Source organism: Danio aesculapii, chromosome 9 (genome assembly GCF_903798145.1).
Source record: "Danio aesculapii chromosome 9, fDanAes4.1, whole genome shotgun sequence".
Classification (NCBI taxonomy): Eukaryota; Metazoa; Chordata; class Actinopteri; order Cypriniformes; family Danionidae; genus Danio; species Danio aesculapii.
Window position 1 is genome coordinate 1,238,304 of NC_079443.1, and position 72,089 is coordinate 1,310,392.

Here is a 72,089-nt window from a genome sequence, read left to right on the forward strand (position 1 = left end):
TGAATGAATGAACATATATATTTATCTATAACTGGTTTGTATTTTAATATATGATGTTTCTATTCCTAAAGATGTTCTGTGTTTTGTTTAAATGCACCAAATGTTTTTGTTTTGTATTCACTAAAATATTCATTTTCAAAAGAGGGTGGGCTCATTTATTGTTTATTTTGTAATACATTTGCAATACACTGAAACTATAATGCCTTAATCATTATTTATTGCCAAACGCCACTCTGAGGAAAAATACATGTTTTTCCTATAAATAAATACATACTAAATGTGTGTGTGTGTGTGTGTGTGTGTGTGTGTGTGTGTGTGTGTGTGTGTGTGTGTGTGTGTGTGTGTGTGTGCAGTGTGAGTCTATAAAGGAGATTGAAGACATGCAGCCCAACTCAGTGCACATGGCTCTCCAGATTCCTCAGTATTTCCTCATCACTACAGGAGAGGTCATGTTCTCCGTCACCGGCCTGCAGTTCTCCTATTCACAGGTAGAGCCTGCACTGCAGAAAACATGCTTTTCACACTTTGGGTTTTTGTTTTGTTTCTAGTATTTCTACTTGTAGGTATTTATTATTCAATGTCCTGGGGGTCTCACACTCATTGGTAAAATCTGCCCCTGTCCACTGAACCCGCCCAGTGTGAATGAGGCATGCATCTTCAAACAATCTCTGAGTTGTGTCTTCAAGCATCCGTTCTTCTGTGTGTTTAGGCTCCCAAAAACATGAAGTCGGTACTGCAGGCCGGCTGGCTGTGCACCAATGCAGTGGGAAACATCATCGTGCTGATCGTGGCGGAGCTGGGGAAACTTCCCAAACAGGTGCAGTGCAGCACACTCAAGCATTGTGGGCCTGTTTACACCTGCGTATATATAATATGCATGCCTTTAATCTCTGTTTCGTCACACAGTGGGCAGAGTATGTGCTGTTTGCGTCGCTGCTAGTAGCTGTTAGCATCATCTTCTCCATCATGGCGTATTTCTACACCTACATCGACCCAGCGGAGATTGAAGCCCAGATCCTGAAAGAGCAAGAGATTGATACAGACGACAAGAAGAAGAAGACGAAAGAGACTCTAGAAATGGAGGAAAAGGATAACAAGCAGGAAATCAAACAAACCAAGATTTAAGACTGTAAGATTGACGTTACGTTATATGCTACCGTGCTAAAATCTTCCCTTTAGTTCCGTATTTATTAAAACAGGCTTGAAAGACTGTGAACAGACATGTACTGTATGTTTATGATTGATTTGCAGCCGTTGTTGATAACTTTAGATGATTATTGATAAGAGCCAATTGAGTCGACTAGCATATGTAGCATTAAACAGGTAATGTGTATAAAACTTTTGGATTATGATGTAGATGGACTTTAGTGAGTGTTTTTGTGTGAGGTTTGAAGCTGATAATCAATGAACGATGATACAGTGGTCTGTTTATGGTATTAATGTTATGTGTACACAACAACAGTATGTCAAAATAGCCAAGTTTACTTTAGTTTTTTTGTAGTTTTAAGTATGGATGACCATGTTTGTCAAATAAACTGTTAATACAATCACTTTTGGTCTTGTGGTCTGTACCCTGCGGGCACACAACATCATAAGATGTTACTATTAGGTTAGATTTAGGTGGTGATGTCATGTCACCAAAATTCAGTATACGTTATTTTGACATCCAATTACGACAACAAATGACGTTGATATTTGGTTGATTTTAGGTTGCGTTAGAAAGTGACCAAAATCCAACGTTGAGCCAACATCTTAAGCCAACGTTATATTGACGTCAAATACTGACATTTAATTGTAAGGTATGGCAACCAAAATCCGACGTCTGATAGTGGTAACATCCATACCAGTGTTGGGGAAAGTTACTTTTAAAAGTAGTGCATTAATACTGAGTTACTCCCCTTAATAAATAACGAATTACTTTTCTTAGTTATTATTTATGAAAAGTAATGCATTATATCCGGAGACCCGGCCCATTGACTTGTGTCCTCAGTAGCGGACGTTGCGTTTTCATTAATTTTCTTTGAATATTTTGAGCTACTCTGTCGAGTCCTGTCGTACTGTTCAGAGGACATCCTGGGCTTTGTAGTGATATGTCATTTGATTGGCTGGCATGCTAGGAACCACTTCTAAAGCAGATCGCACACCGGAAGTGCCGCTCGGCGCCGCGACACGGCGCGCACATGACAGTTAAAAGTATCACACACCAGACCCGGACATTCCCATGATATTTAACATGAAACTAATCAGAAAGCGCTCTGTGGTGCGGCAGAGAAATGAACAGTGTCCTGAGTCGTGGCTGGGCGCCGCGACTTGCGGCGCCGGTGTGTGTACCATGATAGAAACCTATATTTAGGATTCTGAAATGTATGGCGATCTGCTTTACACTGCATCCAAAATGGCTGACATACAAACAAGCACATTTTATGGGAAGGAGAGAGGCATGTAAAATTTTGCTTTGTAAATGTTTTTTTTTTTAACTATTATTAATACATATATATTTGTTTATTAAAGTGTCAGGAACAACACATTTAGCTTTCAAAGCTGTTAACTTGTTTGTGTTTCAAAATATCATCCTTTTTTAAATATCATCACTTTTTTAGTGGACACCAGGACCATCTTAATGTAAATAATGACTGCATGTTGTAGGAGGCAGAACTGAAGCAGAGAGGATTCTTTATAAGATAGTTGAGGGAGACTCTGACTTAGAGTCTGACAATCAGACAATTAGAGAATGACAATCAGTTTTAAATCACTTTTATGTTAAATTAATTATGGATTAACATCACTTCTTTTTTGTTTAGTTTTTTTTTTTTGTTTGGCTCTCTTTCAGACTAAACTGTTTCAGGAAGTTCAATACAAAAGGAAAAAATGGCTTTTGTTTTGTTTTTGTTACATTAATATTGGATTATTATCCCTTTACAGCCATAACCTGTTCAGTTCTGTTGTCTCAGTGGTGATCGTTTTGAACTAAAATGGTCCTGTGGTCCACTACAGTGGACATGCTGTAAAATTAAAAACTAAATGTAAAAACTCTGAATAGAATTTTTTTAACCCAAAGGATGAAGGAAATCACAGAAAAAAAAGAAAAGAAAAGAATGTTCTTCCTGTCTCTGGAGGATATTACTTTTGAGTTACTTTTGCATTACTTCTGCTATCCTGGCTGAGGTTTGATCTCTTTCTGAACTTGCAGGTGTTTTTTCACCTGTTTTATAGAGAAGCTCTGCATTTAACAACCACCGATATAACCTAAACTTTCATTTTCCTTTAAAAATTGTAGGATAAAATTATATTTTGAGAACTTTCTGAGCCCAGAGCTATACATGCTGTATGCCTATAAACAGATTAATGACAGCATGTAATGTGTTTGCTACTTTTGTACGTTTTGTGTTAATAGTTAAGTAAATCCACTGTACATTGAGATAAAAACTGCAATAAAGCCTAAGAGTACTAACATGAAATCATTTATATTAAGGCAAAAACAGATTTTTAACCTTTAAAATGTTTAAGAACATAATTTCGATCCCCAAAATAAATCTTTGAGCTTTATACATTCAATAAATAGCTTCACATGGTCTTAACAAATGTGTAAATCGTTTCCCAATAGAGAAAAAAAAATCTCACCATACAGTGGTCCCTCATTAATCATGGGAGTTACGATCTAGAAATAGCCCGCTATAGGTGAAATTAAAGTAGTCAGCTTTATTTTTTTTACAATTATAGATGTTTTAAGGCTGTAAAACCCCTCACTACACTATACACTTCTCTCAGACAGGCATTAACATATTCACTCTTTTCTCTCTTGTATAAACTTTTTCTGCGATGGTTAGCATCTTCCTCTGCCTTTTGGGTGCTACCGCAGGTGTCTGATGGTGCAGAATGTTTTGTCGACATTACAGGGTTTGTTTGGGAGAAAACCTGCAAATGTACAGTAGAGTACAGCACTTCAGAGTCATACTGCTATAGCGAGCAAGGATTTATGAACGCATTCTGTACTGTACAGTGTCAAGTGTCAAACAGCCGACTGTTCCCGCGCAGCACACTCTCTCATTGACTGTGCGATTCAACCTAAGGTCATTTGTATTCCGAAATATATTTTTTAAAAGCCAATTACGCAAGGTAAAAAGTAACTTGCATAACATTTTTTCAATCAAAATAATTGTACTTATATTTAAAAGGAATGCGTTATATTACTCGTTACTTTGGAAAAGTAATGTTATTATGTAACGTGCGTTATTTATAACGCATTACCCCAACACTGGTCGATGAAACGTCAAGCTGTAACATTATTAGAAGTTGATATTTGATTGTTTGTAGGTTGCGTTGGAAAGTGACCAAAATGCAACATCTGTCCGACGTTGGACACTAAGGTCGGTCTGACATCAACGCGATTTTCATTTCCACCCAAAATGCAATGTCCCATAACGTTAGAGTACAATGTCATTCTGACGTTATGTTGATGTCCTGTGCCTGCGGGGTAATCATTGTTGTATTGTTTGTCAAATAAGCTAAACAATGGCATGACTAAAGAGCTCAATTGATGTCCATGAGGATCAGGAGGCCCAGTTCAGGCACATACTAGGCTGAATTTACACTGTACATCTGACAAACATCGAAATTTAATTACATTTTTTAATGTATTTCTCATTTTAAAGAACAAACCCACCCCATGCCAGTAAATAATAATAATAATAATAATAATAATAATAATAAATAAACATATGTAAAATATAAATACATATATGCAAATGTGCAGATACCTAATCATATACCTCCATAAACAATCTATACATGCACAGTTAAGCCTTTAAATGGCACTTTAAGCTGAATACTAGTGTCTAGAAGAATATCTAGTCTAATATTATGTGCTGTCATCATGGCAAAGATAATCAGTTCATCAGCAGAAATGAGTTATTAAAACTATTATGATTAGAAATTGGTGAAAAACTATACAGACGGGCTAATAATTCAGACTTCGCCTCTACCAGAGTGTTTGTTTGATGAAACACCTATATTTTAGCTGTGGGTTGTTTCATGCTAGGTTTCCTCAAGCCAGGATCATAGTTAGTGTGCAGGCTTTATTATGCAGCTGCTCTTTGACCGTGTTACTACAGTGGAGGGCAGATTTACCACCGCCCCGTTACACCCACATGATAACCCGTCCTGATGGACTGACTAACACATGAGTGTAAACGCACATTCAGGAAGGAGCAGCCATCATGAACACTAAAGGACCGAAGGTACTGTGTGTGTTTGTGTGTGTGTGAACGTCCGGTTGCTGCTGGTGTTATTTGTTGAACGCATGATCCTGATGCAGACAAATGGGGAATATTTATAAACCAGACATACAGTGTATAAGGTTTTGTGAATATACTACATTAAAAAAGGTATAGGTTCTTCATTAATTTCATTGTTTGTTCCACTGGAAGAGTTTGTTTCTATTCACTTTTATTTTTGTAATTGCTGAGTTGTTTCAACTTAAAGTTGGGTGCAATGTTGAAAAATTATTGAAAATGTTGGTACGCCTGTCACAATAATCAATATATCGATCGTACAATACTTGAAGATGACTTCATTTTTTGCCGTTGCAATATATATTTCAAAATTTGCATAAATAACGTTAAAAGCCATTTTACAATAATATTTACGCTCTACCTGGTGTCTAACTGGTGTCAAAGTTTATAATCGGACATTTACCTAATAGGACATTTAATATGACATTTACCTTTTTAACATCAAATTATAGCATATAAATAACCTAAAGGATGATGCATATTTTAAAGTGTTTATGGCTATTTGCATTATAATGCTGTTATATAATTATTATATTGTCAGTGGCATAAAACTATCTCAAAATGACAATAATATCTCTTATCGCAACAATTTCTGCGACAATATACTGCACAACAGAAATTCCTTAGCATGACAGGCCTAATGAGCCCAGTTATTGGAGTTGTCCACATTTGGGTTGCACCAACCCAGCTTTTTATAGTTTATATATTCAGTCTCACCCAAGAGTTTTCCTCCTAGATTCTCATAACATCTGATGGCCAAAGTGCCACTGTTAGTGGAGAGGCGGTGACTGTGTTTATTGTAAATGACGTACTGTATGAGAGATTAGATTAGCAGTGTATCTGTTCTGATTCAGCACAGGCAGCTTTAACATTTATGGAGTCATAATGTAGCCTTGTGTTCAGTTCTGTATTGTCAAAACATAAATCAAAATCAGTCAAGCTTGTGAAATTCAGCTTTAGAAATTTAAAACTCTGTTCGGCTTGTTTGAGTTTGCCATACTGCCTTTCGGAAAGCAGAACGCACCAGCCATGTTAAGGCATTTCAAGAGACTAGCATTGCTAAGTTGATACTGTTATCTTGATTGTTTGGAGGAACGTCCTAAACCTATACCAATGGTTGAGTACCTCTTCATGCACCCTGCAAGTAGATTTTCAATACTTCTAGTGATTCACTGTTTTGCAGAGTTCCTATCTTATGCCAAGTTCAGACTGCATGATCTTAGCCCCGATTTTGACTCGCTGACAGGTTTTGAGGTTAGAGGTTGGGGGAGAAGTTAAAAGAGCTTTTTTTCTGTCTATTTGGACACAAGAAATGGAGGAAAAACTAATGTAAATTTGGCAGGAGCCTATCTCTGATGTGTCATCTGAGCAACACCACATCCGAGTAAAAAAAGTTAAAGAGAAATTGCTAATTCCCTTGCTAAAATTGCTAAAAAACCCAGGTGAGCAAAATAAGTACATTTTCTACCCCACTGAAGGCTTCTTTCTCATTATGTAGTTAATAACTAAAGATATACTGCGTGACCTCGCACTGTTTCCATGTCACTTCTCACGCGTATTTGGTTGTGAGATGTAGTTTGTGGACCAAGACAAAGTTGTTGGCGATTCTTCCTATTGTAAGGTCATGCAGTGTGAAACCTGTCGCCAATCCATCTTGCAGTGTAAACCATGCAGCAACAAAACGCTAGCACAGACAGTCATGCAGTGTGAAAACATCTGTGACACGACTACTTTAAAAATCCTGCAGTCTGAACTCTGCATTAATCAAACATATATGACCCAAACATTCAAGCCCTTCAGAATCACTTGATAATCACTGGGTTGGAAGAGTTTGGAAATTAAACTTGCAGGACAGTGGGACTTTGCCAGTCTTTAGGTGTATTGCTGGATATTATTGTGAGGGAGATGAGAATTTGTGTAAAAGTGAAGCAGGTCAGCTGGCATTATGATTCCATATGCATATATAGTGGAGCAGGAATCATGACAGGACAGGAAAGAATAATTCAACATCAGATTTCTTTAAGATTTGCTGTGGTATTTTAAAGGGCACATAGTTTACCTCTTTTTTATGATGTAATATTAATATTATGGCTCTTCTGAGTGTGCCAGTTTAGGTTCAGTTTAAAACACAATTCAGATTTTTTATTATAATGTGTTAAAAAGTGTCATGTTGGGGGCGTGTCCACGGCACACCAGACACTCTCTGTGGCGCAGCAGATACATGAAGTGTCCCGAATCATCGCGCCACGCATTTTTGAATTCTAAACATCGGTTTCTGCAGCGGTCCACGGCGCCCAGCCGTCGACTTGAGTGTACCCTGATAGAAACCGATGTGTAGAATGCTAAAACGCATGCTAGTTAAGATCACAGGGAGCTTCTGGGATTGCGAGAAATGCAAACGGCTGAAGTATAAGGTAGACTCAATGAGAAGTACACATGTTTGCAAACCTACCTAAAGATACAACCAATAATTCCAATTAGAGCGATAATGTGGAGAATATTGATCTTGTGTTGAGCCCAATGAGCCTTGCATCTAAAAATAGAGCTAGCGTGTTCCTTTAGTGATATCGCTTCGACTCACACTGAAAATGGCGGACGTGAATCAACAAACTGAGGATATGATGACGCGCCTTTCAATCAATATTGGTGGGCGGGGGGACCGCTCTCCTACGTAAAGTTGCGGTCGGTTTGAAAACCGCTCCAATTGGTCCACCGTTATTTATGTTGTTAAATTGAAAAAAAAGCACTGGGTGTGCTTATATCACCCCAATATGACGGTCTATACACCATACATGCACATATGTCTGTCCAAACAGCTTTGAAAAGTAGATTTTTTACCATAGGTGCCCTTTAAAGAAAATAAAAAGATCTGTGGTGAACATTACACAATCATACTTAAACCCTACATTACAGCCTTTTTTATAAGGTACATATTACCACAATATTCAAAAGGTTTCTGTATCGTCAAGTTGTTTACCACATACATCATTTCTTAACACACTAAAAAATCCCATTGCCTCTCAATCCCACAATCCAGTAAAACTCTAATCTCAAGGGAACCCACAACAAATGATTCTTTCTGCTTTTGACGTTATCCTTGCACTATTCTACTTATGATCTAGTATTTTCCTTTACCTGCAGCCTTTCTGATTGCATAAGTAATTCTTAAGGAAATTATATATATACTTCTTTTCTTCTGTAGAATTTGAAGGTGGACCCGGAGAAGCTTTTTACGAAGCTTGAGCGGATCGGGAAGGGATCTTTTGGAGAGGTTTTCAAAGGCATCGACAATCGCACACAAAAGGTGGTCGCTATTAAGATCATTGACCTGGAAGAAGCTGAAGATGAGGTGGAGGACATCCAACAGGAGATCACAGTCCTGAGCCAGTGCGACAGCCCCTTCATCACTAAATACTTTGGCTCTTACCTGAAGGTGAGGCCCGTGTGCTGGAAGACTGGAGTAGTTTAATGTGGGTCTGTTTTTACCTGTATAGACAGGGACACACCTAGCTGATGGCCTAATATTGGGCAGCATAGGGCAATCAGTAAACATCTGTCAGGCTAGTTTGTTTGGTTTGTTCCACAGTTCAGCGGGTGTTCATCTGATTTAGCACGTAGAATTGGTGGCACCACCATTGAGGCCATCGGTAAGAGAACGCGATCTGATTGGCTGTTCGTTGGCTGTTCAGCTGTGGTTGAGACTGAGCCATTGAGAGAGAGAGAGAGAGAGAGAGTTAGAACGTTTTATCCACAACAATAGCGGCTCGTGGAACCTCATACTAGTTCTCGGAAGTTGGCACTTACAGCCGAGTTAATGCTAAAGATGACTGGATTTGCACTTTTGAAAGGTTTCTAAAAATAAGATTGTGTATGTTTTAATTATAGGTGGGCATAGATTAATTTTTTTTATCTAGATTAATCTCACTGTGATCTTGGACTTAATCTAGATTAAAATGTCTAATAGCTCAGTTTGTCATGGGGGCATGAATGAAATGTTCATGAGTGAAGGTGAAACTGCCGAACTGCAGTTAAAGTCACCCAAAATTACAGGAAACTCTTACATGAGAGCACTTCACGTAAACACCTTCATTATATTATCGTCTATTAAGGCAAATAACTAGACTACAGATGTCCATGTAAGCGTAGTCAGGAGTGTCATTGAAGTAAGTGAAAGATCCAGAAGGGCCTCCTGCTGATTTGATTCAGATAGGCACTTGTTTCTCAGATGGCTCACCGGTCAGGTATACATCTGTGCTAAAATATCAAGGTGAAAGTCATTATAGCTTGGGTAGAATAGACCCAGCTCCCAACCCAACTTTGAGAATAGATTAACGTTGATATTTTTATCGCACGATAAGAGTCTTGCGTTGACGCAGCACGTTAACGCCGATAACGGCCCACCACTAGTTTTAATGTTCTGTAAGATTATTTGGATTAATTGCAAAGCACTTCCTGGAACTATTTGAGTCTACGTGAATCAAGTGACAATGTAAAATGTTGGACTTCAGTTGTCGTAACTCTCTTTCTCTCTATGGCACTGGGTTAGATATGAAATCAGTGCATGCCATCAAAAAATAGAATAGACAAAACAGTAAAAAAGTTGACAACTTCAAACTGTAAGGCAACTGTAAGGTTTTTTTTAGTTGACTCAACTTTTAACCCAGGTACTGCACTTGACTTGAATTTAGGAAGTCGAGTAAACAAAAAGTTCAGCAGCAATTTTAAGTTGAGTCAACTTTTTTTTATGATGCAAGCCAAGAGGGAATACAAAAAAATCTGCAATATCTGCTTTGTGTGTGTGCATCACTAGTTCCAGTTTCAATTTTTGGAATGACAACAAGGAATGCAGACACTTGCAGGTCTGGAAAGATGTCCTCTCACACAGAATACACATCCTAGCTTCAGTCATCGGTTTGGTGTGTTTAAGCACAGCTTTCTGGCTCAGACAGGACCAGATGCAAGGCAACTACAGTTTTTGTCATCGATAGTTCTTTTCGTTGACTTGGTGTGTCGCGATTTGTCATGATTTGTGACGTTATGGAAGCATGCAGTTGATCCCTTCATTTATCCAATTGCATTTGCACATTACATTTTCACTGTCTATATAATGGAGAAAATTGTATTTTACTATATGCAAATAAGGGCCTACTCACACTATACTATCCAAACCATGTCCAGGCCCATTCCCCTGATCATTTGAAAAGTGCGAGTGCTCTGAATCGAGCGGTTCACTTGGGCTTTGGCGCGGTATGCTTATAGTGTGAGTGCAAAGTGCGCCTGAGCCCGAAACTGAAGACGAGACGTGACTTTTACTGGACTACACGACAGCTGCACCTTCAGCAAACCTCCTAATTCCTGCAGCACCAGGACTTTATGATTGTTTATGAGCGTCAAAAGTCGCGGATCTGTTCGGCTAAAATATTTGACTGCGTGTCACTGCATATCAAACCACTAAAACAATATAACTAAAGAAATCTCCACTGCGCTGAGCGAAAGCGCTTACTGAACAGAGCATCATTGATGACGTTAGCGTGCCAGGCCCGAATGTAATGTGAGTGCGGGCTGTCGGGTGAGACGGGACGGGGGACAAGCGTGCTTTGGCCCGGTTCAAGACAACTGTACATAGTGTGAGTACACCCTGAGAGTTCAGTTTCTGATGATACTAATATTAAATTATGAGTTACACTCTCTCTTCACCCCATGTGGCATCCAGCCAGTGTTTGAGTTGCACAGTTGCTCCATCCATCACTGCTTCACATGTGGGGATAATTTCTGTGATTTGGGACATAAAAACCTTTGTATATGTGGGCTGAACAACCAGATGCATTTACTCACGGGCAAATCCCTCCTGAAGGGATTGGAGTTTTGCACAGGTCTTTTTATGGTGAGACAGCTATTAAGTCATTAAATGATCTATCCAAGTGCACAAGGCCTTATACGGATTACAATTACTTTGAGCAGGAACATTTCCTCATCAGATAACCGGCCCCACAGAAAGTTGGCTGGAGATTAGGAGAGAGTTGTTTCCAGTTTTCCTGAATTCCTTTTTGTGATCTGACATCATTCACAGATAATGGGAACATCTAAATGGATGAACAGCAATACATAAAATCCATGTAAATTAGCCCTGGGATTTTAAATAAAATGTTCTTGGAAAACCTGAAGGGATGATATCCTGTAAATTTGAGCTATGACTTGCATCAGTTCACATGCCATGAAGTTAATAGTTTGCCTAATAAGAGCTTGATTAGCTGGTTCAGGGTTTGGATTGCAGCTAAATTCTGTAGGACACCGGAACTCCAGGACAGGACACCCCTGTGTTTGAGAAAGAGAGTTTTAGAAATCATTGTTACTTATGCAAAAAGACAAGAAAAAGCTGTGGCAAGTCTGTCTAAAGTGGATCTTATGTTGTAATGTTTCTTGCAGGACACAAAACTATGGATCATCATGGAATATTTAGGAGGGGGCTCAGCTCTGGATTTGGTAAGAATTTTTATTTCCCCAATTTTACTAACAATGGTTTATAAAGTCTTATTATTGTTGTTATGTACCTAAAAGATCCATCAAGGGTACATATTAGTACCTAAAAAGTACAAAAGTGTTCCTCTTAATTTTTTTAGGTACTAATATATACTTTTGAGGTACCAATATGGACCCTTTAAGTACAAATGTGTACCTTTTGAAAAGGTACCACCCCAGTGACAGCTCGCGTACCTTTATTTCTGAGAGTGTAGGGCAGGGGTGCACAATCCTGTTCCTGGAGATATACCTTCCTAGAGAATTCAGCTCCAACCATCATCAATCTAAACTAAACCAACTAAAACACATCTGAAGGAACACTTAGTAATTACAGAAAGGGTGTTTAATCAAGGAAGCTAGATCTCCAGGAATAGGATAGGCACCCCTGGCCTAGTGTGAATAGTTGTGTGTGACCATAGGTTTAGGATTAGAATCCTACATATTTAAGGAGATTCTCTAACAGATCTAACATGTTTCTTGATCTACAGCTGGGACCTGGGGCCCTTGATGAGACCCACATTGCCACCATCCTCCGAGAGATCCTGAAGGGTCTGGATTACTTACACTCTGAGAAAAAAATTCACAGAGATATTAAAGGTAGTTTTAACATGACATGGTCTCTGCACATTTCAACTGGATTTTAAATGATCTCCAGCAGTTTAGGAAAACAGTTTTATCTTCTGAAAGCTCAAATTAACATAGCTGGTGTGTGTGTGTGTTTTTCCTTAGCTGCTAATGTCCTGCTGTCAGAGCAGGGTGATGTAAAGCTAGCTGATTTTGGTGTGGCTGGGCAACTCTCAGACACACAGATCAAGAGGAACACATTTGTGGGCACACCATTCTGGATGGCACCAGAAGTCATTAAACAGTCAGAGTATGACTCGAAGGTCAGATTTGCTCATCTTGTAATGTCTGTAAGAAAATTTTAATCACAGCCTGGCTTGGTTTAGCATTTAGACAAGGAGCAGGCAACTCTTCCACCGGGAGACTACCTTACTGGAGTCCAGCTCTAACACACATCTCTGCTATTGTTTAGCAATCCATAGCACCTTGATTATTTGGTTCAGGTGTGTATTAATTTATAGCTAAATCTCAGCAAAACGGTAATCCTTAAGGAACAAAACAAAAACACCTCACTCCCATTTAGAGTTTTATCCATGTGTCATTTTGAAATCATCCGACCTTGATAATAGCAATGATATTTATGTTCACAACTTTTGGACCATCAGAAAGATTCATCGGGTCAAGTCCTGAGGTGTTTGTGTGTTTTGCAGGCAGATATCTGGTCATTGGGCATAACTGCAATTGAGCTGGCGAAAGGAGAGCCGCCCCACTCTGATCTTCACCCCATGAAGGTGTTATTTCTCATCCCCAAGGAAAACTCTCCCACACTGGAGGGAAACTACAACAAAGCTCTTAAGGAGTTTGTAGATGCCTGTCTCAATAAAGACCCCAACTTTGTAAGTGTTGCCAAAGTATTTAAGAAAGGGCTGTCCAATCCCACTTCTTGAGGGCTACTTTCCTGTAAATAGTAGCTATGACTTGCTCCAACACACTTGCCTTGAGATTTCCAAGGATTTGCTTGCTTAGATTGTGTTTAATAAGGCTTGAACTCTACTCTGCTGGAAAGAGGACCCTAGAAGCAAGATTGGACATCCCTTGACATAGCAGAGTTTCTCCAATCTAACCCTGGAGGGCTGATGGATCATAAAGCTTAGCTCAAATGATGGTCACAACTAACTGTATTGTCCCTAAACTCCTACCACTTTATTTAGCTTGCATACATGTCTTTGATTGGGGCTAGAACTAAACAGAGCATTGCCTAAAGATGATTGGATTTGAAGAACTAGACCATTTAGCAGATCAACCTATCAAATCACGGACTCTACAAGATCTCTATAAAGGTGTCCTCTTATATCTGGCACTGAGGTATTAGCAACAGGTCCTTGAAATGATATGGACTGCACGGTGGAGTGGCTGTAGATTGAACTTGTTGGTTTGGCACAAATCACAGACGAACGGTTATATTGAGATCTGGGGATTTTGGGACTCTTTAAGGCAAAGGTGTCAAACTCTTTTTGGAGTTTCTGGAGGGCCAAAGCTTTAACCCAAATGAAACGCATCTGATCAAACTATTTGAGTCCTTCAGGCTTGTTTGAAACCTGCAGGTAAGTGTGTTGAAGCAGGGTCGGAACTAAACTGTTCAGGGCTGTGGCCCTCCAGGAACTTTTGGTACCCCTGCTTTAAGGCCAGGTCCATGCCTGTACACGGCATACGGCATACATCTTTCCTGTCTTCATTTAAATAAAAATGCAAAAAACCGCAATAACATATTGTGATGCAAGGTCAAGGGTATGAGGAATCAACAGGCAGCGGTAAAAGCCTTACGCTATTATGCGGAATTAGATATTTGCACGAGTTACACACAAAGTCAATGCAAATGCACAAACAAAGTGTGCTAAAGCAGGATTGAGGACCTCTAATATAGAATAATTTGATTTCTACACATATAGCAACAGTGTTCAATGTCCTATTTAGCTCTAGCCATTATCAAAACCACTTGATTGTCATTTTCAAGTAATCCTAAAGATTCTAAATTCCCAAGAAGAACTTCCTAGCACTAATATCCAGTCATCTCCATTCAAATGACATTATGTTTATGTTGTTTCCACCAGAGGCCAACAGCTAAAGAGCTTTTGAAACACAAGCTTATCGTTCGATATTCCAAGAAGACGTCATACCTGATGGATCTCATTGACAAGTACAAGAAATGGAAGTTGAAACAGGCCCGTGATGAGTCCAGCTCTGATTCAGACTCGTAAGCATAAAACTCAAATCAGCTCGTTTAGTTACAGACATATCAGACTAACTTACTGAGAAATGTTGTATGTACATGTTTTCAGAGATGAAGGCGAAGCTTCTGGAGAGTCTCTGAATGATAAGTGGATCTTCAACACTATCACAGAAAATAAACCCAATCAGAAACCTAACGAAGAAATCAAACCGATAAAGGTGAGGAATCGGGTCTACCAGTGTCAATGCATCGGATTCAAAAGATAGAAGCTGGGTCTTTTTAAAAAAAACTGCGTTAAGTAGATCTATCAAGAAAACTTTGAAGATTACCCATGTGAACTTGTGAAGAAGAATTGTTTTTATTTAAGATTACGCATGAATGTTAATGAACACAAAGAGTTCTGATGCACTTTAGCATAGATAGTAGTATTGTGGAAGACACTTTGTATAAATACATCTGTCTGTCTTTTGTTGTTTAGGTTCCAGACAGTCCAAAGAGTTCTCCGTCCCAGAGCATGTCCTCTATTATGTCCCCGTTGTTTGCAGAGGTAAGTGTTTGATTCCAACTTAATTAAACTGGCATATTGCATGAAACACGTGCAAATAAAGCAGCTTTCCATCCAATGAGAAACAAAAGAAAACAAAATGATCACTTCCTGATAAACTGGAGCAAATATCACACGGAGAAATGTAGTTTAGTGCGGTAGGAGAAGCTACTACCCATGTTTTCATCCAAAGATGTGAATTAAAGTAACGCGCAAAACTGGAATATTCAGCCTGATCTCACGAAAAAATGGAAGTATTTTACGTTTTGTCAGATTAGTGGCTAATTCGTGTGAATTCAGTCGTACGAAATTGTACGATTTAAAAAGGAGGCGTGGCATGTAACCCCGCCCCTAAACCCAATCGTCATTGGTGGATGAGCAAATCGTACTAAATTGTACGAATTAGATTGTACGAATTCAAACGAATTAGCCACTAAATCAAAAAGTTACGACTTGCCGTGAGATTGTGTTGGAATATCGCATAAAACATTTGCGAATAAAGCAGAGCATTTCCATTCAACGAGTGCAAGAGAAAAAAAACATCACTTAATGATGAACTGGAGCAAAATATCAAAAGAAAGATGGAAGTTGCTGCATTAGGAGAAGGTCTTCTTTCATATACGATAACTTACTTGTGTCTTAGAACTCATAGATGAAACGCAATGTGCACAGACAGACATGTTTTCTTGCTTTTGGAGGCAGGAAATCATCTCCGCTCGAGCTTCTTGGAGCATTTGCGCTTAGGTAAAGTCTAGGTCAGATATGCAGCCTTTATAATATATCAATATAGCAGCATTTTTTATGACACTGTATAACAATGATTAATATTTTTACAGTACTGTGACGGTTTAGTTTAGGGTTAGGGTGGGGGTAGACATTAAAAAATACAATTTATTGGGTAATTTAATAAAAATCTAAATAATTCTCATTAATATCCGGCCACAACCGTATCCAATCTAGCAACAACCTTGCGCTTTGTCTTACAGTTTTTCTCAGTGGATTTCTCTCAACACTATTAACATTTGCACAACAGTTCATGCATTTCTCTAAACAGTTAGTACAAACTGCAAAAGCTAGTTGATAACCTGTAAAAGCGTGTCACTTGCTCTAAATGGAGAGCTCATTCCTCTAAAGCTAGTGTTGATGTCAATGAAAGTGTCAGTGTCATCAAGATGAAAAGTCCTTACATCATTGTTTATGAACAAGATAGTCGGATGGCTTCGTCATGTGTTCATCATGACAGTTTACTCTGTACATTTCCAATGTAAAACAGTCCGATTTTGGTGACTCTTCCTGAAAATGCTCAAGACATCTCTATATACTATTTGCACAGTCATTTGCAAACTCCAGTAAAGTTAGACGTCACTGCATTTAGTGAAGTATCTGAGTACAAGACACTGAATATGTATGTTTCAACTTGGTTCGGATCCACATGCAGGTTTATTCGAATGGACAGGCAAGCAATGGGAAACACAGGTGCAAACAGATGTATAAAGGCTGTCCAGAATCGTCAGGCGAGAGGTCAGAAGGCAGGCGGCAGACAGGGATAACTAAGTAAACAAGGCGAGGTAAATATACAGGAAAACAAGAAAAGGAAAAGGCGCTGTAGTGTCACTATACAGTAAACAAGACTCAGCAATGGGAATGAGTGAGTGTGCTGTTTAAATAGTGTGTGTAATCAGTCTCTGACAATCCTCAGGTGGTGCGAGTGTAATCAGTCTGAATGAGGAAGCATGTGTGCGTGAGCGGAGTGCATGCATGAAAATGTAGTCCATGAATAGCGGATTTGTAGTCCGTAGGTTATTGTTAATGAGATCCAGGGATCTTGGGAGTTATGATCACTGGTGATCGTGACGCAAAGGTAGATGGAAACGCAGCCACTGTGTTTTTCTTGTGCTGCGCCTCAGAAGACGAAACGCAATGAACGCGGTGGCTTTTGGAGGCGTGAGACGGGAGCGCAGACAGATGTTCAAGACAGTTCTGGAGGAAATAATAATAGAAGGTTTTTTACTATCAGCAATCAGCTTTTTTGATGCTGGAATTATTCAGTAAATGTGTTTCCATTGTAGTTTATGCAATTGTTTTCTTATTGGATTAAACATTTTATCTTTGATGCACGTTTTTAAAATGTTTGTGCATCTTGGTATTTCCATCCAACTTTTTTATGCCATAATCCAAAATACACATAGAAATAGAGAGATGGAAACATGGCTAGTGGGTTATACACAACATTTCCAATTGTACAGCAATCAGACTAATGTTTTATCTCTTCAAACATTATGATGCATGTGTGTGTTGTTCTGTCAGCTGAAGCAGAAGCGAGGCGTTTATAAGCCGGGGGTGTTGGACGAACTGAAGCAGGCCATGCTGCTGGCTGAAGAGACATGTCCCGGGATCACAGACTCTATGGTGACAGGGGCGATTCAGAGATTAAAGAGGTATATTGACAATAACCCTGCCTGAACTGTAGAAAACTGCACCAGACACGTTCTTACCATCAAAAAACACACCATGCATTTCTGAAGTGTGCCTAACACAGATGAGTGGGCTTGACAAACCACTCGTAGAAACACTTTTCAGTTCCCTCTCAAAAAAACTGAATCAAAACATTCCTTTAGCACAGAGATGCCCAAAGAAGGGCCTGCTGGTAAAGTTGGCCCATGGTAACCTTTGGTTTGGCCCACCATCCCATCTGAAAGGAGAGGGGGAGAGATGGAGTTGGCTGGGGCGAACGCCTTTGACAGAGATCGTCATTTCCAATTTAATGTATACCCTTTTGTTTCTTTGTTTAATTGAGGAGCTACAAAAAGCCAACTAAAATTAAATGTTTCATAATTAATTCAGTTAAATGAATCAGACTTTTCAGACGTAAATACTGTCACTCGACATCTAGAGGACAACGCACAAGGCATCGGTGAGCACATCAAGGCAAAGGCAAGAGCAGCTTGACTAGTGTATTCAGTATTGAGCTTTATTGAGTTATAAATAGGATTGTTTATATGTTTTTACTATAATAAGTTGATTATAAAACATGAAAAATTAAATAGCATCATCATTTAATATGTTTTAAAGCAACTTTTTTTGATTCTTTTAAAATAATAAGAAAACAAATGAGCAAATTTAATGTAAAACGGTTTGGTATGTTTAACTTCAGGCTACAGCCCTCAATCAAGTTTGGTTTTGGCCCTTTATGAAAAGGTTTGGGCACCCCTGGTCTAGCATTTCATTCTCTGAGCACTAACAGTCGGCTTGTATAATTACAGGGTTTCTGCCGTTTTCAGAATTCCATCAAATTTAAGACTTTTTAAGACCAGTATGAATGAAATTGCAGACTTTTTATACAAATTATACACTCAAAAATGATGTTAGCTGTGTGTTTAAATGACTTCTTTAAAATGAGCTGAAACAGCACAATTCTTGAGGGTTTTTAGGAGTTCATTGTTTTGTTCAATCCACCTAAATTTGTAAAAACTAATAAGTTAATTGAATTCCTTCATGTTGTCCCAGCACAAATTGATTGTGTGGAACTCGTCATTTTTTACAGTGTAGGACTAAATGGTCAGGTGTTTTTATCTTAAGGCCTGGTTGGGTCAATGGAAAAGAATTTTCTTTTCAATAAAAATCTAATTTAGTTATTTCTTATCCACATATTATAAGATAATGTATTATAAAATATGCACATATTTTTTTCAACATAAAGTTTCTTTTGTTTTTATTATTGTAGTCATAAAGATATAAACACATGGACATCCTTTAAACAAGTGTAGGGAAGATAATTAAACCTTATCATACACCCAGCGCGATAATGCACAAGACATGTTTGGTGCGATTTGTTGCTGATTTTAGACCAGCGCAACAGTAATTTTAACATTTTGCACCACTTTGTGGACTCATGGGTGTGCTGGTCTATAAAGGAGGTGTGTTAAGGCGCATTGTTGATGCATTGCTATTTTGAGGAACTGAAATAGACCACACCATTGACCAGCTGAAACTTGCTCTAAAGTCCAGCACAGAGTGTGTTAATTATGCACCTATGCAGGGCCAAACGCTTATACACTGCTGAATACACACATGATGAACAGCAACACACAAATATCTTTACAGATGAAAATAATTAAAGGATTAAAATGATACAGAATGATTATTTTCTACATCAATATAAACACCACTGCCTCCATGCCTTCTTCACCTCTGGGGGCTTTTTCAGTTTATTCATGACAATCTGCTTCTGTATAATGTTATTATTATTTGCAGTATTATATATTATATAGTCATATAGTCATATTTATATTTGTTTTAATAAAAACAAGTGTGGATTTGTCCACCTGTGGGGTTTTGGAGACGTCTGCATCACCATATGGGGTATAAGAACAGGACGTGTGTTTGGATATAACTCAGTGTTTTGACCACACTTCATTATTATTGTTCATTTATTCCTTTACTGGAGATTAAAACTGAATTTAGAAATAGTTTTGAAGCAAATCTTTGCGCTTAACAAAGGAAATTTAATATGTGGGCTAATGGATGTGTTCAGTGGAGTGAGTTTCCACCGTTTCCTTACTCCACCAAAGTAAAGGAGTAAAGAGTAAAAGTAAAGTAAAGAGAAAGTAAAGAGGCTGAATGGAGGAGGCTGGTTCTTTATCCTCGCGCTGCAGATGCTCTGTTTAACTGTTTTCTCGCTAGTGAAGTGCTTAGTTTTGTAAAGTCCGCCTTGTAAATAGCAAACGCGCCATGGAGCGACACAACTGACTCTTAAAGGTAATGAGAGACGAGACTCTGATTGGTTTAATGCAGGTTATGCTCAAAACACACCCAGAACTCATTAAGAGAATAAGCACAACCCTGTTAGACCATGCGCCGGGGCGGAGTTATCCATCCTTAAAATAGCAAAAGTGGATTCAGACACGCCCTTAATGCTTTTACGCCATCCGCTTTAGACTTTGCGCCTAGATCATTAAAATAGAGCCCTGTACTGTTTTTTTTTTTGTTAAAAGTTTTATTGAGATAGATTGTTGCAGGCCTGATTGGGTAGATTGACATGGACAAAGTAAAATTAAGACCCGTTTAAAATGATTTAAGACCTACAACACAATATTTCAGTGAATTTAAGACTTTAAGGCCTAACGTTTTTGAAATGTACGATTTTTGTAAGATGTAAGAATTAGCACGTCCTGTGTGTATTGCCTCTTGGTGTTCATTTGCTGAATGTCTTCTCAACTGTAATTAGTTTTGGGTAAAATCATATGCTAAATGAATAAATGTAACTGATCTGCCCGTGTGTGTGCGCTGGCCTGAGTCTGATGTGTGTTTTCTGCCTGACAGGTTTTCAGCTCATCACTGACTCTACATGAAGACTCTTTGCACTTCAGCACACACACAAAAAGGCTGAATGTTGAGATGTAGCATATTGTGTTTTTATAATGGTGGTGTTTTGATTTTACAATCTCAGGTAGTTGCTGTGTGTACATAGGTTAAGAATGTGGACTGGAATTGTACAACAAATGAGATTATTTGATATCTTTAGTTTCATTTTCTGCATTAACGTTTCTACTGTAGAGTTTAGAGCACTTGTTCCTTTAACAAATAGTTTTTTTTATAATATTTTGCTAGTAATCTTAATGAACATTGAAGGCTAAATACCATTACAGAATAAAAGCCCAGTCATTAAAGAACAAACCTACTTTAAAAAAAGGCTAATTTTACAAGTCACCTACAGTTAAACCGCTTTTGTTAAAATACTTTTTTTTTACTGATCTCTGGGTCTGGCTTGAGCACTTTTAGTTTAGCATAGCATAAATCATTGAATCGGATTAGACCATTAGCATCTCATTCAAAAAAAAGTCTTGATAATATTCTTATTTAAAGCTTGACACTTCTCTAGTTACATCATGTACTAAGACTGACAGAAAATCACAAGTAGCTACTTCCTATGTCGATATGGCTAGGAACTATACTCTCATTCTGGAAAAATAATCGAGAAACTTTGCTGCCGTATCATGGCTGCAGCTAATGAATTGATATGACATTGCAATAGTTTCTAGCCACTTTTCATTTTGTGTTGGTCTCTGAACACAATGTAACTCCAGAAGAGTCAAGCTAAAATAGGATTATTATCTAAACTCGTTTTTGAGCAAGATGCTAACGGTCTAACCCGATTCAATGATCTATGCTAAGCTAAGCTAAAAGTGCTCCCACCAGACCTGGAGATCAGCTGGATGGATTACAAAATGCTAAAAATCAACTGTTTAACTCTAGAAAAGCTGTAAAATGAGCTTATTTACATAAAATAAGCTTGAGACGGAGTAATTTGCTGTAAATAAATGCACATGACTCCACATCGTCGTTATAGGAAAACCACTTTAAAAAATAGAGTTAAACAGTTGATTTTTGTCATTGTTTATATTTGTTTCTGACGATTTCCAGGCCTGTCGGGAGCATGTTTAGCTTAGCTTAGCATAAATCATTGAATCGGATTAGACCATTAGCATCTCATTCAAAAAAGAATTTTGATAATATTCCTATTTAAAGCTTGACACTTCTGTAGTTCCATCATGTAATAAAATCTAGAAATCAAAAGTAGCTATTTCCTAGGTCGATATGGCTAGGAACTATACTCTCTGGTGAAATAATCGAGAAACTTTGCTGCAGAGTCATGACTGCAGCAAATAAATTGATATGACATTGCAATAGTTTCCAGCCACTTTTCATTTTGTGTTAGTCTCTGTACACAATGTAACTCCAGAAGAGTCAAGCTAAAATAGGATTATTATCAAAACTCGCAGCAAGATGCTAACGGTCTAACCCGATTCAATGATCTATGCTAAGCTAAGCTAAAAGTGCTCTCACCAGACCTGGAGATCAGCTGGATGGATTACAAAATGCTAAAAATCAACTGTTTAACTCTAGAAAAGCTGTAAAATAAGCTTATTTCCATAAAAAGTTGAGCTTTCCTTTAAGCTTCTGACAAATCTTTTAAAAAACATTGCTACTAGAAACTTAAATCGGAGTAATTTGCTGTAAATAAATGCACATAACTCTGCATCGTCGTTAAAGCAAAACCTCATTAAAAAATAGAGTTAAACAGTTGATTTTTGTCATTGTTTATATTTGTTTCTGACGATTTCCAGGCTTGTCGGGAGCATGTTTAGCTTAGCTTAGCATAAATAATTGAATCAGATTAGACCATTAGCATCTCATTCAAAAAAGAATCTTGATAATATTCCTATTTAAAGCTTAAAACTTCTGTAGTTCCATCATGTAATAAAATCAATAAATCAAAATCAAAAGTAGCTATTTCCTAGGTCGATATGGCTAGGAACTATACTCTCTGGTGAAATAATCGAGAAACTTTGCTGCAGTCATGGCTGCAGCAAATAAATTGATGACGTTGTAATAGTTCCTAGCCACTTTTCATTTTGTGTTGGTCTCTGAACACAATGTGTCCAGAAGAGTCAAGCTTTAAATAGGATTATTATCAAAACTCATTTTTGAGCAAGATGCTAACGGTCTAACCCGATTCAATGATCTATGCTAAGCTAAGCTAAAAGTGCTCAAACCAGACCTGGAGATCAGCTGGATGGATTACAAAATGCTAAAAATCAACTGTTTAACTCTAGAAAAGCTGTAAAATGAGCTTATTTACATAAAATAAGCTTGAATCGGAGTAATTTGCTGTAAATAAATGCACATGACATGATGCACATAGAAACTTGGAGTATTTTACTGTAAAAGAAAAACCCTGTGTAATGTGCTGGAATGAAAGTGTTTTAAAATAAAAGCATTTAAAGAGCTTTGAATGGTTAAAATGACTCTACGGACACTCATTAGATGATTCACTGAGTTCTGCTTGATCTGCAATGTCTATGATTACAGCTCTTCTGATGCCCCTGAATGTTATGTAAGAGATACGCTACAATAAATCTGTGCTAAAGTTCACCTCTGAATGTTTTCAGGATCGGCTAAACCAGTAACTAAACCGACAGCGAGCAAATTCACACAATTTTAATTCTTACATCCAAAAAAAAAAAAAAAACAAGATCCAAATTCCTCACTCTATATACAGATATTACATACAATGTTTATACACATATTACATCATATTTTTACACGAGAAAAATATACATAAAAATGTAAACTTTGTATACAAAAAAATACCTTAGACAAATTAAAGACCGATAACAAAAGGTGACTAGATTATCCTATGAGTTGTAAAAACAGTTCTACAGTACATTCAGTGAGTACAGGAATCAGTCAGCCATCTGAACGCAGTGCAAGCGCTTCTGTCAGGGAGGGGGGGGGGTTCTTTTCTCTGTGCAGCGGACCGCCGGGCCTTCACACAGCACACAGTAGTAACACAGTAAAAAAATCTAAACGTGGACCGCACACAACATTTCAGCTGATGAACAGTGGTGGGAAAAGTAACCAACGACGGCTCCTGTTCACAAGTATCAGGAGAAGAGGTGACCGTGCAGCAGCTTTAAAGGTGATGACCACAACAATGATATTCACTTCATTAAGAACGCTTCAAAACGTGTAGTAATGGCCTGCAGACATGATCCAGATCTCAATCACCAAACACCAGCAGAGAGATTACACTATTGAAATCTTTTATTTCTGTTTACGATTATGTTTGAGAACGAGTTCAGTTTTGGATCAAAAACGCCACTGGGATGATGTAAAAACACACTGCTTTTAATATTTCTCTTTAAATGCAAATGAGCTGCTGCTGCTCTCCGCCCCCTTTCCAAAAGAGGGCAGAGCCTTTTCAGCTTGCGCCTCTGTTAAAGACACGTTCACACAAAGTACAATAACTAAAAAGTTAACGATAAAAACATCCACAATTATAACGATAAAGAGAAACGGTATTGTTGGGATTACTTTCAGAACGATTTTTTTTTTCCAAGCTAATACTTGATAAAAACCAGCCTGATCCCACGAGAAAACCTAACTATTTTACGTTTTATCAGTTTAGCTGCTAATTCGTACTAAAATGTACGATTTTAAAAAGTAGGCGTGGCACCAAACCCCACCCCTAAACCCAACCGTCAATGGGGGATAAGCAAATCATATTAATTCGTACGAATGAGATCGTACAAATTCATACGAATTAGCCACTAAATTAAAAAGTTACGAACTGCCGTGAGAAATCGTTTTAAAAAACACAGTCAGAAACCATTGGAATATAAAGGGCTTTCGCAATTTAAAGCTACAGGCGACGACTTTGTGGAGCATCTCTGCTTATTTAAAGCTTATTTAAAGATAATGACTATCTAGTAAACAATTGGTTATTGACATTGTTCTTTACGTATGAGCAGGCGCAGCAATTGAAATCTATTTGGCTTCTGCTCTCATTGATTAGTAGACGTTAAAAACAGCTCGTTATGCTGCTTGATGTTTGACATTTTTTATTAGATTATTCTATTTTTTATGTATAGTCATGAACACACTTGTTTGTAAAGTCGTTTGACCATATTCTGCTGTATTATTCCTAGCCATTTCTCCCATAGGCAACTCGGTTCTAAAACAATCGCACTTCCGCATTGCACAATAAGGTTAATAGCACTGGAGGAATAATAATTATTGACACGGAAGCTGTGCAAGTTAGCACAGCAAATTGATGTATAAAATTAAAAGTACCTCAGGTATTCAGCAAAGCTATACGCCGACTGCGATCGCAAAATTCTCTGTTAAATTAGATCAATTACACGAGCGGGATTCACTGGTCAGATCTGCTAGAAACGAAGCACATCAATGACTACGTTTACATGGACATCAGTAATCGAATTATTTGCCTTAATCTAATTACGACAATAATAAGATTAAGGTGTTTACATGAGTTGCTTTTTGAATGTTCCTTTCATGATCATGTTTTACACGTTATAATCGTTCGTTAACGTCATCGTGTCTCCACGTTTCCTACGGAGTTTTATGTAATTTTGGGTGTTTCCTTTTTAATTTGTCGACTTTAACTGCAGTTTGGCACTTTCGCGTTCATTCAGGAACATTTCATGCATGCCCCCATGACAAATGAGATATTGGATGTGAGGAACTGCTGGAAGAGTGTTGTTTTAATGGAAGTTCATACACTGAAAAAAATGATTCAAAGATGATTCCTTGGATTTACTTAATTTTTTTACGTTGAGTGGTTGTAAACAATTTATTTGGGCTGAATTTAAACAAACAAATTAAGTTGAACATTGCTCAATTTAATTTGTTTGTTTAAATTCAACACAAATAAATTGCGTGCAACTCTTTTTTCAGTGTACCGCACGTTGAATGGCAGAAAAAAAAAACCTAAACAAAAATAAATAGATTGTTATGGTGTGGACACAAATATAGTTAGCGCTATACTTATTATATTGATCATTCTTAGTGTGAACGTCGCTTTACTCTGACACCAACATCGGTATGCGTTATTATGAAGAATAAACATTTCTGAGAGCATGGTGCCGTAAAACTAATTTAAACTGATTCGATGTTGTCGGCAAAAGTGGTGTAGTGGTTAGTGCATCAACACATGCACTCCGGTGCTCACGGCGACCCGAGTTCGATTCCCACCTCGTGATCCTTCTGCTCCCCTGTCAATACTCAACACTTTTCTATTTATTAAAGGTGAAAACCCCCCAAAAATAGTAAAAAATAAATAAATAAATGATTCGATGTCAAAATGTATACGTTTTATAAATTACAGTGTGTCAACGACCACAGTTTTATGAACTCTTCCATTCATTGCTGGCTCGTATAAAGCGGTCGATGTAGCAATCAACCAAATAATTTAATTCTGCTGGTTTTTCATGAATGAGATCCGTTATTTTATTATTATTTAGACTAGCGAGATTATAAGTGTGCATAAGGGTCATGATTTGATGTCTTTCTACGGCCACTGACTTTTTAACAGCTATCAAAAAATACTGTTGCACACGATCACAGTCTCTTCGTCTGAATAAATGACACAGATACACAACACCAAACCAATAGAAATGAGTCATCATCACGATCATTTTGATAGCTATTAAAACTACCAAACATTACGCCACTGAACGCTTCAGTTCCACCACGCATGTTAGCTTCGCAAATATCTTTAGCCACTCAATTCAACCAATAAATACCCCACGCTAGAGAGTTCTCTATTCTATAAATAGATTTAATACTCGACAATATACGAGATCATCGTTCAGCGTCTAATAATATCTACCAAAAACAACCTCGGTTGAAAAATGAAATCTGCAAGGGAACGTTGGTCCCGCGTGGCGTAAGGCTGACTGACGGTGGCTAAAAAGAAAACAAATGGCTGAGTTTGAACCTGACACTCCTGTGGAAGTCTGGAGAAGAACCATCAGGTTGCACGAACCATTCTCCAAAGAAATTGCACCAAATATCTGAAAAGCAGGGTTATACTCCAACCCCTCCATCTGTACTCTCGCCGCAAAGGGCTCTTGTATTATATAGACCCCAAACTGATTAAGCACCATGAAGAACAAACATCATAACCCATGTATTTGGCAGAGAGTGTTGTTATTGTTCTGTTTTGCTCTTCGCTGAATGAGTTCCATGTCAGTGTTGATTCAATATTCAATCTTTGCTGTCAATCAAACAGTTGAGCCGCCAATTAAAACCTTTCGTGAGTTGGTGACCGAACGCAGAGGATGCTGGGATTGAGCCACACCTGAAAGCTGGCGCGGGAAGCTCTGCTGAGGATATTATTGCTTTAGTTAACCTTACGACATGAGCAGTCCAGGCTGGGTACACGGAGCATGTGCAACAAATAAACCCATGCATGATTCAGTAATACACTTGTGTCCTGATTACAAGCCGTACAGTGGATTCACTCATCAACTGAGGGCTGTGCTGGAGATTTTTCAGGTGTATTGTCTAATAAAGACCATGTTAGGGTGTTCATTTATATATGGTCACTTATCTAAGGTGATCTGATCACACTTTCTAGTCAAATTCCTCTTGTAATCCTTTAGCATTGAGCTGAAATTACACTTTAAAAGGCACAATTCGACCAAAAATGAAAATTACGCTCTATTTTACGCACAACACAATTGGTTATTTATTTATTTTCGCTGTTAAGACAAAAGATGATATACTGAATGTTAGTGGAAACCACTGACTTCCATAGTATTTGTTTTTTTTTTTCAACTATTGGATGTCAATGCTTACAGGTGGTTTCAAACATTCTTCAAAACATCTTATTTTATGCATAGCAGAACAAACAAACAAACAAAAAAAGTCAAGGGTGAGTAAATGCTCACAGAATTTTCATTGTTGGATGAACTGTACCTTTAATGCCAAGATTGACATCCATATTGTGAAACAGCTTTCTAATAAACGCTTCTATTTGTAGTGCTCTTTATTGTGAACGCCACTACAATTTAGGTTATAGTATAGTTGTTTACAGTTTTATAGTTGACAGTTTTCCTACAATTGTAATACAGTTAAACTGTAGAGAGAGAGGGGAACTAATACACATTTGTTCTGTAATGTTTGTGTATTTAGTTTGACCTATCTTGAATTATTTCTGAATGCTTTAGGGCTGCATGATACTGGGGGAAATCCTATATTGTTGTTTAACATTGCAATAACTAAATTTATTGCAATATAACATTTCCCTAGAGAAATTATTTTGCTATTAATATATATATTTTTTAATTACATTAATTCAGGATAAAAAAAAAAGTCAAAGTCCAAATATTTAGACTTTAAAACTCAATTAGTGTTTATTTTCAGCTTTCTAGCCCAGTGTTTTCCAACCCTGTTCCTGAAGGCACACCAACAGTACACATTTTCAAGCTCTCCCTAATCAAACACACCTGAATCAACTTATCATAACATCAGAAGAGACTCCAACACCTGAAGTTAATGGGTCAGAAAGGGGAGACATCCAAAATATGTCCTGTTGGTGTGCCTCCAGGAACAGGGTTGGAAAACACTGTTCTAGCCAATAGCAGCACTGACTGGAGAGGCGGGGATAAAGATAGTATGACCTCATCTTATTGGTCAAATTCGGATTAACCTAATTATGCAACACACACATTCTTAGCATGTGAATACAGTTAATTTATTGCACCTCTCTGTGATTATGAATATTGAATAATCATTTTAGATATATTGTGCAGCTTTGCAGAATGCAATAACATAACTTTTTGTTTTTTTCCTGTCAACAATGCAATTTAGACCTGATGAAGTATAAATATTTTCTGAAAAATTTAGTATTTTACACTGGAAAGCGATTTATTTAGTCATATTGAGATCCAATTTGACATTATTTTTGAACGGCACTAGAAAATGTGCTTTATAAAACAATCTAACTTATTTTCTGCCATGCATTTTTGCCCCAGTGTGACATTCAGTAAGGCATGACTTTGTTTTATTCAAGAAAATATAACATGAGCATGCTTTTTTTGTTCTTTGTTAGCATGCAGTGGCACTAATGTAATCACACTATCCTTCCTCAGCACAAAGCCATCATAAGAAGTCATGAGGTCACATTAACAGCAGGTGTACACAACACCACCTCAGCTGATCAGAACACCCGCGACAGATGCTGATGGCATAAACCAGAGCCTCTCCCTGATATTTCTCCAGCACAAACACCATCCTAACCCGAGGACTCGACAGGACACAAGCCGACCCGCTCCCATCTGAGGAATAATTCAACGAATGGAATAAGAAATATGATTCTCTATCCATAAAATAATACACACTGATGCTTTTCCAGCAACACGGTGCTAGTGTCTGCCTCCGTTTTACATATTTCTACAGAAAAAAAAAGTGGTTTTGAAGCATTTCCCCTAATAAATGCTCAAAGTCTATTCAGTACAGTTCATTTGACTTTTCAATGCTGTATATTTACTCCAGCTACTGAAATGTATATAAATCCGTCACTTGATTTGCAGATTTATATACAGTATAATATGTGACCCTAGACCGCAAAGCCAGTCATGAGTGTCTGGATCAAGATGTATTGAATAACCGTTCCATTGATTTTTGGTTTGTAATGAGAATATATTATTGGCCGAGATACAACTAGTTGAATATCTAGAATCTGAGGGTCAAAAGAAACCCAAATATTGAGAAATTGGCCTTTAAAATGGTCCAAATCAAGTTCTTAGGATTGCATATTACTAATCAGACATATATTTTGACATATTTACAGTAGGAACTAGCTAAATGTCTTAATATTCGAATGACTTTTGGCATAAAAGGAAACTCAATCATTTTGACCAGACGAGTGGCAGCAGGTAATGTAGTAAAGTTAGCAGATCAGTATTTGGCTCTAAAATCAGTAGGTAAAAACACAGGTTGGCTCTTAAAAGTTTGCTTGAACTGGAGGTTTCTGAGACTTTTATTTCAGTATATGTTGAGGTACTTCGAACTGAATATTGAATAGGGGGGCGGGGCTTTCTTTAGCGCATCATTCCCTAAAAGCAACCTTATGGTAATAGAGTCTATTAATATGCAGTTGCTATGGAAACCCTCAGATTGACATCAACAGAAGTACTAAAAACAGAAGCAAATGCTCAGATTTTCATTGAAAATTACCAAAACAGTTTTTTTTTTTCAGTGGATTAACTTGCACGAATTCATTATTCATCTAATGCTGCGTTCACACCAGATGCGGATGAAGCATCAAGTGTGAATGATTTACATGTTAAGTCAATGCAAAAACGCGAATAGATATCCTGCGGTGCGATTGAGGTGGTGCAAATGACGCAATTTGTGTGCATGAAGCAGCGCGAGTTGAGTGTTTTAGCTGTTTGACACGTTTAACTCGCGTTAATTGAATCGCTCGAGTTCAAAAATCTAAAGGGTAGTGATTATAACATAGCGCTTGGCTCAACGTGAAAGCCTCCATCATTTAGGTTAGTTTCTGGAGAAGTTGATGAACTCAAAGCTAGTGCACCTCTGAAAGGATCTAGTGGAAACAAACGGCGCCAAAGAAATCGACACTGTTTTTCAGCCCTCCTAAAGCACATAAAGCACAGCGACTCTCAATAAAATTCATGTTAGCCATTTAGCAATGAAATTAGAGTCACTGGGCAGACAGAAGCCCTGCCCGTGATGCAAATCTGCGTCAATTGTAAAGCGAATCTGACGTGCGAATGAAGCGAGTAAACTCAAAACGCAAAAAGCATTTGTGTGTTCCGCATCTGGTGTAAACACAGCATACGTTTAACAATGTTTACTAGCAAAATAAACATTGTACATTTAGATTTCAAGTGCCAAACTGAGCACCGGCTCCAGCACTAGCACCATTTGGTGGAAAAGCATTGAAAACAACTCTCGGGTCACTGAATCAACAAACAGAGGATGGACACTGTTGACAGACAGCAGAGATGTGTGTATTAAATCTAATCTGCGGCTGGTTTATGGTGTCAGAAACAGAGGATTTAGTTCACCCAAAAAAACAACCTCTAAATCTCTGACTTATTTTTGAAGATGAATTTATGAAGACCCCAAAAGGAGATGTTTTAAAGAATGTTCACCCTGCTCTTCTATATGTACATAAAGATTCTGTCAAACTCAAAAAAATGACAAAAAAAGCACCATGTTTACATATGTGGTCCTTATCATTTGTGCACCATATTTCAAGTCCTCTGAATTCAAGTGACAGATGCGTGTTAAGAGCATAATGAAATTTAAGACAAGTAGGCCTGTTCACACTAGCTACGTCTCCATCCAAAGATGCGAGTTAGTCGAATTATACGCAAAACCGGAATATCGCATAAAACATTTGCAAATAAAGCAGCTTTTCCATCCAATGAGAAACAAAAGAGAATAAAAATAGTTACTTCCTGATCAACTGGAGCAAATCTGAGTTAGAGAAGTGTAGTTTGATGCACTGTTGGGATTCACCACTGCTGTTTTTTCTTCTCTAATAAACGAGTTGCACCTCAGAAGATAATGACGAAATGCAATGAATGTGGAGGCTTTTGGAGGCATGAGATGCTCTTTGGGAGCACAAACATGTTAAGATACTTGTGGAGGGAATAATAGTAGAATAATAATAATAATATTAAAGCACTGAGGCCTTTTACAATCAGCAAACCAACGTTTCAGATCCGCAACAATGGAAAGCTGGAAACATCTGCTGCATTGACTCCAATAATGCGTTGCATCACTAAATGCATAAACATCAGAGTTCATGTTCACGTTTTTTTATGCACATTTTAAAACTTTATGCACATCTTGTTGTTTCCATTAGGCATTTTTAATGTGATAATCCAAATACAAATAAAAGTAGGTGGATAGAATCATAGCTCCTAATTAGCTTTGTCTAAATGTAAAAAATTAAAAGGTAAATGCAATTTCAGCTGGGTGTTAATGGATAAAGCACAGACAACAAGAGCCTACAACTTAAATTCTGATGCACCTGTAAGAGCCCAGTTACCAAAGAAAATATGTTTGACCATTTATAATAAAACCAAGTATTTATTATTATAATGTTGCATTTTCAAATGCAATCATAAGCTCACTGCACAGAAACTTTTTACTGTACACTGGGCCATTTCAAGACTTCAGAAACACTTCAGAAGATTCCAGTCCTGCTTCACTAGGGTGACCAGAAATCTGGTATTTCAGCTCTATTTTTAGTGTCCCGACCTATGAAAACATTTCATTGCTGACCGCTAGTACATAAAAACAGACCAATCAATAATAGCATATGTTCAAGTATATTGGAGAAAACAGTATATTTTCATATTGATTAAATTAGTGAAGCCGAACCCTGTGCAATCCGGCATCAGTGATTAAAAGTGCAGAGGAGACTTTTTTAAAAAGCGTATAAGTAGTTTAGCAAGGTAAAATCATTAATATTAGAAGGTATGATGAAAAAAAACAAAGCAGTACTTTCTGAAATGAGAAATCACGTCTCAAATAACTGCTAAATCAGTGTTATATCAACAAAACAACATTATTAAAACATATTAACAACATGTTACTTCTCTTATTTGAGATATCTGGTCACCCAAAGCTTTGCGCTAAACTATATCGCATTATTAGAATACGTTGGTAGAATCCATATGTAAAAGTTAAACGTCAGGTCAACTGGTAAATAACACTGGTAAGAATACTCAAGATTTTTACTCTCAAAGTTGTTTTTGGCTCAGAATTGCAGTGCAACTTCCATTACTGACACCCACAGAAAAATATAAGAGAAAGAGCATCTTCATATTTTCAAACAGCGCTTCAGAGTTTGTTATGAATTTGTAAATAACACGTACAGACACAAGAGAGCTGGTTGTGGATTCTTCCTATTCCTATGTGTTATGTAACAGCTCTGGGCCGGTGACCTAAAGTGCGACCAGTTTTATTGGTCGACCAGTCAGTGCGAGAGATTAAAACACCTCTTCATAAATCAACATCTGTCATAACAACAGCGTGCAAATGCTCGTGTCGCTTTAACCGGACATAATTACAGCCATGCAATCAAAATAAAGCGGACTACATTTTCTGAACAGGCCTTTACTCACTTAAAATCTTGAAGGTATCAAAAGTTGTGTGCAAATAAATAGGCAAAAATGCCGGATGTGGGTTAAACGTGCAGAAATTAGATTTTTAGAGTTTGACAGACCTTATGTATTTTTCATTTCATGGTGAAGAGCAGTGTCAACATAATTTAAAACATCTCTAGTCGTAATGACGAGTTTCCATTCGGAGTGAACTATCCCCTTAAAGGAACACTACACTTTTTTGCTCCTTTTACAGCTCCCCTAGAGTTAAACAATTGAGTTTTAACATTATTTAATCCATTCAGCACACTTCTGGGTTTGGCGGGAGCACTTTTAGCATAGCTTAGCATAAATCATTGAATCGGATTAGACCATTAGCATCCTGTTCAAATTTGTTTCAATAATTTTCCTATTTAAAGCTTGCCTCTTCTGTAGTTACATGATGTACTAAGACAGATGGCAAATTAAAAGTAGCTATTTTCTAGGTCGATATGGATAGGAACTACATTCTCATTCTGGCGTAATAATCAAGAAACTTTGCTGCAGCAGTGCAATGATATTACACAGCACCTGAAAAAAGTCCCCAGCTAGGTAACTAGAAAATAGCGCCGCGTGACATCAATGCTCCATCTGTCTTAGTAAACAATGTGACTACAGGAGATCTTTAAACAGGAAAATCACCGAAACTCTTTTTGAAGGAGATGCTAATGGTCTAATCTGATTCACTGATCTATGCTAAGCTAAGCTAAAAACGCTCCTGCCAGGTTCGAAGATGGGCTGAATGAATTAAATAATGGTAAAGCTCAACTGTTTGACTCTAGGTAATTTGTAAGATGAGCCTACATAAAGTTTAGTGCTCCTCGAAAACATGAGATGGGATGGGTTTCTACCTCGACTCAGTTACTCTGAGGGAAGGGTGGAGTGGCGGCAGTGGCGCTAGTAATGCTAAAGCCTGTAGGTGGTGCTGTAGAGCTATGGCTGGGCTGCAGGTCTTTGGGGATCCCGCTGTGGGAAGCCAGTTGGTGTCCAAAGGCTGTGCTGAACTGTGGGAGCTGTAGTTTGGGTTCACGTGAGGAGGGTGAGGATGAGGAAGGTTGCAAGATGGCGGAGCAGTGGGATGCAGACGGCGGGGTGGACAGAGCTGTGGATAATAGGTGCGTTTCTGCAGTGAGCAAGCTGCCGAATTGCGCCGGGTCTGTAAGTGAAAGTGGGAGGTTATTCCAGGAGGTGCGCGGAGGTCCTGGCGTTCCACTCAAAGGCACCTCCAGAAGCAGAGGCGGGTCGGTCTGAAAAGAGGCACCGTGTGGGGGTGAGATGTGATCCCTGTAGGGCGATGGCACGTGCTCGCTGCTGTAATGACTACCTGGCGGAGAGGAGTCTGGTTTGGGTGCTCGAGGAAACGTTCGTTCTGTTAGCCCACTACTGGGACTTGTGGAGGACGCACTGCTTTGAGTGGGCTGAGGAGAAGGGGATGATGGGAAATGGTGGTCTGTTTGGGTGTGGAGGAGGTCTAGATTGGGGAACGTTTCAGATGTGATTCTGCCGTTCAGGAGGTCTCCGATGCCGGCGGCTGCGACTCCTGATCCCGAGAAGACGGTGGCCATGGTGCGGTGGTCCACCCCATCTGCTGGCGTCAGCTCTCCTATTGAGGACAAGCACACCAGCGAGTCGGGGTACGAGCCCATAGCCTGCAGGGCTCTGACCAGCTCCTCTGCCTCTTCTGTTGTGGGCAGCAACTCTCCATTCTTACCTGCATCCACAAAAGACTCCTCAGGTAAAGTGCAAACAAGACAACTAACAGCTTAAAGGCGCCATTTAAGGAAAATCTGGATACACCTAGGCATTAGTGTTGTCAAAAATATCACGTTTGGTACTGAAAGTTTAAAAATGTCTATTTCCTGCTAACATGTAAGCAATGATAAGCGTGTTTTTAAGCACAGACAGTGTAAACAAGCCAACTTATCAGATGTGAGCGTACCCTCAAAAAGGTCGAAGTCCTGAAGATCATCGGGTAATCTGGGCAGCACGTCAGAGAAATCTTCCTGATTGAGCTCAAGATCATTGGGAATGTCGGGCATTTCATTTGCGATGTCGTCAGGAAGCTCGTCTGCACTGAGTTCAGGAGTTGATGGACTCCTGCAAGAACAACAGACCGACGGTGAACAAGCAGAAACTGTGCTAAACTGAAATAATGCATAAAACCTGCATATAAAGCAGCAAATAAGTTGCGCCCCCAAAGGCCAATGTGTTTCCATTGTAGTAATTTTTTATGTGCATTTTCAATAATTCAAAATTCAGCACTTTTTAATTGATTTCCAACAGCTGGAGGGAAACATGGCTACTAATGCAACTAAAAATGATTTGGCTCTATAGAAATTCAAGCTTATTGGGTCATTGTTATACTGCCTGAACTGTTCAGAACCTCAATCTACGCTCTGTGCTATAGTCCTGATCTCAGGCTAGAATTATATGCATTTTTAAAAATAAAATAAAATATTTAAACAAATTTAATAAATCAAATAAAAAATATGAACAATGAAATAAAAAAATAATAATAATAAATAAAAAATATATTTTTTTAATATTTAAAAAAAATCAAATCTAATAAATAAAAAATAAATAAATAAAAAAACCTAAAAATGTAATGTTTTTAAATTATATATATATATATATATTTATAAAATTTAAAAAATTACATTCTTCGTATTTTTATACTTTTTTATTGTTTTATTTATTTATTTTATATTAATATATTTTATATTTTTATTTATTTTACATTTTGCTATTTATGTTTTTATATTAACTTTATTGTTTATATTTTTATTTTTAAGTTATTGTTTAAAAATAAAAATATAAACAATAAAGTTAATATAAAAATATAAATAATAAAATGTAAAATAAAAAAAATATAATTATTAATATAAAATAAATAAAACACAATAAAAAGTATAAAAATACAAAAAAAATTATTAAAAAGATATATATATATATATATATATATATATATATATATATATATATATATATATATATATATATATATATAAATTTAATTAAATATAAACAATAAAACTCATCAAAATTAAAAAATTAAACAAAACTAAAAACAAAATAAATAAATAAATAAATAAATAAATGAATAAATAAATAAATAAATAAAATATCATTACAAAAAAATTTAATACTAAAAATTGAATGATTTTTTTTCATAAAAATTATATATAAAGAATACTTAAAAATTCTTAAATAAAAAAATCAGACTGTGATGTGTTGGAGTGGGCACCTGACGTGGGCGTGGTGAGTGGGCAGTGAAAGCGAGGGCATCAGTAAATTGCCCTGTGGCACAGCTGGAGGAATGGGCTTCTGTGGTCTGCGTGGACCTCGTCTTCTCTTCTTCTTGTGTTTCTTGGTCAGCGCAGGCGGCTTGGTCTTCTTCCGTGGACGCCGCTGCTGTTGCTGCTGACTGCGTCTATAGCCGTCTCCACGCAGGAAATTATCCTGTCACACACATTTAATAAGAGGAAGATCTTTATAGTGGCAATATCCATTTAGACATAAGCCAATATTTAATAATTCAGTATCTTGTGAAAATGAACATGCACAAGAATAGCTTTAAGAATATAAACCTTGTTATGTTGGGCAGTTGCTGTTCAGAGCACAAAATAATGAAGATTAATAAGCCATTTCTATTCTCAAACATTAACATTTTACAGGTTAGTTAGTCTGCCCTATGCCATTGAGAATTCTGTGACTATTTTAATTCTGACTTGTTTAATTCTGAGCTCTCACCATTTTCTTGGCATGTTCGTCACAGAGAGGCGTTTGGTGAGTGATGTCAAACACAGGAACTGAGCACTGCTGTCCGTCTGCAAACCGTGCTGTACAGCTGGAGAACAGCTGCTGAGAGCGATTCAGTAGGATATCTGTGCAGACACGCTGTCAAGAACATAACACACACACACACTGATACTGCATAGATACACACACAGACACATCTGACAGACACACACATAGACACTGCATAGACACACACAACACTGATACTACATGGACACACACTGACACATTTAACACATCTGACACACACAGGCACACTGGACAGCCGCACTTGTTCAATAGGATACGCTGAAAACAGTGGCGTGAGAATGGCAGAGCTGTGTTGCTGCAGCTCTGACCCTTAGTGCTTCCCGTACACGTTGTCCTTTCATACTTGTGTGGAACTGCAGACCTTGAACTGAACAAAACAAAATAAATTGAAGCAAACATAATCAGATTAACACAGATTATCAAGGTCATTCATTTATAAAGCATGTTAAAAAACAGCCACAAGACTGACCCAAGTGCTGTACATAAGACTAGAGTTACAAAATAGAGAGAAAACTAGAAATAAAACCAAGGGAAACAGTGTAATTAGTGTAATTAGGCAAGTCATTGTGGTTTGTTTTGGAGAGAACCACCAGGGGTCTCTCTATACCTAAATTCACCAAGGGCCGCTCTATACCTAAAACCACCAGGGGCCGCTCTATACCTAAAACCACCAGGGGTCGCTCTATACCTAAAACCACCAGGGGCCGCTCTATACCTAAAACCACCAGGGGTCGCTCTATACCTAAATTCACCAAGGGCCGCTCTATACCTAAAACCACCAGGGGCCGCTCTATACCTAAAACCACCAGGGGTCGCTCTATACCTAAAACCACCAGGGGTCGCTCTATACCTAAATCCACCAGGGGTCGCTCTATACCTAAATCCACCAGGGGTCGCTCTATACCTAAAACCACCAGGGGTCGCACTATACCCAAAACCACCTGGGTCGCTCTATACCCAAAACCACCAGGGGTCGCTCTATACCCAAAACCACCAGGGGTCGCTCTATACCCAAAACCACCAGGGGTCGCTCTATACCCAAAACCACCAGGGGTCGCTCTATACCCAAAACCACCAGGGGTCGCTCTATACCCAAAACCACCAGGGGTCGCTCTATACCTAAAACCACCAGGGGTCGCTCTATACCCAAAACCACCAGGGGTCGCTCTATACCTAAAACCACCAGGGGTCGCTCTATACCCAAAACCACCAGGGGTCGCTCTATACCCAAAACCACCAGGGGTCGCTCTATACCCAAAACCACCAGGGGTCGCTCTATACCTAAAACCACCAGGGGTCGCTCTATACCTAAATCCACCAGGGGTCGCTCTATACCTAAATCCACCAGGGGTCGCTCTATACCCAAAACCACCAGGGGTCGCTCTATACCCAAAACCACCAGGGGTCGCTCTATACCCAAAACCACCAGGGGTCGCTCTATACCCAAAACCACCAGGGGTCGCTCTATACCCAAAACCACCAGGGGTCGCTCTATATCCAAAACCACCAGGGGTCGCTCTATACCCAAAACCACCAGGGGTCGCTCTATACCCAAAACCACCAGGGGTCGCTCTATACCCAAAACCACCAGGGGTCGCTCTATACCTAAAACCACCAGGGGTCGCTCTATACCTAAAACCACCAGGGGTCGCTCTATACCTAAAACCACCAGGGGTCGCTCTATACCTAAAACCACCAGGGGTCGCTCTATACCTAAAACCACCAGGGGTCGCTCTATACCCAAAACCACCAGGGGTCGCTCTATACCCAAAACCACCAGGGGTCGCTCTATACCCAAACCACCAGGGGTCGCTCTATACCCAAAACCACCAGGGGTCGCTCTATACCCAAAACCACCAGGGGTCGCTCTATACCCAAAACCACCAGGGGTCGCTCTATACCCAAAACCACCAGGGGTCGCTCTATACCTAAAACCACCAGGGGTCGCTCTATACCTAAAACCACCAGGGGTCGCTCTATACCTAAATCCACCAGGGGTCGCTCTATACCTAAAACCACCAGGGGTCGCTCTATACCTAAAACCACCAGGGGTCGCTCTATACCTAAAACCACCAGGGGTCGCTCTATACCTAAATCCACCAGGGGTCGCTCTATACCTAAAACCACCAGGGGTCGCTCTATACCTAAAACCACCAGGGGTCGCTCTATACCTAAAACCACCAGGGGTCGCTCTATACCTAAAACCACCAGGGGTCGCTCTATACCTAAATCCACCATGCGGGTAAATTTTACCCAAGCACATGAGTAGTGTTTTAATGTAAGCATTTTATTTCACTGTATTATGCCACTGTCGTCACAAAATATATAAAAAAAGTCATGACTCTACAGTCATCAGCTATATTTTAGTCCATTTTGGGGGGGTTTTTTGTCCATTTTTTTTTGCCCTTTTTTGTTTTCAAAATGTCCAATATAATGCCTAGTTACGTCAATGTTAAAACACAGGCGGCGCGAAAATGACAGGGCGAAAATACAGACATTATATAGTGGGTCAATTTGACCCGCGCTGGCACTTATAGGTATAAATGCCCCGTTTTTTAGCTGGTTTTATCTAAACAGGGAGACTTGAATGTTATATTAAAAACCTGGCATGTACACTTGAAATTTACCCCGTGGTGGTTCTAGTGCTAAAAGGCACCTATTTTACCCCTTTTTCAAGACGTAAGATCAGTCTTTTGTGTCTCCAGAAAGTGTCTAAAATTTCAGCTCAAAACACCCATCAGATTATTTATTATAGCTTTCAGATTGTTGAAATTTTCTGGGCTGAACACCCATGTAGCTGTTTTTGTTGTCTGCGCCTTTAATGCTAGTTCTCCCCAGCCAGCGTTCCCACGTGCCGGTCAAGGCTGATTTATACTTCTGCATCAAGTGCACGAGTATGGTCCGGTACAGCTTTTGCGTTGTAGCCCTCGCCGTGGCTGATGCCGACGCTGACACGCACCTCTCAAAATTTTTAACTACGCATTGCAACGATGCAAAGCGCAAGTTCTGTGATTGGTCGGCTTGGTATCGCTGACGAGTGTGGGCATGACCAAGAGCCGTGCAAACCCATTGGAGCGAGTGTTCACAAGTGTCGAGTGCCATAATGAAGCTCCAGATGGAAAGTTTTGTTTTGTGTTTATGTTTAAAGTTGCATATCCACAGTTTCTTGCCTCAGAATGAGTGAGGCTGCGTCCGAAACCGCCTACTACTCAGTAGGTACTGCATTTGAATTTAAACATACTACTCGGCTGATAGAAAAGTACGTTCTATACAGTATGAATGTGAGAAGTATGGAATTCAACTACATCCGCCATTTTGTCATGGTCACGTAACCTACCTGCGTCAATTGCGTCGCTTCACTCCCATTCATGCCGGAAGTAGCAAGTCATCTGGGTACTTCTCACACACTGATTTTCGAATTTTATGAATTTGGACACACTACTCGGCTCGCATACTGATTTTAGCGTACCTTATGGTATGGAAGTAAGCGGTTTCGGATGCAGCCTGCGTTTTAGCTACTTATACTTCAAGGTAGCTTTTAGAAAAAAACAAAACACCAGCGAAGAAACTTGAAACAGAAGAACTTAAAAACTACTGCCAGCTAGTGCTTCGGAAGTGTTACTGCAGAGCAACGCAAACAGCACACTGAAGTATAAATGCACGGCAACACGCAAGGCAGGCGCCGTGGGTCACACCGATCACACGATGCAGAAGTATAAATTAGCCTGTGTGTCTCTGTCAGATAAACAGCACAGAGACAGACATGAAGGCAGCAGATGTCACACACACACAGACACAGCGGACACACACAGCGCGTGCGTTTAACTTTGCACTGTTTTTGCATAGCAAATGTGACAGGATACGCATTAATATCCACTGCTGTATGGATATCCGTTATGTTAATGTACAAAATAAACCGGATTTAACGTCCACAAATCGGGATTGAAGTGTTACAGCGGCTGTGGTGATGAACATGGTAAAAATCGCTGTAATTCATTACAAACATGCACTGTTTTAAAAATGTTTTAAACTTGATCACATTTGATGATGACTGATCATCACAGAGAGCTGAACAGATCTTTTAATCCCAGTTGCTTTGCGCACATCCTGATTGGTTGATATGTTTATACGCGTTACTATGAAGACATGTTAATACATGGCTGTCAATCAATTCGGTGGGCATGGAAACCGCACTCCTATGTCATGTCGGCTGCAAAACGGGAGGGATTTGGAGCCTATTTAACGTCAGGAAATTTAAAAACTTATTGTGTTTATATCTCTCCAATATGACTGTGGAGGCACTACACCTAAAACCTTCTACCAACCTTAAACAGGGGCTAATAATTTTGACCGTAAAATGATTTAAAAACAAAATAACAAACAAATAAGTCTATCTGAAGAAGAAAAAAAATTACAGGAAATACTGTAAAAAAATCCTGAATCTGTTAAACATCATTTGAGAAAGATTTGAAGAAGAAAAAAAATATATAATTGTATATAATTCAAAACAAAAGAATGGACGGCAAACGCACCAGCTGGAGGTCTGCGGGCTCCTGCTGAGTTTCTGAATGAGCTGTGCCGTGCAGTCGGGGTCTTTGCTAGCAGCATGTAGCAGTGCTTTCCGGAAGGCGTAGCGGTATCTGCTGTGCCGGCTGGCGGCTCGGTCCCGTCGGCACAGATGTTTATATCTCTCCTGCAGGTACGAGCAGAGCTGAGCCAGTCTAGCCCGCCGGGACAGAGGCTTTTCACTGGAGGAGCTGAAACACACATACAAATAAAATCAATAAATTAGACTGAGTAATGTAATGCACACTCTAAATAACTGCACGCATACTATGGGTGGGAGAAAATACAGAATTAACGTGATTTATCCTATAGCAAGTATTCACCCGACTGTGAATTTTGTTTTCTTGTTTAAATATTTCCCCAATGATGTTGAACAGATTCAGGAATTTCTCACAGTATTTCCTCTAATATTTTTTCTTCTGGAGAAAGTCTTATTTGTTTTATTTCGGCTAGAATAAAAGCAGTTTTTAATTGTTTAAAAGCCATTTTAAGGTCAATATTATTAACCTTCAGCAATATTAGTGTTGGATTGTCTCCAGAACAAACCAATGTTATACAATGACTTGCCTAATTACCCTAACTTTACCCTAATTACCCTAGTGAAGCCTTTAAATGTCACTTTAAGCTGAATACTAGTGTCTTGAAGAATATCTAGTCTAATATTATGTGCTGTCATCATGACAAAGAGGAAATAAATCAGTTATTAAAGATGAGTTATTAAACTATTATGTGCAGAAATGTGTTGAAGTAAAATCTCTCTATTAAACCGAAATTGGTGAAAAAACAGAAAAGAACCTTTGATGGGGGCTTCTTTCCTGAAGTCTCCAGGCCTGAGGCAATAAAGGAACGAGCTCCTCTGTGTCTTCATCATCTGCACTGTCCTCAGACCAGTCTAAACCTACACACACACACACACACACACACACACACACACACACACACACACACACAGACACACACACAAAATATCAGATATCAAAATCACATATGAAACATACAAAACTTCAAATGTTGATCAACTATTTTTCTTATTTCTTAAAGCAGCATGTTTTTGTAAAGAGATTATACATTTCAAATAGCTTTTCTATTTTTTTCAAAAAACATACCGAGATGTGGGAACAGGTCTCCATGCTCCCGCTGTCTGTTAGCATAGAGCTGCACCAGATGCTGTAGCCTGAGCAGGCAGACAGGGGGCGCAGTGAAGGCGATGGGGCGCAGTGCCACAGAGCGAGGCTGCGGGCAGTCATGGGCAGCCGGCGGCCGAGGGGACGCAGGTCTCCAGATCACAGGTTGATTTTGGAGTGCAGCTCCGAGCGGGGCAGACGACACGCTCTCAGGTGGAGCCGGCTTGCATAGCAGAGTCTGCGCTGTCCCGAGTGGGGCATACACGGGCCGCTCTGTGTGTTGGGAGGGCTGGGGTGGAGAAGGTGGAGGTGGTGGAGGGGAGCTGGGAAGTGTGCAGGAGTCAGTGACAGCGCTAAAGTGCTCAATATCTGGCTCCAGGTCTCGTTCGGTGACTCTCAGGCCAATCACAGGAGTGCTGGACGCTTTCCTCTTGCTGGAGCTCCTCTGCATAGGCCTGTCACAATAATCAATATATCAATTTATCACACATGGACATGACCTCAATCAATTAAAACCACATTAAAAACTATTCTAGCAACGTTTTAACTGACTGAACACCCATCTCTATCTCTATTGGAGGAGTCAGTATGGTTAAAAAACACTGTAAAACTTACTGTAAATTACCATAGTATATTTTCATGTGGGTGTCTGACGACTGAAAGTAGATCTGGTAGCAGATATCGCAGCCTCTGTTACTCTTTATCTTGCACTTTTTTGTTCACGTTTATTGTTATATATTTAGGATTTGCATTTTCACATTCTGATTTCAATGCCTCATTATTAAAATGACTATAATTAAATGAAATATTCTTAAGAATAACATATGATGTGTTGTTTGTGGCATAAAAAGGTCTTAAAATGACAATATATAGTTTAATCGCAATATATTCTGGTGCAATATATCGTACAACAAAAAAGTAAATATCGTGACAGGCCTACCTCTGCGCCGGGCTCTCCTCCACATCCGAGTCCTCCTCGTAAAAGGCGAAGGGGTCGAGGAGGTTGGAGTCCAGCAGGGGCATAGGGGTTAGGCGGGAGCAGGGCGGGGACGCGGGCAGGCCGTTCGTGTCCCGCAGAGCCAGAGAGGGAACCGTAATGTTCAGAGCTACTGACTCTACATGAGCACGGCTGCGGACCTCCTCCAGACCGTCCTGCTTCTTCTTGCGCTCCTTCTTCGGGATGAAGCCCAGCACTTGTAGGTGACTGTTACAGTATCTGCAAAAAAGCAAACCAAAGGTGTTTAGCTACAATTATACACTCACTCTAGGGCAGATTTTTCCACACACACTCACAGTTGAAGGTTATTAACCTATATAATTAGCTTAAGCATATCATAATTATATAACTATAGCTGTCATTTAAAGATCAAGGCCCAATCCCATTTCTATTTGTTTTTTCTGACAGGCTATTTGAGTGCCATCGAGTGACAGATGAAAATATTGCCGATTTTATTTGATTCAAACATTTAGAAACTAAATTTACGAGACGATAGCTGTTTAAGTTTATTGGTGGTTCCAAACATGTAATGTAATTATAAGCTTGGCAAACAGGTGTGAAAGTTTTGATGTTTCCCCATTCAGACAGAATGCCCGAGCATACTGCCTGAGAGGCTTTCAAAGATGCCCGCTGTGTGAAATGACTAGCCTTAAAGGGACTTTGTCACAATTGTTTCTCCACTATGAATTTGCTTGATTATTCTTGCTATTAATGTTGAATTTGAGAAACAATGAACAGTAATAGTAAAATGAAACAGCATTTCTCACATAAACCAGTATGGATAGCCCATTATCGGCTAAGCCAAAAAAAAAAAAAAGCAACCACATTTACTTACAGACCATTTTCCATCACATGAGCATTATTAAAGATCCAGTGAAATGCATTTGCCGCAGCAATCTCCCATGCAAACCACAAATGCTTTAAACTAGTTTAAAGAGAGATGAAACACTGCTAAATTTCACTGATGAAACAAGCCTGAACTATTGATTTGATCAAACTGCTAAATAACTTAAACATCAATAAACCACGCAAGCCTGTGCATTACAGTGATTTTACCACAGGTAAGGCTCTGGTCGTACCTTCGCTCCTCTGCTTTGGGGATGGGGTTCGTGCATCGCTGACTGTTGTACTTGGCCACATATTCGCACTGCTTAAACGGGGCCGTTTTGTCCTCCAGAACATGGCGGATGCAGAAGGCGTATCCGTTCAGTCTGCGCTGCTTACAGAGTTTGGGGCTGTAGGAGCACAGCGGCTTATTATCCACCTCTGAGAAATGGATGTGTTTACCTTCGTACATCACGTGACTCTGGTCCCTGAGAACATCAGCTGAACAGACACACACACACACACACACACACACACACACACACACACACACACACAAAAGATGAAGTTAAGCTACATTCGCAAAAGGTAAATATTTTTCCCTTCCATAATTAAAAAGTCACATATACAGTCAAGCCGAAATACCTCAGGGTGTATGAATAATTTCAGCCTTAACTGTACACGTTTTCAAAGCGATGTGTGTTTACAGATATCTGTAAAAACATTGTATTACAGAGCTGTGTTGAACAATCTATTCTGCATCAATTCTGTGCTTTTCAAAATGCATTGCTATTCTCTTTTCAATAGATTCAGAGCTAAGTGTTTAACTGCAGATGACGCTCTAGGCTAGTTTCTACCAACAGACAATGCTCTAAGCTAGTTTTTATACAGCAGAGGGCGCTCTAGGCTAGTTTCTAACAGCAGACGGCGCTCTAGGCTAGTTACTAACAACAGACGGCGCTCTAAGAGTGCAAAAACAGATACAGGGACACTTGAGCATTTCGATGTCGTGACGATCAGCTGATCCGTCTATGAGCTGATATGTGAGCGATCTGCTGATGGATCAACTGATCTACGCGGCTTTGAAATGCTCCAGTTTCAGTGTATCTGTTTGAAGAGTTATGAACCAATGACCTTCACGGCCAATCACAGACATTTCTGTTGAGCACATGAACAGAATAGCCAATGAGCGTTGTGCTCAACAGTGCTCAAATGTTAGCGGGAAATGGATCGTTTTTAAAGTGTCACCACAGATTGGTACCGAAGTCAAAACTTTGGACCACCCTACTCACAATGGCTGGGGGTTTGCACATTAAGGTATACCAGCCACTTGATGGATAAATTATAAATTTGACTTAACACAAACTATACACACGCATGCTGCTTGTTTTCATAGAATCCCATATTGGGTGTTTACACAGAGACCACAACAGTGGTGATTTCACGTTAACGTGCACGTTAGTTCCAAGAATACCACTGTCATGTAAACAAACTGTCAAATAACAGCCCCTTGGAGACATACATTAACCACCTGCTACTACACAAAGCTTGTAAATATTAAACGATTCCCTGTCTATTACACATGCTTTACTTGTGATCCGGCACTGAAACACTGATGGTGTATAATAGTGCATCTCTGTTTAATGTTTGAACTAAAAGGCAACCCAGAGTGCCAGCTAACTTAGTTGAAGAGCTCTTTGTAGTTAACCTATGACCGCAATACAAGGATAAAAAACCAAAACAAACAAGACATGTGACGAGCCATCACAGAGATGAATATTGCCTGGTTTTCACATAACTGTATCATGACTGACAGGATGATTCACACGGCATTTGGTGGAAATATTTAGCTATGAGATGGCCAATCAAAACAGGACAAAGATATGAATGAATTAATAATGAATTGGGTAGCACAACGTACTTAGACTTGTAAATATTTTAAATATATGATTCAGAATGCTCAATATATGTGTGCATCATGACATATTTATGAGAATTCAAAGTAATTGAGGAAAAACACGGAAATACTATGGTACGTGTCTAAAATATCTTATATCGTCAACCTTAATCAACGAAATTAAATGTTTATGGAGATATCATTAATATCCTGGTAACGTTATGATCTTTTCGTCAAGCTCGTACAACAACAAATGATCGATTTTGTTCAATAAACATCGCTGTCATCAAAACGATATGCTTATACAAACTCCTAAAACCTAATAATCGAATAGTACTTGGATACATATGGCTGTGTAAGAGCAAAGCTCTAATATTATTATGTTTACATGTAGTTTGCGCCCCTGGCTGTCAAAATCACACATTATTTTGATATTTCTCTCGTTAGCTAGGATGCTAAAAACAAACCCAGGAAACAGAAACACTGACGTGGTCCTGGGCTAGTTTTAGTTAAAAATGCCAATAATAAAAGTATAGGCTTATACAGGCTTTAATTTTGTTATTTTATTAAACGTAACACGTAAAGATTGCGTCCATTAATCGCTGTAAATGTTGCTATGAATGATGGCGGATGAGGCCTGTCAAATCAGGCCGAAAGAGCGGGGCGCTGCAGCTGATGGAGGTTTAATAGCCGTTTAAACTAACCCCGTTTTAAACTTATATTAAAAATAATTTTAAAATAACGCAGCATCACTGTATTAAGGAATTGCTTCCGCAACACGATACGCCTAACCGAATATACATTCTAAGGCAATGTAAACACTGGCCTACAATAGCAGTTAAGCCTCAGGGCTCGAGTAGAGCGGTAGAGGGGTCAGCACGCTCACGAGTCCGCAAGAGCTGTAATCGAGTCCGCTTACCTGCAGTGGGTTCAGCCTCTACGGGGTCTCGCTGATTAAACGCCACAGATCATCAACTGCACCGAGTATTCATCGGAATTCCTTATGCTACAGAATATTGTTCCCTGCTAAGGTGGTGAAGCAATAAAGCGTCCACTAATGTACTTTCGATATTATGTTGTCTACTGCTCTCATTGAAACAGATCTGCGGGGGTTTAGAGTTCAGTGCTCGGCGGATTCACAGCACCACCACCGGCGCCGCGGAGACATGACAACTGCTCCACTGCTGCTACTGTACCATCATCCTAAAACTACAAACATCACAACAGACACATTGAACAATAAAACACCAAATAATTATTATTCTTCGTCTTCTTCTTCCATGTTTTATGGCGGTTGGCAAACTAGGTTGTTGTTGTTAGAAGGGATACAGTCGTAGCCGGAAGCTAACGAGAATTATATTATTTATTAATTATCCTTTGATTGTATTTTTTACCGTCTACCCCTACACTAACCTTTACAGTAGTGTAAAAACGCTAATTATAGCAAGTATTATTAATAAATGACCCATTAAATTCTATTTAATTAATGTTTACTTCTACCGCAAACACATTTCAACCTTAATAATTGTAATTATTGTACATTTATTTTATTAGATTAGGCTGAACATCATGAAATGCCATCAGTCTACAGAGATTTCACAGTTTTTCTCTGCTGCAATCGGGGGATCACAATAATTAACCTCGAAAAAGCCAAAGCAAACACTAGCAGATTACGGTAAAGTCTAGATCGGATACGCGGCCGACCAGAAGTGTGATATGCACTTTAATATAGCAGCATTTTTTAGGACACTGTATAACAATAATTAATATTTTTACAGTACTGTGACAGTTGGGTTCAGGGTTGATGTGAGGGTAGGCTGTAAAAAATAGAATTTATTGGGTAATTTAATAGAGAACATAAATAATACTCGGTACAACTACTGTTTTTCCTTTACTGTGATGGTTGGGTTTAGGGTTGGGGTGCTAAACACATGCGGGCATTTCTTCTTTCTTTCTCTTTACTGAACTAGTCTACAGTAACGAAAACAGGAGACTCATTAGAAACAAACAGATGGCCAACCAAAAAGTAACTCAGGGTTATACAAAGAGTGGCCAACACACATTCACACATTCCTGATATGCGAGTGCCATCTCGCACTCAATACACTACAATTACTATGGTATAAATACAGCACTACAACATACGAAAAAGAGAGATCGACCTAGAGTGACACCTGCCACATTTATAATAATTTGAATAGCTGTAGATTGCAGTTTTTTGCTGAATTTTTCTCCTCTAAGAGCTTATTATGCGATATTATTATGCAATATTATTACTAGAAACAACACGAATGTGTAGTTATCCAAGTGCAGGTTTACCAAATAATACATTGAAGTACCTGTCAAAACATACAATGAAAAATACAGGAAATAATATAAACATGAATAAACAAATTCAAAATGCAAAGATGCTTGTTTACTTTGGTTATTGCGAATTTGCACAAAGCTGCACATTTTATTAGATGTCCTTTGTTAGTTTTCAGCTGCTGTAGTATTTAAACACTAGAGGGCGACAGAGGCACACACACAAACACACACGCACGCACGCACGCACGCACGCACACACACACACACACACGCACACACACACACACACACACACACACACACACACACACACACACACAACTGAACACCATAATGTTTTGAACACATGGTAAAGTACAACAACGTGGCACCGGCAGTATCAGTACATATTTGCATTCAAATAAACAGAACAGGTGAAAGTAATCACACAGGCATGCGTATTGTTTTGTTTTAGTCAAATTAAGCCTTTACATGGTTTACAACGGTACTACCCGTTCATGTAATGAAAAAATCAAGCCTTTAACGTCAAATTTATGACTTAGCAAAATGATTTAAGAAGTCGAAAAGATGACTTAAATAACTGAAATATTATGAATTACTAAATCAAAATTATGAGATGCTAGCATAGACTAAATGACACTAAATTACAAGATAAAAACAAAATATGGTTTATAGTTAGTCAAAATTATGAGAAAAAAGTCAAAATTATGACCTAATAACAAAAAATTATGACTTAATTACTAAGTAAAAATTATGCAAGATTTACTAAGTCAAAATTTAGATTCAGTCATAATTTCGAGTTATTATGTCTTTTTTTTTTTGTACTTTTTTTTGAACGAACAAACTTAAAACAAGTTATTACAGCTTAAATAAAGTCTTATAAAAGTCTTTAAAAAATACAAAGCTGGTCCTACGTTACATCTCTGATTATAATCAAGCTAAATTTGCAGGTAAATGACCTACTGTAACTTTAAGCTTTATTAAAGTAAGAAAACAAAGATAATCTTAAAGCAATCATACTAATCTGATCTTGCATAGTATTCTCAAAACAAGATCAATCATATGTTTTGTGTCTAGAAATAAGATTTGTAACTCTTGAATACATATAGTTTTTGCCGTAGAGTCAATCATTCTTGTGTTTTTAAAGAATTACACAGTCTACAAAGTGTAATTATCACTTAATGACTTTACCTAGTCAAAATAATGGATAAAAAGTCAAAATTACAACTTACCTAGTCAAAATAATGAACAAAAAGTCAAAATTACAACTTACCTAGTCAAAATAATGGATAAAAAGTCAAAATTACAACTTACCTAGTCAAAATAATGAACAAAAAGTCAAAATTACAACTTACCTAGTCAAAATAATGGATAAAAGGTCAAAATTACAACGTACCTAGTCAAAATAATGAACAAAAAGTCAAAATTACAACTTACCTAGTCAAAATAATGGATAAAAGGTCAAAATTACAACTTACCTAGTCAAAATAATGGATAAAAGGTCAAAATTACAACTTACCTAGTCAAAATAATGGATAAAAGGTCAAAATTACAACTTACCTAGTCAAAATAATGGATAAAAGGTCAAAATTACAACTTACCTAGTCAATATAATGAACAAAAAGTCAAAATTACAACTTACCTAGTCAAAATAATGAACAAAAAGTCAAAATTACAACTTACCTAGTCAAAATAATGGATAAAAGGTCAAAATTACAACTTACCTAGTCAAAATAATGGATAAAAGGTCAAAATTACAACTTACCTAGTCAAAATAATGAACAAAAAGTCAAAATTATCACTTAATAACTCAAAATTATGTATTTCTAAGTCAAAATTACGAGATAAAAAGTCAAAATTGTGGCTTAATAACTCAAATTATGACTTACAAAATCAAAATTAGAATTTACTAAGACAAAATTATGGATAAAAAGTCAAAATTAGAACTTAACTAATCAAAATTATGGCTACAAAATTCTAAATTATAACTTAATTAGTCAAAATTATGACTTAATAACTCAAAAATTTTGATTTACTAAGTTTAAATTATGGATAAAAAGTAAAAATTGTGATTTAATGACTCAAATTATGACTTACTAAGCCAAAAATTATGATTTACAAAGTCAAAATTATGGATAAAAAGTCAAAATTAGAACTTAACTAGTCAAAATTATGAGATAAAAAGTCAAAATTGTGACTTCATAACTCAAATTATGACTTACTAAATGAAAATTATGACTTACCTAGTCATAACTATGGATAAAAAGTGAAAATTATGACTTACCTAGTCAATAAAATGTCAAAATTTGGATTTTCTAAGCTAGGAGATTAGGAGATCAAAAGTCAAAATTATGACTTAACTCAAAATATGACCTAGTAAATCAAAATTATGACTTACTTGGTCAAATTTATGGATAAAAAGTCAAAATCATGACTTACCTAGTCAAAATTAAGATTTACTAAATCAAAATTACGAGATAAAAAGTCAAAATTATGACTGCTAAATTTGCAGGTAAATGACCCAACTTTAAGATTTACTTTAACAAAGATCACCTTAAAACAATCATAATAATCTGATCCTGCATAGTACTATGAAGTACTGTAAAGAATTTACTTTAAAGAATCAAAAGCATGTGCATGGTGGTTTGAGGAGGAAGTAAAAGTGTTGAATAAGCTGCAGGTAAGCTCTTTGCCACATGTTTTTGTAATAAGGTGTGTGTGGTGAATGATGGAGCAGCTGCTGTCCTGGATTATTTCTCATGTCTTTTTTTCCACTGGACCAAAGCCCAGAATCAGGCCTGCTGGTTCAGTCACCTCCTCATTCATGCTTTTGACATTTAGTTTGAATGTGTTAAACTTCGAATATATTTCTTAAAGGGGACCTGTTATGCTCCTTTTAACAAGATGTAAAATAAGTCTCTGATGTCCCCAGAGTGTGTTTGTGTGTCAAAAGAGCACACAGATTTTTTCTGACCCTCTGAAACGGACCCTTTCAGGCTTTGATCTTTATTTGGTGACTGTCGCTTTAAATTCAAATGAGATTCAAATGAGAACTTTTTAGAAAAGGGCGGAGCTACAAATGCCTGTGTGCCAGTATAGAGGCTGATTCAAAAACAAGACTAACGCTCTATGCTAACGAGGTAGTGGGTGGGGCTTTCCCCCTCTGATGACATCATTTAAAGGGAGAATGTCAATCAAAGTGTTTCTGCAGACTGTTTTGATCAAGTCTGATTTTGATTTGATAATTTGATTATTTGGTGTTGTGCAAAGAACTGCACCACAATAATCCTTTATTCGTCAATGATATGTTTAATTTAAATATCATTGGTGTGAAAAGGAGCAAAAGTTGTTGGCGTAATACTGCCCCCTAGTGGAAATTTCTCCTACAAACTGCAGTTAAACGTATCATGTTTGACTTACAGGGACATAAATAAAAAAAAGTTACTGGTGAGATACTGATGTGCATTAATGTTATATATTTCAGCAGGGAAAAGTGGTAATTGCATGCTATCTATGACGACTTGACGTATTTCAGGATATTGCAGACATATGGACACATATTAAATACACTGTTATATTCAATTACTTAAAAAAGTGAGTAAACCCATTGCCTTAAAAGTTACAAGTTGATTTTACTTAAAAAAAAATAACAATCCTTAAAGAAATGCTGTTGGTGTAATACTGCCCCTAGTGGACATTTTAATCTAGTAACTACATTCAAACGTATCGTGAAGTACGTTTAAGTTTGCGGATTTGCATAAAATGTAGGTTGCAGCACATGTTTCCAATGAGTCCTTGCCTCAAGGACTGAACAATATCACAGTCCACTGCTTTATTTTCTCTGCCGGCCTCTGAAGCAGTAACTCACCAGAGATCAAAGCGTGAGTGAAGTGTGTTTGTGAGGTGAAATCATGAGGTTTGGGGGTCAAAACTCCCGCTGATAGATGTCAATAACATTCCCAGACACAAACCTCTTCTCCATGTGCACGGATCTTGGTGGCACTTCCTAAAACACAGCCCAAACTAGACAAAACACCACTTATTTGAGCTTTTATTTTGAAGTCTCTGACTCTTTTCATTTATAGTTATTTATAATTAAAAATTCAATAAGCGAGCTTTCAGTGAGCTGCCATGCCATTATAAACTCACCACCTTTAAGATCTATTATTATTATTATTAATATTATTATTATTCATTCATTCATTTTCTTTTCGGCTTAGTTAATTAATCTGGGGTCACCACAGAGGAATGAATCGCCTATTATTATTATTATTATTATTATTAATAATAATAATAACAAGTGATTTTTACTGCCTGATTGAGACATTATTTGAAGTGTGTTTCACACCAGACAAGAAGCACTGCATTAGATTACATTGTTCTGCACCATGTCTTTAAAATATGGACATTTATTTTACCACGGTATTGTCGATAGAGTTTTAGCGCTTGCATTTAAAATGGCTTTTCATCTAGTTTTACACTTGAACAACTAAACGAATGCTTAAGTCTATTTAACTGACTGCATTTGAATTAAATTACACAGTATTTAACTGTAATATCATTTGTATTTTACTGTAAGAGAGTTATGCAGTATATGTTACTGTATTTTAAAGTTGCATTGTGAAAATTACTGTATATTTTACAATAATAACATACAGTTGAAATCAGAATTATTAAAGGAGATCATTTTTAACACATTTCTAAACATACTAGTGTTAATAACTCATCTCTAATAACTGATGTCTTTTATCTTTGTCATGATGACAGTAAATAATATAAGACTAGATATTCTTCAAGACACTAGTATTCAGCTTAAAGTGACATTTAAAGGCTTAACTAGGGTAATTAGGGTAAAGTTAGGGTAATTAGGCAAGTCATTGTATAACAGTGGTTTATTCTGGAGACAATCCAACACTAATATTGCTGAAGGGGGCTAATAATATTGACCTTAAAATGAGTTTAAAACTATTAAAAACTGCTTTTATTCTAGCTGAAATAAAACAAATAAGACTTTCTCCAGAAGAACAAATATTAGAGGAAATACTGTGAGAAATTCCTGAATCTGTTCAACATCATTTGGGGAATATTTGACAAAGAAATATGTGAAAAATTAACAGGAGGGCAAATAATTCTGACCTCTAAATACATATATAGCATGTAAATACAATATTTGTCATTGCTGTATTAGATTTACAGTTAGTTACTGTAGATTCTGTGGTAAATTGTTAACAGTGTTCATTATCAATGCTGTAAAAGGAATCTTAACGTCACCTCAACCTTTTTCTGAGTGTATCGGTGTCTGAAAAACCCATTAGCGAGTTTGAAGAGGCCCCGGCCTGCTGACGTCAGTCTCATTATGGTCTCAATAGGTGGACTGTTGTCTTTGTCCTGCTCTTTTTGACTGTGAAACAAGTCGGAGCGCGGCCAAACATCACAGATGGCTCTGAAACCACAGAGATGATAAAATGAGCTTAGTCAGAGACCGATGGAACGCCAGGAATGTGTGCAGAGAGCAGATGCAAGTGTCTTTGCTTTGCTCCATGTGGTTCTTGTACTTCATGCTTCATATTCTATCATATCAAAATATCAACGAGAAACGAGACACTGTAGTTTCTGTCTGTTTTTATGCATATTTTGGAATATTGCATTAATAAATTCCTAATGGAAACACTGAGATGTGCAGCACTTTTGAAGATGAGAGTAGGGTTAACCTTGAATACATTCAGAATAAATGCACAGAAACTACAATGTAAATTTAGTGAATAAACTTCAGCAACAGTGTGCGTGATGTAGTATTTGACAGATGATTTCACAGATCTAAATGTGTGTTTGAGGGTCTTTGCGTCATTAATGATAGTTTGCAGCTTTCCATTGTTGCAGATCTGAAATGTTGCTGTGCGGATTGTATAAGGTCTCAGCTCTCCGTCATCACAGTGCTTCAGTATTATTATTCCCTCCTGTCTGCGCTCCCATCTCACGCCTCCAAAAGCCACCGCATTCACTGCGTTCATTGCATTTCGTCTTCGTCTTCTGAGGCGCAGCTCATTTATTAGAGAAGAACAAACAACATATTGGCAAATCCCAATGCACAAAACTACACGTCTTTGACTGATATTTGCTATAGTTTATCAATTCAATTCAATTCCCCTTTATTTGTATAGCGCTTATACAATGTAGATTGTGTCAAAGCAGCTTCACATAGAAGGTCACAGTAAATAGGAACAGTGTAGTTCAGTTTGTAGTGTTTAAGTTCAGTTCAGTTGAGCTCAGTTCAGTGTGGTTTAATAATCACTACTGAGAGTCCAAACACTGAAGAGCAAATCCAACGATGCGCAGCTCTACAGATCCTGAACCATGCAAGCCAGTGGCGACAGCGGAGAGGGAAAAACTTCACTAATGGCGGAAGTGAAGAAAAAAAACCTTGAGAGAAACCAGGCTCAGTTGGGCACGACCATTTTAATTTCTCCGCTGGCCAAACGTCTCGTGCAGAGCTGCAGTCTCAGTGGCGGAGGCTGGAAGCTGGACCTCAGCGAAGACTCGTCTGTCTCTGGAGCATCACAGGAATCAGTCTCATGTTCTCCACTCCTCCATGACCACCGCAGCAGCTGCTCAGGATACGGCCTGGTCCAGGATATGGAAACCTTGGGATCATCTCGTCGTTGGTTTTCAGTACGTGATGATTTAGTTCTCTTGTGTTTCTCATTAGATGGAAACTTTGCTTTATTCACAAATGTTTGATGCAATATTCCAGTTTTGCCCATAGCTTTATTTGACATCTTTGGATGGAAACAGATAGTCTGTACAGAAGGCAAGTGACTAGCTCTGTAAACCCTGACATCTGAAATATCATTTGGAAAACTGATCATAGTTTTAATGAAATCCATCAAAAGATTTTTTATAATCGTTCATCAAAATGAAAATCACAATTGTTCAGAATAACAGATGTCTTATAATTAGTTGTGATTAAAAATCAGGGTTATTCCACTAAATAAAGATTTAGTTTACTTGTCTGAAGTTGAAGGATTGGTTTGTTTTTTGGATGAAAAATGAATAGAAACATGTCTGAAAACATGGTGCATTTGTACAATTAATTATACCAGTGTTTCTCAACCATGTTCCTGGAGGATCACCAGAACTGCATGTTTTGGATGTCTCTTTTGTCTGTCACACCTATTACGGTTCTTTCGGTCTCTACTAATGATCTAATGATCTGAATCAGGTGTGTTTGGTTAAGGAGACATGGAAAATGCAGAGCTGGTGGTCCTTCAGGAACATGGTTGAGAAACACTGAATTATACTACAACAATTTCACTATTTTTATTAGTATGTCAAGGGTTTTTATATCATTCAGAGGATATATTTAGCATGATCCAGAGGGCAATATAGGGATAATATTGTCCAGTAATGTCATTTGTAGAAACTAAACCATTAGTTAATATTATTAATTCTTGCATTTAAAGTTTGACTGATTTGTTGGCCTTAACTACTATGTACTTGCATCAAAATATAAATACAATGTACTTAATGTGTTCATGATGTATTGCAGAACACTTGAGGTGCTCTTGAGGTGGGATACAGGTAAGGTCTGGTGGTATGGGTGAATTTAAGGGTAGGTTAAGATGTAAAGTATGGTCAACAGATGTAATTACATGCAGATATTTAATCAATGCAAAAAACAAATATTTACACAATGAGTACACTGTAACAAATGAATAATTTCTCTCTTAGTACATATTAGTTAAAGCCAACTAATATAAAGTGGGACTGTAAAATTAATCTTGAGTCAATCTGTCTTGTCTGTAATTAGCAATGTAAAAATTCCTCTGCATCATATTTGCCGAACGCTGAGGTCCTGTGATAATATTAGTCTTGTGCAGATCTGCACCTCTGTGATTTGGCCAGGAATGTTAGAGGGTCGTATATCAATTTGTTTCCTGTGTGCATTCTTATACATCTTTCGTGAAGAAAGGAAACAGTGTTGGAGTGATTTGGTGGGACTGGGGGTCATATCACTACACATTTACTACACTTTTTTTTACAGAAAGAGAAAGCAGAAAATCACAAGAAGAGCGAAAAATAAAGCATGATTAGATAGAGATTCTTCTGTTTTTGATATTTGTTTATTTTTTAACACATTTAAACTTGACTAAAGAAGGCTTCGACATTATAATCCAGGAGATAAATTGATGAATTGGAGTCAAATCTTTGAGGCAAGCTTTGCTTATCCTGTGGGAATGCTCCATGTGAAATTCCAACCCAGGCTCACTCTGAGTACATACCCCTAACTACATTTCTGAAGAGCTTCAAATATGTCCCAGGAGGTCAATTTTATTATTTTTTTGCAGTTTTTGTTTTCGTGAATTGTTTTCCTCCTTCTTCCCGATTGACCCAATCACCCACCTCCCTAAACCTAACCGAAATAGTTTTTCAAAAGCACTGACTGACCTACCCTTCTCTTCCCAAAACCCAACAGACACCCAACCGATAGTGTTTTCAAAAGCAGCGATTGACCCGCCCACCCCCTTCCCTATATCCAACTCACAGTGTTTTCAAAAGCAGCGATTGACCCCCCCACCCACTTCTCTAAACTCAAGCGACACTGTTTTCAAAAGCAGCGATTGACCAAACCCACCCACTGCCCTAAATCCAACCGACAGTGTTTTCAAAAGCAGCGATTGACCCCCCCACCCACTTCCCTAAACTCAACCGACAGTGTTTTCAAAAGCAGCGATTGACCCCCCACCCCCTTCCCTAAACCCAACCGACAGTGTTTTAAAAGCAGCGATTGACCCCCCCACCCACTTCCCTAAACTCAACCGACAGTGTTTTCAAAAGCAGCGATTGACCCCCCACCCCCTTCCCTAAACTCAACCGACAGTGTTTTCAAAAGCAGCGATTGACCCCCCACCCCCTTCCCTAAACCCAACCGACAGTGTTTTAAAAGCAGCGATTGACCCCCCCACCCACTTCCCTAAACTCAACCGACAGTGTTTTCAAAAGCAGCGATTGACCCCCCCACCCACTTCCCTAAACTCAACCGACAGTGTTTTCAAAAGCAGCGATTGACCCCCCCACCCACTTCCCTAAACTCAACCGACAGTGTTTTCAAAAGCAGCGATTGACCCCCCCACCCACTTCCCTAAACTCAACCGACAGTGTTTTAAAAGCAGCGATTGACCCCCACCCCCTTCCCTAAACCCAACCGACAGTGTTTTCAAAAGCAGCGATTGACCCGTCCACCCACTTCCCTAAACCCAACCGACAGTGTTTTCAAAAGCAGCGATTGACCCCCCCACCCACTTCCCTAAACTCAACCGTCAGTGTTTTAAAAGCAGCGATTGACCCGTCCACCCACTTCCCTAAACCCAACCGACAGTGTTTTCAAAAGCAGCGATTGACCCGCCCACCCACTTCCCTAAACCCAACCGACAGTGTTTTCAAAAGCAGCGATTGACCCGCCCACCCACTTCCCTAAACTCAACCGACAGTGTTTTCAAAAGCAGCGATTGACCCGCCCACCCACTTCCCTAAACTCAACCGACAGTGTTTTCAAAAGCAGCGATTGACCCCCCCACCCACTTCCCTAAACTCAACCGACAGTGTTTTAAAAGCAGCGATTGACCCCCACCCCCTTCCCTAAACCCAACCGACAGTGTTTTCAAAAGCAGCGATTGACCCGTCCACCCACTTCCCTAAACCCAACCGACAGTGTTTTCAAAAGCAGCGATTGACCCCCCCACCCACTTCCCTAAACTCAACCGTCAGTGTTTTAAAAGCAGCGATTGACCCGTCCACCCACTTCCCTAAACCCAACCGACAGTGTTTTCAAAAGCAGCGATTGACCCGCCCACCCACTTCCCTAAACCCAACCGACAGTGTTTTCAAAAGCAGCGATTGACCCGTCCACCCACTTCCCTAAACTCAACCGACAGTGTTTTCAAAAGCTTGTTTGTTTTTGTCTTACCTGCTTTGTGGAACCGTCCTTTGCCAGACTCAAACCCAGTCATCGCGGTCAACTCCGCTCCAGGTCACAAGTCCGCCGACGTACGCAGTGAACCACCGGACAAACTGGTAGAAGTGAAAAAGTCATCCATGCTGAAATAAGCGGTCAGCCGGTAAGCAAGAAAAGGAACGGCGTCATACTACATAATCCACAATCTCCAGAAATATATATAGGGCTACGTTTTCAGAATGGGCCTATGTTGCAAAATTCAGATGTCAAGGGTAATTTGTACGTTTGACAAGGTCTTCGGATAATACTTATGTCATGTGAAAAGAGCTTTAAACATGTTTACACTGAAGGTTAATTTATACTTCTGCGTTATTTGCACACGTATGCTCCGGCGCAACCAACGCGTGGTCACATAGCCCTCGTCGTGGCCGTCGCCGACACGTCGAACCTCTAAAAAAATGTAACTACACGTCGGAATGACGCATTGTGCAAGTGCTGTGATTGGTCAGCTTGGTAGCACTGACGAGTGTGGGCGGGACCAAGAGACGCGCAAACCCATTGGATCGAGTGTTTACGAGTGTCGAGTCCTGTGATGGAGCTCCAGATGGAAAGTTTTGTTTTGTGTTCACCTTATGATTAAAGTTGTTGCACATCTGCCAGTTCCTGCCTCAAAATGAGCGAGTTTGAGCCACTTGTACATTAGGGTAGCGTTCAGAAAAAACAAAACACCACGAAAGAAACTCGACACAGAGGAACATAAACACCTCACTGCCAGCTAGCGTTTCTGAAGTGTTATTGCATGCAGAAGTATAAATGCACGGCAATGTGCAAGGCATGCGCCGTAGGTCACGCCGATCACTCAACGTAAAAGTGTAAACCAGGCTTTATCCTGATGATGTACAGGGCAACCTTTTGAGCAATGTTGCTGGTCAACTGTGATACCTGGGATGCCATAAATGGACAAATAGGTGAGACGTGAGGCAATTAATTACACTGTAAAAAGCGATTAGTTGCTTTAGAAAAGTGAGTAAAGTGAGTAAATCCATTGTACCTTGGAACGGTTAAGCTGACTTACGGTGACTCCATAATCCTGGACCAGGCTGTATCCTGAGAAGATGCTGTGGTGGTCATGGAGGAGTGGAGAGCATGAGACTGATTTCTGAAAGACCCCAATGACAGACGAGTCTTTGTATTGATCCCGTGGGCCAGCCTGAACACCCGTCGGTGACCTACTCACACCTGCAGCTTCTCCACGATGGACGTCCAGCTTCTCCAGCCTCCGGCGTCTAGACTGCAGCTCTGCACAAGAAGTCTGGCAAGAGGAGAAATGGTTGTGCCCAACTGATCCTGGACTCTCTCTAGGTTTTTTTCCTTCACTTTCGTCAATTGGTGAAGTTTGTTCTTCGCCACTGGCACCACTGGCTTGCTTCGTTTGGGACTTGCTGCACATCGATAGATTACTCTTCAGTGTTTGGACTTTCAGCAGTGAAGATTAAACCACACTGAACTGAACTAAACTAAACTTCGACTCTGAAAACTAGACTGACACTGCTTCAGTTTCAATCTAGAACTTCTGTGTTCAGCTGCTTTGACACAATCTACGTTGTAAAAGCGCTAAAAGAAATAAAGATGAATTGAATTGACTTATTTTGTCTAATTATGCACATAATTTATTTACTTGATCATTTTAAGGCAGTGGGTGAACTCATTTTTTAAGTAAAGTCAGGTAATCACTTTAAATCAAAGGTTTTACTCAATTTTTTAAGTAAAGCAAACTAATAACTTTTTACAGTGTAGGGCAATGGCTCACAGATACAATCCTGTTGCCCATTCTTAATAGAAAATTAGCAGACAACATCGCTCTTCAAACTTGCCCCATGTTTCATCAGCATCAGTGTTTATGTGTGTACTTGTGCACACGGTTTATACTTCATTCATTTAGATTGCATTGGTATTACATCATCCTGTGTCCGCATCAATCAAACACATCCATAAAAACATTCAAATGTGATGACTGTGTTTGGGTTTTGTGTTAGAGGAAAGAATGTAGAGTTTGTACAGTTTAAAATACATGTGTGAAATTAAAGCGTTAGTCCCCCCCCCACCCCCCCAACCCCCACCCCCACCCCCCAAAAAAATTTCATTATGTTTTCCTCATCCTCCACAGACAGCAGTGGTCCCGAGATGTTCAATGTGCAGAAAAGGAACCAAAAACATTGTCAAAACAGTCTTCATGTGTCTGCAGTGGCTCATCTGCAATCATACAAAGCTGTTTTTACAGGTTTTTAGACACCCAAAAGAGTTATTGGAGTTTTCTATGGTTATGATTGAACCACTGAAGACTTTTTTGACAATGTACTTGGTTTCTTTTCTGGACTTTGAGCGTCTCAGGACTCTTGCTATCTGTGGAGTGTGACGGAGATCTCAGATTTCATCTAAAACATCTTCATTTGTGTTCTGAAGATGAACGAAGGTCTCAGGAGATTGAAACAAAATGAGGGGGAGTAATGAATGTCACAGTTTTCAACATTGGGTAAACCTCAATCTCAAGTCCATCTATGTGGTAAGCAGTAAACAGCATTATCCCAAAACACAAATGTTATATCTAATAATTTTTCCAAAATAATGTCAGATGCTTTGACTGCACAGAGATATAAGAGGAACCATAAGGCCTCCAGCAGCTGACTGTGATTTGAGAAGATAACTCTTTATGATGCTGACCTGCGGGTCACACTCCCTGCTCTGTCATAAACAGGACAGTCAGAGTTTGATTTAGCAGCTGCACATTTTCCCTCAAAAACACAACTCTCAACAGAACCTCCTGAAACAAATCTGACCCAACACAATAAACTGAGCTCGGGGCGTTTGAAGTAAGAGAAGCAAACACAGAAGGTAGACAGATCATTTAGTACAGACTGTTGTGATTGGTCAGATTACCCAGTCTTCTGTGATTGGTCTGATGACCCAGTCTGCTGTGATTGGTCTGATGACCCAGTCTGTGGTGATTGGCCTGATGATTTACCCAGTCTGCTGTGATAGGTCTGATGACCCAGTCTGCTGTGATTGGTCAGATGACTCAGTCTGCTATGACTAGTCCGATGACCCAGTATGCTGTGATTAGTCTGATGACCTAGTCTGCTGTGATTGGTTTGATGACTCAGTCTGCTGAGGTTGGTCTGATGACCCAGTCTGCTGCACTTTATCCGATGATCCAGTCTGTTGCGATTGGTCCATTAACCCAGTCTTTTGCGATTGGTCCAATAACCCAGTCTGCTGCGATTGGTCTGATGACCCAGTCCGATGTAATTGTTCTGATGACCAAGTCTGCTGAGGTTGGTCTGATACCCAGCCCACTGTGATTTGTCTGATGACCCAGTCTGCTGAGGTTGGTCTGATGACCCAGTCAGCTGCAATTGGTCCGATGATCCAGTCTTTTGCGATTGGTCCAATAACCTAGTCCGCTGTGATTTTTAAGACAACCCAGTCTGTTGCAATTTGTCCAATAACCCAGTCTGCTGCGATTGGTCTGATGACCCAGTCCGATGTAATTGTTCTGATGACCAAGTCTGCTGAGGTTGGTCTGATACCCAGCCCACTGTGATTTGTCTGATGACCCAGTCTGCTGAGGTTGGTCTGATGACCCAGTCAGCTGCAATTGGTCCGATGATCCAGTCTTTTGCGATTGGTCCAATAACCTAGTCCGCTGTGATTTTTAAGACAACCCAGTCTGTTGCAATTTGTCCAATAACCCAGTCTGCTGCGATTGGTCTGATGACCCAGTCCGATGTAATTGTTCTGATGACCAAGTCTGTTGATGTTGGTCTGATACCCAGCCCACTGTGATTTGTCTGATGACCCAGTCTGCTGAGGTTGGTCTGATGACCCAGTCTGCTACAATTGGTCCGATGATCCAGTCTTTTGCGATTGGTCCAATAACCTAGTCCGCTGTGATTTTTAAGACAACCCAGTCTGTTGCAATTTGTCCAATAACCCAGTCTGCTGCGATTGGTCTGATGACCCAGTCTAACGTGATTGTTCTGATGACCTAGTCTGCTGAGGTTGGTCTGATCCCCAGCCCACTGTGTTTGGTCTGATGACCCAGTCTGCTGTAACTGGTCCCAAGATCCAGTCTGCTGTCATTGGTTCAATGACCCAGTGTGCTGTGATTAATTTGATAACACAGTCTGTTGTGACTAGTCTGTGATTGATCTGATGACCCAGTCTGCTGTGATTAGTCCAGTGACCCAGTCCGCTGTGATTGGTCTGAAGATCCAGTCCACTGTGATTGGTTTGATGACCCAGTCTGTTGCGATTGGTCCAATAACCCAGTCTGCAGCAACTGGTCTGTGATTGGACTGATGACCCAGTCTGCTGAGGTTGGTCTGATGACCCAGTCTGCTGCAATTCGTCTGATGATCCAGTCTGTTGTGACGGAGATTGATCCAACAACCCAGTGTTCTGCCATGTGCCCAATAACCTAGTCTGCTGCAATTGGTACAATGACCCAGTCTGTTACAACTTGTCCAATAACCCAGTCTGCTGCCACTGGTCTGATGACCCAGTCTTCTGCAATTGGTTCGATGATCCAGTCAGTTGTGATTGGTCCATTAACCCAGTCTTTTGCGATTGGTCCAATAATCTAGTCTGCTGTGATTTTTAAGACAACCCAGTCTGTTGCAATTTGTTCAATTTACAACTTGTCCAATAACCCAGTCTGATGCCACTGGTCTGATAACCCAGTCTGATGTAATTGGTTCAATGATAAGGTCTGTTATGATTAGTCTGATGACCCAGTCTGCTATGATTGACCCTGTCTGCTGTTATTCTGCTTGGTGTGAACGGGCCACTGTTTCAGCTTGATCTGGAATATGTTCAGAAGCATGCTTTTGTGAGAGAGTGTTTGCCTTTTAGTTCTAGGAACCAGGATGATAGGAGACTGTGAAAGTGAAAGAAAACAGGCTCAGATGGGCATGACCAGTTCTCCTCTGGCCAAACGTCTATAAGTTAGGATTATTTCGGTATGAGAATGTAAGTGGAAGTGGCATTAAGTGAAACTGTCTTCTGATCGGAAACGGGAGGTAAGGGAACATGTGGGGAACAGGTCTAAAAGCATTCATTGACCCATTTCAGGATTTCCCCAGTCTGCCAAGAGATGATGATATGCTGCAACCATGGTCAATCAGCAGACTATCATGCATCACATTTACACATATACGTCAACATTCCAGTATAGTTCAGGTCAACAGCACTGTAGAAACAGTAACATGTTTCAATCTTTTCATTCTGAATGGATGGTGTTCTGAAAGAAAGGACCTGTAATTTCACACACAAAGCTCAAATGTGACAATACGTACTGCATTTTAAAGCATAGTAATCTCATCTGAGAGGAATGTAAACATCAGGTATTCTCCGGCGAGACGTTTCCATCAACAAGACCTTAAAATGTTGACCGCCAGCAGCTGCTCTACACATCACTGACAACAACAACAGTGATGGAGCTGTGTGTGGGAGAGCAGGAGCAGGGTGCAAGTCAAGTCTACAAAATATGTAGAACAAACTCTACCTGCAGATTATATAATATTCATTAAATAAAGACAGCTTAACCCTCCTGGTGATTTACCAGCCTGATCTCACGAGAAAACTGAGGTATTTTACGTTTTGTCAGTTTAGTGGCTAATTCATACGAATTCATACAAGTTCAGTGGTACGAAATTGTATGATTTTAAAAAGGAGGCGTGGCACCTAACCCCACCCCTAAACCCAACCGTCTTTGGGGGATGAGCAAATCGTAGTAAATTGTACGAATTAGATCATATGAATTCGTACGAATTAGCCACTAAATCAAAAAGTTGATTGGTCTGATGACCCAGTCTGCTGTGATTGGTCTGATGACCCAGTCTGCGGTGATTGGTCTGATGACCCAGTCTGCGGTGATTGGTCTGATGACCCAGTCTGCTGTGATTGGTCTGATGACCCAGTCTGCGGTGATTGGTCTGATGACCCAGTCTGCGGTGATTGGCCTGATGATTTACCCAGTCTGCTGTGATAGGTCTGATCACCCAGTTTGCTGTTATTGGTCTGATGACCCAGTCTGCTGTGATTGGTCAGATGACCCAGTCTGCTGTGACTAGTCCGATGACCCAGTATGCTGTGATTGGTCTGATGACCTAGTCTGCTGTGATTGGTTTGATGACTCAGTCTGCTGTGATTGGTCTGATGACCCAGTCTGTTGTGATTGGTCTGATGACCCAGTCTGCTGTGATTATTCCAGTGACCCAGTATGCTGTTATTAGTCCAATGACCCAGTCCGCTGTGATTGGTCTGAAGTCTCAGTCCACTGTGATTGGTTCGATGACCCAGTCTGCTGGATTGGTCCGATAACCAAGTCTGCAGCGACTGGTCTATGATTGGTTTGATGACCCAGTCTGCTGTGGTTGGTCTGATGACCCAGTCTGCTGCAATTGGTCCGATGATCCAGTCTGTTGCGATTGGTCCATTAACCCAGTCTTTTGCGATTGGTCCAATAACCCAGTCTGCTGCGATTGGTCTGATGACCAAGTCTGCTGAGGTTGGTCTGATACCCAGCCCACTGTGATTGATCTGATGACCCAGTCTGCTGAGGTTGGTCTGATGACCCAGTCTGCTGCACTTTGTCTGATGATCCAGTCTGTTTCGATTGGTCCATTAACCCAGTCTTTTGCGATTGGTCCAATAACCCAGTCTGCTGCACTTTGTCTGATGATCCAGTCTGTTGTGATTGGTCCATTAACCCACTCTTTTGCGATTGGTCCAATAACCCAGTCTGCTGCGATTGGTCTGATGACCCAGTCCGATGTAATTGTTCTGATGACCAAATCTGCTGAGGGTGGAGCTGCAAATGCCTATGTGTCAGCACAGTGGCAGGTTCAAAAACAAGATTACCGTCTTATGCTAATGAGGGAGAGATGGTTACCAGTGGGCGGGGCTTTCCCTCTCTGATGACACGTACAAAGGGAGAATGTTTTTATCAGTCTGATTATAAACAATATAATTAATTCATGTTTACCATTAGAGGTTGATTATATTAGGACACTGTTGCCTCACAACTGTGTTTAAACCCCTTATAAAAGAAAAAGAGTTTGCATAATAGCACCCCTTTAACAACAGCGAAGAGTATAACCTGGTTTTCCCCTATTCTTAATGATATGCATTCTTGCTGGCTGCTTTCATGTGTTTGTAATGGTAGCTGATGTCTTATCATAAAAGTGTCTAAATACCAGTATCATGACTGTTTATTGGGAAAGCATTAAGGTTTCATATCAAGACTATTTACTCAGATAACAATGTCAGCATGCAGGTAATCCCGCAGCACAGACACAAACACAGCATCAATGCCCTCATGCAGAGATCATTACCAGCGCTCGGGTCACCACCCACGACGCACATTCAACAAGCCTTTAAAGAGGTCATGTGATGCTTTTTAATGTTTTCGTTTTCTGTAGCATGTGTATGCATGAGATCTACAAAGTTACAAATGGTCTCCCAATTAAAACATTTCCAAGTGCAGATATTATTTCACATAACTTGAAATGTTAGCATGATGCTGTTCACGCACAAAGAAACGGGGATTGTTTTGCAGTCAGAATAATAACTCACCGCTGAGATTCCACATGAAAACTACTATAGTAATTTATAATAAATACTATGTTTTTGAAACGTATTATAGTAAAGTGAACTGTACTGAATGTATTCTGAATGCTACAGTATAATGTAATATAATAGTGTAATGTTTGTATTTAGATCATTTATCGTGTATGACCGTGCACCCAAAGTGCTTCACAATTATGGGGTCTCTCCACACCAGCACCAGTGTGCAGCTCCACTTGGATGATGCAACGGCAGCCACAGGACAACGGCACCAGTGTGTTCACCACACGACAGCTATAGGGGGAGTGGAGAGACAGTGATACAGTCAATTTCGGAAGATGAAGCCAATGGCCAATTTTCAGCTCTGTTCAAAATATGCTCTTTTGTGTTGGACAGAAGAAGGAAGAAAACTTGAGGATGAGTAAATAGTGTGTGCATGTTTATTTTGGGTGAAGTATCCCTTTAATACATTCACCTCCACAATTCACTTTGGAGACAGAATCTAGACCCAATTATTTCGGCTGTTTTCCAGTTGGATCCTCAGTCAGCAAATGAATCAATTTCAGGAAACGGAGCCATTTGTGGTCCATGTGTGTCTCCGTGACTTATCCTACTGATATGATTGCCAAACTTCTGCTGTTCTACTGCTCTGATCAATGATATGTTGAGTTCAGACTATTCAACTTTAAATCCACTTACATTTAATCATTCAGCAGACAGATTTATTCAAAGAAACCCCAAAATATGTGGATAATCCAAGTAATCAAACTGGCAAAACAAAAAAGTGTATTAAACTGTATATATATTATAGCATTTAAAACTCTTTGTTAACTATTGCTCCAGAATACTACAGTATAACCTATAGTGAACTGATATTGTGTAATAATTACTACAGTAAACTGTGGCCTATTAGACTATAATATACCCTATAGTTATAGGAAACTACAGCATTGGGTTGCTTGTCTATATTACTTTTGTTGTGGTGTTACCATAGCAACTGTAGAATCACCACAACAGATTTTTTACTTTAGTTGTTGTTACCATAGCAACTGTAGAATTACCACAACAGCGTAATTATTATAGTTGTTGTGTTGCCATAGCAACTATAGAATCCCCACAACAGATTAATTACTGTAGTTTTTGTGTTTCCATAGCAACTGTCGAATCACTACAACAGATTAATTACTATAGTTGTTGTGTTACCATAGCAACTATAGAATCACTACAACAGATTAATAACTATAGTTGTTGTGTTACCATTGCAACTGTAGAATCACAACAATAGATTAATTACTATAGTTGTTGTGTTGCCATAGCAACTGTAGAATCACAACAACAGATTAATTACTATAGTTGTTGTGTTACCATAGCAACTGTAGAATCACAACTACAGTTTAATTACTATAGTTGTTGTGTTGCCATAGCAACTGTCGAATCACCACAACAGATTAATTACTATAGTTGTTGTGTTACCATAGCAACTGTAGAATCACAACTACAGTTTAATTACTATAGTTGTTGTGTTGCCATAGCAACTATAGAATCGTCACAACAGATTAATTACTGTAGTTGTTGTGTTTCCATAGCAACTGTAGAATCACAACAACAGATTAATTACTATATTTGTTGTGTTACCATAGCAACTGTAGAATCACAACAACAGATTAATTACTATATTTGTTGTGTTACCATAGCAACTGCAGAATCACAACAACAGATTAATTACTATATTTGTTGTGTTACCATAGCAACTGTAGAATCACAACAACAGATTAATTACTATAGTTGTTGTGTTACCATAGCAACTGTAGAATCACAACTACAGATTAATTACTATATTTGTTGTGTTACCATAGCAACTGTAGAATCACAACTACAGATTAATTACTATATTTGTTGTGTTACCATAGCAACTGCAGAATCACAACAACAGATTAATTACTATATTTGTTGTGTTACCATAGCAACTGCAGAATCACAACAACAGATTAATTACTATATTTGTTGTGTTACCATAGCAACTGTAGAATCACAACAACAGATTAATTACTATATTTGTTGTGTTACCATAGCAACTGCAGAATCACAACAACAGATTAATTACTATAGTTGTTGTGTTACCATAGCAACTGTAGAATCCTATAGAATGTACCATAAATTACTGTAGTGTTTTGTATTATTTTGCAGCAAATCACAGTTCGTTTTTTATATGTATACACATAAGAGGAAAGGCAGATTAAACAATGAACAGAATATAACAGAAGAGAGGATACGGTCTTGAATTTGTTTATTTATTTTTTGTTATTTCTTTAAAATGATTCCACTGCCCTGGAATTTAATTATAGAATAATTAATTGTTGAATAATTGAATGGCAAAATAATGTCATGTATTTAATTTGACCTGTAGCTGTCCTGTGTATGTGTGCTATGTAGTTTTGAATTTAGTTTCTCTTAATAATAAAAACCTTCATTTATTCATGATGTGTTTACTTGTGTTAACTTTTGATTAATATATACATTTGTTTGACCATCTAAAACATTAAACTGTGACAAATAAGCAAAAAAGAAATCTATCTATCCATCCATCCATCCATCCATCCATCCATCCATCCATCCATCCATCCATCCATCCATCCATCCATCCATCCATCCATCCATCCATCCATCCATCCATCCATCCATCCATCCATCTATCTATCTATCTATCTATCTAAATTAAGATAAGATGTTTTCAAGGTTTTTAACAAAACAAAATAATGCCAATTAGCATTGCTTTTGCTTTGCTTTGATATGATAATACATGTTGGATTTGTAGACATGGGAAAATCCAGACACATAGGGATGAATTTCAGAATAGAAGTGTTAAAACATGCAGCTAAAAGCTCTTTTTTTAATCTGATTAAGTTTTTTGAGGCTGATAAAAGACTGTCTTTTAGAGTCTGGATCCAGTAATTCTGGCATGAAGATCTGATTAAAATAATCATTAACATCTGAGCCATGAAAGTTCTTCACAGAACAGCATCTGATGCAAATTACTGCGTGTAATTACAGATAAATAAGACACATTATTCAATCCCAGATCTTTCTGCTGTTCTCTTTATTTAGTTTTCTTAACCGCGTCCATTAAAACCAACCACAAACGATTTATTGTAATAATTGTGAGTGCATACAGACATGTGAAAGTCAAGAAACATTTGTAGAAGGTTTGTCTTTATTTGAAATTAAAATAAAAAGAAAATTATTCATTAACCCTTTACTGTTTTGTTTTTTTTTTGTTTGTTTGTTTTGTGTTTTTTTTTTGTTTTATTTATTTATTTATTTTTTTATTTTTTTATTTTTTTGTTGTTTTTTTGTTTGTTTGTTTTTTTAGTTTTTTTGTGTTTTTTATTTTATTTTATTTTATTTTATTTTATTTTATTTTATTTTATTTTATTTTATTTTATTTTATTTTATTTTATTTTATTTATTTTTGTTTTGTTTTGTTTATTTGGGTTTTTTTTGTTTTGTTTTGTTTTGTTTTGTTTTGTTTTGTTTTGTTTTGTTTTGTTTTGTTTTGTTTTGTTTTGTCACATTATTACATTTCTGTCTGCAATACTTGATTGGCCAGTCATAACATTTCAAGGTATGTTATTCCCAGATAACAACTGCTGAATAACACAGACTCATCCAGGAACTGAGAATCTGCTTGTCTCACTGTGATTTTTGACTGTTTTTGACTGTTTGCTGCCATCTAGTGTCTGAATAATGCGCAGGTTAGTGTATACTCCATCAGCTGTTTTCATTCTGTCAGCTTTGTGGTTATGACTGTTTGTCTCCATCTAGTGTCTGAATAATGCGCAGGTTAGTGTATACTCCATCAGCTGTTTTAGTGTCTGTCAGCTTTGTGTTTCTGACTGTTTGTCTCCATCTAGTGTCTGAATAATGCACAGGTTAGTGTATACTCCATCAGCTGTTTTAGTTTCAGCTTTGTGTTTTTGATTTTTTGTCTCCATCTAGTGTCTGAATAATGCGCAGGTTAGTGTATACTCCATCAGCTGTTTTAGTTTCAGTCAGCTTTGTTTCAGTTTGGCGCCATCTAGTGTCTGAATAATGCACAGGTTAGTGTATACTCCATCAGCTGTTTTAGTGTCTGTCAGCTTTGTGTTTTTGGCTGTTTGTCTCCATCTAGTGTCTGAATAATGCACAGGTTAGTGTATACTCCATCAGCTGTTTTAGTGTCGGTCAGCTTTGTGGTTATGACTGTTTGTCTCCATCTAGTGTCTGAATAATGCACAGGTTAGTGTATACTCCATCAGCTGTTTTAGTTTCTGCTTTGTGTTTTTGGCTGTCTCCATCTAGTGTCTGAATAATGCGCAGGTTAGTGTATACTCCATCAGCTGTTTTAGTTTCTGTCAGCTTTGTGTTTTTGACTGTCTCCATCTAGTGTCTGAATAATGCACAGGTTAGTGTATGCTCCATCAGCTGTTTTCATTCTGTCAGCTTTGCGTTTGATTAAAGAATTAGTTAACTATTATGCCTCTGAAAAATGTTTTGCATCAAATTTTTACATTCTGTGCAAGTTGTTTTCACAGAATAAAGTCTTTAGTGAAAGTGCTGCACTCAGCATCGGGCTGCTGATAAACCTGTCAGGCTTTAGTCTGCGATAACAACCCCCTGGATGTATTTAATCTCCAACAGAACATATACAATGATGTGATTGACCAGTCAGAATCAAGTATCTCACACAGCCATGTAATAATAGAGAATTGTGATAATACAATATATTCACAATCTCTAATTTGACGTTTTGAGGTTGAGCTTCTTGAAAATGGAGAAATATTTCAGGCCAATTGTTGTATCATTTTTAAGGAAAGTGCGAGAGATGTAGTATAGGACTGAGCTCCAGCATAAAGATTTGTTAAAGTATTTGACGGTTTAGCTGTTGTTCCCTTCAAACATTTTCCCCAAGATCCCGAGACGTCTTCTTTGGCAAATATAGGCTTGTTGGAAAATGAGTGTGGAAAAACTTTGCTCCGCTCAGCTCAGAGATCTAGCCTCCATTGTTTTTGCCAGATCTCAATCAAGTCAGGGTAATGGTATTTCCTGCATTTTTTTATTGCAAAAAATTCCTGACAATGTCACCATCAGTTAACAATGTGGTTGTACTTTTAAAGTTATTTTCTACATGGCATGGTGGCTTTGTTCAGGTAAAAAAATGTTATGTGAAAAAATCAGGACACTCTATGCGTTTCATATTTTGCCGGGTGCTCCGGTTTCCCCCACAGTCCAAACACATGCGCTATAGAGGAATTGATGAACTAAATTGGCCGTAGTGTATGAGTGTGAATGAGAGTGTATGGATGTTTCCCAGTACTGGGTTGCGGCTGGAAGGGCATGCACTGTGTAAAACATATGCTGGAATAGTTGACGGTTCATTCCGCTGTGTCGACCCCTGATAAATAAAAGACTAATCCAAAGGAATGAATGTTTCTTGGTAGGTCTTGACATTACACAAGTAGTGGGTTGTTTTAAGTGTTCTTGTGATCCTATTGAAAGTTTGTGAAAGCTGTGCTCCTTTCAGGTGCATTTTTTTATTTATTTATTTAATTTTTTTGAGGAAATCTTTTCTCCGAAAGGTCATTTCAGAGAGATAACAATTCGTGGTTCCTAGAATGGTCCAGAACCTAGCTCTATTACCTCAACCAGGTGCTTTTTAATGTTAATACACTCTAGAAAATGTATTTGTTTCTAATCAAATTTGTGCAAATTTGGACAAAACTAGCTGCTGACGTAGTTTTACAAAATTATTTTTACCCAAACAGTGGGGTTTCTTAATAGTTGACCCAAATTTTGGTTATAAAAATTGTTAGGCTAGTTAGAATATTCCCATCTTAAAAATATGTGTCTGAGCAGCATCAGTTGAGTTGAGTAATTATAATAGTAAATACTATAGTGTTTTTGAACCATAAAGTACTTGAATTAATCAGTTGTGGTGATTCTACAGTTGCTATGGTGACAATAATGCAGTAATTAATCTGCTGTAGTGATTCTACAGTTGCTATGGTAACACAACAACTATAGTAATTAATCTGTTGTGGTGTTTCTACAGTTGCTATGGTAACACAACAACTATAGTAATTAATCTGTTGTGGTGTTTCTACAGTTGCTATGGTAACACAACAACTATAGTAATTAATCTGTTGTGGTGTTTCTACAGTTGCTATGGTAACACAGCAACTAAAGTAATTAATCTGTTGTGGTGATTCTACAGTTGCTATGGTAACACAACTAGTAATTAATCTGTTGTGGTGATTCTACAGTTGCTATGGTAACTCAACAACTATA

At 38.6% G+C, this 72,089-nt stretch overlaps 3 protein-coding genes across 4 annotated transcripts in view; 2 read left to right on the plus strand and 1 right to left on the minus strand.

The window, feature by feature from the left end:
* Nucleotides 1-1,547, plus strand: part of slc15a1a (solute carrier family 15 member 1a) — a 28,697-nt gene extending 27,150 nt beyond the window's left edge. Inside the window, exons 21-23 of the mRNA XM_056465340.1 lie at nt 354-488; nt 710-817; nt 907-1,547. Of these exons, the coding sequence (XP_056321315.1) occupies nt 354-488; nt 710-817; nt 907-1,125 (462 nt within the window). The 3' untranslated portion in view covers nt 1,126-1,547. The remainder of the gene's footprint in view (nt 1-353; nt 489-709; nt 818-906) is intronic.
* A 3,649-nt stretch (nt 1,548-5,196) lies between these two features.
* stk24a (serine/threonine kinase 24a (STE20 homolog, yeast)) lies at nt 5,197-22,953 on the plus strand. Of its 2 annotated transcripts, none has more exons than XM_056464658.1 (11): nt 5,197-5,237; nt 8,494-8,724; nt 11,718-11,774; nt 12,299-12,407; nt 12,540-12,697; nt 13,085-13,270; nt 14,486-14,628; nt 14,714-14,822; nt 15,083-15,151; nt 17,456-17,586; nt 20,471-22,953. In XM_056464658.1, exons 1-11 carry the CDS (start codon nt 5,217-5,219, stop codon nt 20,487-20,489), a joined length of 1,233 nt encoding a protein of 410 aa, XP_056320633.1. In that variant the 5' UTR covers nt 5,197-5,216; the 3' UTR covers nt 20,490-22,953. The 2 variants fall into 2 exon arrangements, with proteins under 2 accessions (XP_056320633.1, XP_056320632.1); XM_056464657.1 differs by lacking the exon at nt 20,471-22,953 and adding an exon at nt 17,767-18,111.
* A 10,424-nt stretch (nt 22,954-33,377) lies between these two features.
* Nucleotides 33,378-46,999, minus strand: LOC130234689 (INO80 complex subunit D). Its single transcript, XM_056464941.1, has 11 exons — nt 46,800-46,999; nt 44,238-44,484; nt 43,102-43,377; nt 42,144-42,616; nt 41,833-41,935; nt 41,004-41,228; nt 36,729-36,838; nt 36,394-36,527; nt 35,888-36,102; nt 34,583-34,740; nt 33,378-34,354 (listed from the first exon to the last, which is right to left on the minus strand). The coding sequence occupies exons 2-11, from the start codon at nt 44,453-44,455 to the stop codon at nt 33,501-33,503; spliced, it is 2,766 nt and encodes a 921-aa protein (XP_056320916.1). The 5' UTR covers nt 44,456-44,484; nt 46,800-46,999; the 3' UTR covers nt 33,378-33,500.
* Nucleotides 47,000-72,089: the final 25,090 nt, after the last annotated feature.

Coding starts and splice junctions, on each gene's coding strand:
- stk24a (XM_056464657.1), top strand. CDS start 5,217: ATGAACACTAAAGGACCGAAG. Junction 5,238..8,493: donor TGAACACTAAAGGACCGAAG/GTACTGTGTGTG, acceptor TTTCTTCTGTAG/AATTTGAAGGTGGACCCGGA. Junction 17,587..17,766: donor GCGATTCAGAGATTAAAGAG/GTATATTGACAA, acceptor ACATTCCTTTAG/CACAGAGATGCCCAAAGAAG.
- LOC130234689 (XM_056464941.1), bottom strand. CDS start 44,455: ATGTACGAAGGTAAACACATCCATTTCTCAGAGGTGGATAATAAGCCG. Junction 36,528..36,728: donor CTCACGCCACTGTTTTCAGC/GTATCCTATTGA, acceptor GTGTCTGCACAG/ATATCCTACTGAATCGCTCT. Junction 36,103..36,393: donor ACGAACATGCCAAGAAAATG/GTGAGAGCTCAG, acceptor TGTGTGTGACAG/GATAATTTCCTGCGTGGAGA.